The 72,089-nt window shown below is 36.8% G+C and overlaps 1 protein-coding gene across 1 annotated transcript; it reads left to right on the plus strand.

Moving 5' to 3' along the window:
- The first annotated feature begins 5,600 nt into the window (after positions 1-5,600).
- Positions 5,601-44,517, plus strand: TMPRSS11E (transmembrane serine protease 11E). Its single transcript, XM_042936252.1, has 10 exons — positions 5,601-5,664; positions 21,008-21,132; positions 25,404-25,525; positions 27,896-27,963; positions 30,680-30,843; positions 34,493-34,531; positions 36,605-36,782; positions 37,918-38,177; positions 38,767-38,909; positions 44,356-44,517. The coding sequence occupies exons 1-10, from the start codon at positions 5,657-5,659 to the stop codon at positions 44,515-44,517; spliced, it is 1,269 nt and encodes a 422-aa protein (XP_042792186.1). The 5' UTR covers positions 5,601-5,656.
- Positions 44,518-72,089: the final 27,572 nt, after the last annotated feature.

Below are 72,089 nucleotides of genomic sequence, written 5' to 3' on the forward strand. Positions count from 1 at the left end.
AAGAGTTCACTGGAGTAGCTCACACTAACAGGGTAGGAAAGGACTGTGGTCCAGAATTTGTTCCTGACAGGGAATAAATAGCCTCCTCTACCTAAGGCTGTTATTCTGTGGTTTTTGAAGGTTCAAAAGGTGGTTATCAGTGGTTACCATAGCTATATGCAGAGCAGCATGAAGGAAAGGAAAAGGGCAGGATAGCTTCTAAGTGAAGGGAAACTCTAGCTAGAGAAGGAATTAGGGGTAGAACTGGTGTCAGAGCCCAGAATGGACATGACCGATTCTCTCTGAGGGATTCCTCAGTAGCTGAGAGAGCTAGAGAAAAGCTGAAAATCATCCAAATAAAAACAAACACATCACCAGCACAGAGCTCTCAATTGTAGAATCTAATAGCCATAGACAAACTGGACTGAACCAGAGAAAGACCTGGGACACTGTCCCACACCAACAGGCCTGATTATGTAAGATTTCTTACCTCTATCTCCCCCTCTGACCCCAAAACTAGAGAAACTAAGTAGTGAGGAGAGAGGAGCCAGATCTTCCAACTTCTCGACTCCAAGCAGCCAGCGTCACAGTTTAAGCTTATGTTGAGGGGAAAAAGAAGGCAAACTTATTTATATTAGATTCACAGTTGAAATTTTATACTAGACAAAAATTCTAGCAACTGAAATTAGTAGAAAATGATCACATGTGCCAAGATTTTATGAAGAGTTATGAAAAGGAGATTCAATCCATCATGGTTGGAAGCTTTCACTAGAATAAAAATAAAATGATTTAGCGTTTATGCTCCTGTTGAGATGTAACCAAGCAATAAAACATAATAATACAAAGCACGCAGGATCTACTAAGGAGGCGAATGCACTAATCTAAAATCATAATCTTGTGGAATTTTTGAAACATTGAAATGTAAATTTTCATCCAGCTCCTCAGTTTTGATAAAGCATTGATTCTGTCAACTGTCTTTTTGGTTTAACAAAGTAAATGTGAACTTCCCTCAAACAGCGACAGTAATATGGAGCCCTGAGACAGGCTCTGCACTGATAGCTTGGAGCCTGTTTGGGATTCTCCCTCTGCTTCTCTCTTTCCCCCTCCCCTGCTCACGTGCTCTTTCTTTCTCTCAAAGTGAATAAATAAACTAAAAAAAAAAAAAAAATCAAAAGTCTTCCAAGAGAAATTATATTTCAGAAATTCATCTAAGGAACATGGGTACCTCTAATCTAGGGACTTTGAGTTCTACCCTTGGGTCAAGCTAGACCAGTGGAAGTATACCCTCATTTATGAGTATACCCTCATAAATATATTTCCTATACAAATCTGTCACCAACCTTAACTTCAAAGTTATGTTCTCAGTCTTCTTTGAATTTATTATTAAAAACAGCTATAAAAAATTCTCTTCTATTTTTTGGTAAAAATATTGCTGGTATTATTCAATGCATTGCTCAGTATAGCCCCTCTCTGGGAAATGTCTTCATCAACTTAGTGGCAGAAAAAAATCTCTCTGGATGTGCTTTTTTTCTTCCAAAGATGAGAGTTGTAAAACTTTCTAAGTTTCCTTTGTTTTCCCTGTTGCCAGGATGTTCAGAGCTGTTTTCATCTCTATCAGAGCAAGTATGTCAAATGATATATAGAACATACGTGCATTTGTACTTTTTTTCTTGAATTTGATCCCTATTTTATCAATTTATTGTATGTTTGGGGGAATGTCTACTTGTAGAGATTCATATCCCAGAAAGGGTTTGCTTCATATCCCAGAAAGGGTTTGTTTAGAAGACTGAAAGCTGATCTCTTAACATGAACTCAATTAACCTTAAAAATGTTTTTCAAAGACTAATTGCAAAAAATTGTTTTAAAAGAAAATGGGTCCAAAAATCTTCATTCATTCACTAGTGTAACAACACTAACTAATCTGTATTGTATATTCTAACAAATTAAACAATGAGAAGATTGTTTTAGCTTGTTATTGTGTATTAATTATAAAAACTCATGTCTTATTTTTACTATAAGCATCATTAGGTATTGTAAAGCTTAGTAAAACCTCACATCAATACCCAGAAAAATTATTCCTAGCATCATGAAGATAGTTGTACCAGATGCAGAACATCTCATGGTGGAATTAATTTTTTCGTTTTATAATACTTTTTATTTGAAAGAATTTGCCTTCTTTGTGTACACTGAAATGTTATATTCTCTGTGTATTTTACAGGAATAAAAAACATGTCTCATTTTAAATATTATCCCAAAAATAATTTGAGGGAGAAAAAGTTTTTGTGAAACTAAACTTTAAAAAAATCCTCTGGGTAAGCACCTCTCAAACAAAAGACTGATAATAAAATAATCTAGATTAATAAGATTTCTTGCCTACCTAACTACATGACAGGTTTCTTGTCCTTCCCCTTCCTCAAACACCTCAAAAAACATGTAGAAACCAAGCTAGAGATAAGGATTCTTCCCTGATACAGGTAATGCAAAAGGAAGGACCAGAAATTTCTTTGGCAAACGATTCCATCTCTGGCCATTTGTGTGTGGCTGCTTTAATACCAGGAACCCCACGAAGTGCGATACTGGGTTAAAAGTCAACCCTGGGCTAGCTGATGTAGTCTTCTCTGTTGAAAAAAGTAGTGGATGAGATAGGCTGAGAAACAACCATCACATAGTGACACTCGCTAGGAAAGACATAGAGGCAAAAAAGGGTTTCACAGACAGGTACAGATAGGTTAATGAAAAATCACATTTTGGTTAAGAAAATAAGACAGAAAAAAGGAGAGTCGGTGATCCAGCAGCATTTTTACATGATCTCCTTACTGAGATAGAGTCCAAAGGTTAATTATATTGATGTTCTTTGTTTTCTCAGCTTGAACAAATTAAGGTGCATGAGTAGCTTCAAAACAATACATGATAGGAGGAAATGGAAACACAACTGACAATAGCTGTGTGTATTCTGATAACTCGCTCATTCACGGGTTTAACATTAGTCAATCTGTAATGCTAACCCAATAAATTGACCAATAAGAGGATTGCTTTAGCATTACAGAGACATAACCTAGGTATAATTTTGAGGGCTTCCATAAATTAATTATATTATTATGCATAAACATCCATATATTATCAAGCATAAAAGAACTTGACTCAAGCTAGGGGATATTTAAACAGTGATAAAAATCATCCATGACTAGCCATGCTGGCACTATACTTCTTCAGCATACTCATGCTTATGGCTATTAGATGCCTCATTGCTATGACATTGCTAAGTATAGGAAGGACTACGGAAAAGTTTGTTGGCTGGTAAAAATACCTGTGGTTCAAGTTATTATTTTACTAGTTATGCAATGTAACGTATCTATTGTGGGTTTCCAAGAGACTCAAGTGGACAAATATATTTCATCTTGACTCTGCCTCCACCTGGCACAGAAGGACACAGGGAAGACAGACTGCTCTGATCTCAGTCATGAAAAGGAGGGTAACTCATTGAATACATCTTCTTTATGCCACAGTTTAGGGCAAAAGGATCACAAAATAAAATTTATGATTTAAGGAAACAGCAATGGAGAAAATAAATATTTGAATAAAAGACAAACTTTTGCTCTAAAATCCTTTTTCCACCCTCTTAGATATCAATTAACTTAAAAATGATTGACTTTGCTTTTGTACCCTACCTCTAAGAATAACAGTTAAGGAAATGCCTAAATACATGAAAAGCTCTATTTGGTGGATAATTTAGTCTAATGTTTTATTCCTCCCTCTTTCTCTGTCACTCTTCAAATGTCTACTGAAGTATAAGCAGTACCATGAAATTTGATGACACATACAAATGCTCTCTGAGTAGACTGAATGAAGGTCATTAATACAGGAAGGGTATACTTAGAATTATCTTTTGGTTGATAACCACTCATCCTCTATTCACATATCCTTAATCTCTGGTTTTCTATAATTTTAGGATTTATCCATGGGTTTTTAAAAAATCATGAAGCCCTCTTATTTTTTGCATCTACATCTTTAGATGTACATAACCCTAAGTTTACACGACCATCGGACCTTATAAAGAATTTGAGTTGGAATCTGGATTTTAGTAAAGAAAAAAGTCATGAGATTCTGTTAAAATGAGTCTGACCTGGTCTTAGCCCAAAGTTATACTAGAGAGGAAACTTTTTTCTTTTGAAAGCAAGAGTATAGTCAATATTTTCACAAAATATGAAATAAAATAGAATATAGCATTATTAAGCCAGTATTAACGTTTTATTAATGAGGATTTCACTTTTTAAAGGCTGTGTAATAGGACAACTTAATCTCATAACCTGGAAGTTTTTACTTCATTATTTTTGCCTCTTTATTTTTGGCTAAATTGTACTTTCAAGTGAGTAGACAAAAACCTGATACTATAACTTCAAGTAAATATACATGCAATTCTTCAGTGTTAAGTGATCTATTGGGCTGAATAAAAAGGGTAGATATGATGGTCTCTCTAGTCCCTAGAACAGTTTGCCCCAACATAGAGGTTTCTTGGGTTATTGCTAGAGAATGATTCCAGTTCTTGGTAGCCTTACTACGGATCCCAATTTCTGCATCTGTTGAGATAAGCCAGTGGCTAAATGGATGTTTGGTAATATTAAACAGTACCAATCTGCCTTCTGTATGGTGATTTTTAGGACTGGTCACACATACCCTCTTCCTCTTTCCTTTCTGTCCTCTTTCCATGTATATTTTTGAGATCCCATACATGTTAAGAACGGGGTTACTGTCTGTTAAGAATTCAGTCTAGTGGAGTTGAGATACAAGAAAACAAAAAGTTCTAGCTCAATATGGTAAGTGCTATGATACCATGAAAGTACAGATGAGATACACCTAGTGTCATTTATGGGGATTAGGGAAGGCAGTTTAAAGATTATACCTGACACAAATACACAGATATTTGTATATACATGTATGAAAACACATTTTTTAAATACATCACTTCCTTTGCAGAAGTAAGACAGTAATGACTGTGTTGGCTGATATGCCTTTCTCCAGTATAATAAAAGACATATACTATCTCAATTGGGGGTAAATATCTATAAACTACTTGGTTTTTCTAGAAGAATGATGCCACATAATTTTAAGGTATTAATACTTTTTTAATCTCTACTATATTTTCAACAGATGACTTACAGTCAATACCAAAGGAGAATTTTCATTATATGCATGGTAGAGTGGAAAGCATGTTAGATAAATTAAAAAATATAGCTGTTACTCCTGGGTTGGTGGGTCATAAACAATGTGATTTTGACCAAATCATTTAACTTAATTAAATGATTCTTCACTGAAAACATGAGGAGGCTGAGCAATATGATTTAAAATTTCTTCCTAGATTTAAACTTCTGAACTTTACAAAACTCCTGGTGCACGTTAACACTTTTAAGCTATTATGATCTTAAGGCAATAACTTTTAAGTTTCCACTCTTAGAAAGTGCTTATAAATTATTTATGTTCTCATGCTCCCTATAAAATTGACTTAGTCCTGCTCCCCATACAAACAGTCCCCACTACACTTGCCAAGACCCGTCAGACTGGTTCTATTTACATCATTAGTGACTTCTTTCTTCACCTCATGAAATTGCTGATATAGTCTGGATGCACACACTTGATTGCAGACCTCGGTCTCCACAGGGCTCTTCCCTGCTGGTCAGCGATGTATCGGTGAGTTCCTTTTTTCTTTGTCTTAAATTAACTTGTAGTTCAAAATGGCATAAACCACACCACAGAATGTGTAGATCTCTAATTTATTATTTGTTTAAGAAAATATTTTTGATTTTAAAATAAAATTATGTCAAGAAATACATCTCTCTTCTTTCTGCATTAGTGTTCCCTGGGATGTAAGGCTTCATCCCCAAATATTTTTGTATATATTTTCAGATGGGTTCAATAAATGATAAATGTAGATGGGGTTTGACAGCTGTCTTTTAGTTAACTGGTTAGTTAGTTTCAAGAATAGAATGTGTTCTTAGCTTGGGCTTTGTGCTATTGAGAAAATATTCTTATTTTCAAAGGTATACGTGAGAAAAAATAAATCTGAAATCATGCAGTTCAAAATTACATTCATTTCTAGAAGTAAATAATTTAAATTTCAAAATTATAGATGTTTTGAAAGGAAAAAAAATAATTTAAGGAGACAGTCTGATCAAATTATTAGAGTTGGATTTAAAAAATAAATCCAGTGATATACCTGGCCACAATCACTTCTCTAACAGATAAATCATAATTATTTTGAAGTTGTTTTCATTCAAAGTTAGAAACTAAACAGTAACAAAGTTTCTATGTACTAGTTTGGACTCTGAAAAATAATTTTATCTTCAGATTAAGATTTTATTTTCTCTAAGTGATATATTGGCATGTCATTTTTTTTTTTTTTTTTTTTTTTTTTATTCTACTTTGAGAAGGAAACAGTTTGGAAAAACTTCCAGTAGAATCTTAATAGGGGCAAACACTCAGTCTCTGTCATTGATAGAAAGCTCCACATACTTATGAAAAGTTTAATACTCTTCTATACACATTGATGAAGCAACTAAGAGCTACAGACATAAATTTAGTCAGACTTCAAGGCTCCCTACCTTTTGCAAGTACTCCCTATAATCCATGATGATTCTTCTGTCCTATACTTTTTACTACATTATCTTTAAGAATATTACTGTAAAAAAAGAGTGCTTTTATTTAAACATATAATCTCTATCAAACTTAAGGTACTAAATAGATTTCAGACTTTGTCTATGCTAGATATGAGTGAGTCTAGAAATTGTGTAGAGGAGCTATAACATGGGGGTATTGGAATGCATTTTTCTGAGTAGAGTCTCTAATTTGAAGGAAAAGATGTACCTATTTTTTGGTCCTACTTCAGAGCAGAGGGAAGATATCTCTCAGGGAAAAAAAAAATAAACAAACAAAAAACTCCTCCCTGATCTAAAACTGTAAAAAAAGGGGAGCATATCTATGTTTGTCAGCCTAGGAGATGTTAAGAGAATGGGCTAGAGTGGAAAGGGACTAAATTTACTATGCACATTTGCACCAACAGGAACGCTTTGAAGAAAGAGGTGTAATTGAAATACGTTCTTTCTAAGGACATTGGTTCATAGCTGGGCAAACATATAAGAAACACTGGAGGGTTTTATCAAATGTCACATTCCTTCCTCGTTAGCCAAATTTCTGAGAGCCCCCTCACTCACTGCACCTGTTCTAAATGAGAACCACTATTTTAGAATTTAAAGGTAAAAAGAAATTTGGACCAGGTAAATATTATTTTTCATACGCTACCGTTTCCCCCAAATTCTTATTTTATACTATCCTTTGAGCATGAAGAGAATAACCCATGGATTTTATAAACACACACACACACAGAGCAGAAGGTTAAAGAAAAATTTACTAGGAATAAGTTCATAGGGAAGAGATTGGGAAGAGAAGAATATATTTATTAAATATATTTATTTATGATGGGGTGTATGCTAACTGTAGTTATCCGCAACCACTGATAAGAATGAAAGATAAACTGACTGAATTTATAGACAGTATCTACACAAATTTAGATGCACAAAGGCGAAATGAGTAATATTCAAATTAAAAAAATGGACAACTTTAGTTTTTACTCAGTAGGGTGAGAACTACCTCTCAGTTTGTGTGTGGCCCATGGACCCTTTCCATTAGATTCAATGGGGGCTTATTAGAAATAGAAAAGCCCAATTCTCATCCTAGAAATTCTCATCAATCTCTGGTTGAGGCATGGGAATCACATTTTTTAAAAGTTACACCAGGTAACTCTTATTCACTCTAAAGTTTGAGAAGTACTGATTACAGTGTAAAGCTATAAAAAAGAAAGGAACTTGTAAGGTGGAATGGAATTAAAGCACAAATGAAATAGGTCAGCTTTTAAGAGAGCTATAGCCCTTTGTTTTATTTAAATTGGTATAATTATATCATAATGGGAGGTAATCTCTCCCTAGTCACTTTTCCCTCCAAGGGAGAAGAGTACTCATTTATGCAATGTAGTGATGATTAAGGAAGAGAAGATAATTTCAGAAGGTATGGGAAACTAAAGGGTGGATACAGACATGATTTGGGTAGTTTGTGTCCAACAGGGAGGGTCTTAATATGGATCAAAAATATGTTTGTTTAGAGGGAAACCTTAACGTGAAACCAATCAAGCATATCCCCCTCCCCCACCCTCTAACCCAAATCAATTCAGAGACAGTGATACTGAAAGGTCACCAAATTGAGGTTTAGGCCCAGAGTTGCTATGGGATCCTGAAGAAAGAAAACTATCTGTTGAGCACCTATTATGTATTGTACATTTTCTAAAATACTATCTTATTTAATTCTGGAAATACCTTGAGAAACACTTATTGAGTGGCACCTGGGTGGCTCAGTTTGTTGAGCGTCTGACTTTGGCTCAGATCATGATCTCCCAGTTTGTGGATTTGAACCCTGCGTGGGGCTATGTGCTGACAGCTCAGAGCCTGGAGCCTGCTTCGGATTCTGTGTCTCCTTCTCTGTCTCTATCCCTCCCCACTTGCACTCTGTCTCTGTCTGTCTGTCTCTCTCTCGAAAGAAAAACAAACAACAACAAAAAAAAACCACACAACTTCCCCCTCTCCCCAACTTATTGTGATTGCTCCTTTAAGAGTTGAAATAAGTGTGGCTCAGATTGTCCAGGGTTAGTAAATATTGAATCAGATAAGAATCTGATCTTAGCCTTCTTGGCTCTAAAGTCTATGCTGTTACTGCCACAACACATTGTCTATCATATGCGGGGAGCTAAAAGAAGAGTCTTTGGAAAGTTTGCATTCTAATAGAGAAAGGGAAAACACGCACACACACACATATACAGATCTGGAGAAAATGTGCATGTATGTGTAGGCATATATGGCTATACAATGTCCTAGGCAAAGAAACAGATCATATACAGATTGATATGAAATAATGTACACAAATGCTGAAGGAGGAAAGGTGGTGGCATGTATTTTACTTTCATTGGTACATTTTTAGAAACATTTTAAAGAATGCATGGACTGCCCTTATTTAATTTTCTTAAAACTATCTTCGTACTAAAACAAGACGAAAATGTGACCTAACTTTTCCACACTGTTTCAAAGGTGAGCAGTGACTGAGAGTATAATACCTCAATTACATCATCACTGTTTTCTAAAAAGGATTACAACATTTGCTATTGCATGAAAATCAAGTTCGATTCGAGCGGCATATCATGGAAAGAAGTCACCTGTCTGTTGTAACTATAACTGTCTGAAGGGACCTTTGCTATTTTTTTCATTGTTGTCAGCTTTCCTCCAAAAATATGCCATTGTTTCAATACAAAGAGGGAATAAATAGAAACATTCAAGAAAAAAAGCAACAGCATGTGCTTCAGTATCGTCATTGAGCTTTATAAGTATGCCTGATGGCTTTAGTAATCGAGAATGGGGTGAGTTGGGTAGCTGTGGAGCAGGTCTTCTAAGACAGAAGGTGGTGAAATGGGTGCTCTGGCTGCTTTCCATGGCTTTGTCAGCATTAGGATTTAGAGGAACTGCATGAAGAACTTCATAAAGCACACTCCTTTGGACATATTCTCATCAAAGACGGTGGGTGAGAATTAGGAAGAATGCCCTCACAACTGCAAGCATAATTTAATACATTTGAAATGAGTGGATTAGAGAATAGGAAAGTATTAAGAGGTTGAGAAAAAAAAAATGGGTTGCAGAGATATCAAGTTATGCCAGAATCTGCAAGCCCGAACTTCTCCCACTTACTTACATGGCCTGTGTGGTTGGGCAATTTGTGAGACTTTTAGAATAGTAGCTCTGAAATAATAGAACTAAGCTAGGGAAATCAGAAGTACCATACATCATCACTAAATTCTCTCTTGCAATCTTTTGTCTGAAGATGTCAGGTGATGTCTCTTTTTTGCAGCTGCAAAAGGAGATGCAGAAGAATTTAGCACTTTGTTTCAAGTCAACCTGTGAGTCAGTGAAGAACAAAATAATAATTGCCATCATTTGTTTTACATGTCCTATGTGCCAACTACCGTTTTAAAATATCATGAGTATTTAATCTTTATAACAACCTATGATTATATTATTATTCCCATTTTATGGGTGAAGAAATTGAGGCTCAGTTGGTAACATTATTTGCTCAGAGGTAACACATGGCAGAACTGGGAGTTAACCTAGATCTATCTCTCTCTAAACCTATGCTATTAACCACAATGTTGTACCATCCTCCCGTCTCCTGTATCTACCACAATGGTTCTACAGCAAGGATGATTTAACTGTCTCATAGTGTCAAAAGCTATAGAAGCTATAATTATAAGCAACAGTGTTATTATTCAATGGGTAGTCTTCTCAGTTTTCCTCCTGGTAGACAGGCAGCATTGCTATCTGTGTTCTATAAAGTAGGGGATTCAATGTTCAAAGATTAGGTAATTTGCATGTGGTTACAGGAATGGGTGAGTCAGTCAATAGTAGAGAGAGGATCTGTTTTTCCTGTTCACCTGTAAACTGAATCCAATATTGTCAAGTAGAAGAGTTAAATTAACACAGGTGTCTACATTATCTAGGAAATACTACTGTTATTATTATTATTTCCATTTGAATATGTACAGAAATATATGACCTTTTAAAAATTAGTTGTTTACTTTAAAAGCTTGTCAGGTTGCATTTAGCAAAATTCAGAGAGGGTACATATAGCAGGAAAAAATACATATAGATGATTCCACCATATATTTTCTTATTTGGTACTTATCAACTACCCTGTAAGGTAGATAATTTTAATAGTACCATGAATTTACAGGTAGGGAAACCAAAGATTAGGAAGACCGAGACTTCCAAATCTGAGTAAGTGATTGGTAGAGCTGGAGTTTAATTCATCAGTTGAATTTCTTTTTACACATGAGGCCTAAGCAAACTCCTGATACATGGAGCAGAGTTGCTGTGGGTGAAGTGGCACTAAGGCTTGGGAGCCTTACTTGCTTTGTCTTCTTATCCCCTTAGGCATGCATGAGGCAACTTGAGGGATTTTTCAGCCCACTTTTAAAACAAATTAATTTCTCATTATTATGGTGGAAATAATGACAAGAGCCAACAGTTGTTGAACCTTTATTATGTGCCTGGTCTGATGCCAATTGCTCTATAGGTGTTATTTTGTTTAACCCTCAGAAGAACCCTATACTTAGGTCCTATCATTAGCCCCATTTATAGGTGGGGACATGTAGACTTAGAGAGAGTGAGTAATTTCAGAGCCACTTAGCTAGTGAGAGGCAGAGCCAGGACTAAATCCAAACTCATGGATGCCAATGAGTTTGATGCCAAAGCCCAGACACGGAAATGGAAGTCCTTTGTTTAAAGTCATAGAGCATAATCAAGAGTATTTTAAAATCAGCTGCTAGACAATATTAACTAAAAGTATTTTATCATCTTTTCCATATACAGAAACTATAAAAAAGTTAGTAATATATTTCTTGATGTTCTCTTTTCACAAAGATAATTACATAAAAGTGGCAATTTACTTTGATTGCAATTAATCTGTTTTGCATATTTTAATAGCATTGGATTTCTCTATGTAGGAGTGACAAGAAATTTAGGGTAACAGAGGTTTATATAAAAGGGAAATAATATAAACAAGTCTGGAGGCAAACAGGTAAACCTGTCAGGAGATTAACAAAGTAATCAGGAATTTAGGCTCCTGCTGTTGTGCTGTCCCACTAGCAATGAATATACATCCTCTAAATCACGGTCCAATATGATTGCCTGAGCTCCAACTAGCACATATGCATTCTAGCTATGAAATGCACATCAGGATTCCACCCACTGGAATAGAGACTAATTAGTCAGAACTTATTCACACGGTGACTCCTATGGACAAGGGACACTATTCTATTTTCCAGATGGCCACGTGCTTAACCAAATATCAAAAATTCTATTAATAAGAAGAAAATATTTGGGATATACATTTACAAGTATCTACTACAGACATGTTAAGTTTAAACGATGGTAAGTGTATCCTATTGTGATGAACAGCAGGCAGTAGACATATGGGTCTGAAGTTAGCAAAGTGATCTGAGCTGCAGTTATGGATTTGGTAGCCATCAGCATATAGATATGAATTAAAGCTGTGGGTGTTGGTAACTGAAAATATTTTATTCTTTTGGATAAAAAAACACTGCCTTTATAATTTTATGATATTGATTTGCACAGCAAGTTCTACCTTATTCTAACATGAATCTGAGCATATTTCATTATTATCATTAAAATGCCAATATATTAGGGTATTATTAATGTAATTATATAATGATCAATTTTATAAATTCTGTGTTCCATTCAAAAGTTAAGACCCAATACTTTTCTATATTACAGGTCAACAACTGGGGCAGGGGATTCATTAATCAAGAAATCTCACATCTGGAAGAATAATATAAATATTAACAGAATCAGTAATTTTCCAATTGTCCTTCATTGACAAATTAATTCAGATATTATAAACAGGAGTTTCTAGACTACTGAAGGGATTCTTTGATTGTGGCTAACAGTGTTTGCCAGGAAAACAGCAACCTGGAAGACACCACAGAGTCTTAGCATGTGTTTCAATGGATACGTTCCAATTTTAAGGGCCATTACTGTTTTATGTAAAATGAAATGTCATGGGTCTAGGGATTTTTAAACTGGCTTAGGAGGCAAGCAGTAAAGACATTTTATGACTTCCTCTTACAAAACTCGGATCACTTGCAGTCCCTTACTTGTAATCCCTTACTTTGTTCCAGTTATCTGGCATGTGGCAACCAGAGAAAATTATGTTAAAGCTACTTGTTTGATAAATGCTGAATTTTTATTACAAAAATATTAAGCATTTTTAAGTCATGTGAGACATGGAACACTAACTTTGCTGGAAATTAAAGAGCATTTAGATCAGTTAAAGTCCCCATTGTTTTTTTAACAAATGAAAATGAGAGCACGTGCAACGATGGTGCAAGTTGGCGATTAAGGGATGTTGGAATTTGTGTGATGTTGCATATGCTCTCAGGTTTTTCAGCTGAGAAACTTCAGGCTCAGATGAAAGGACTTCATCCTTAAAATTTTTTTAACGTATTTTTTTGAGAGACGGAACACTAGCGGGGGAGGGGCAGAGAGAGCCGGAGACACAGAATCCGAAGCAGGCTCTAGGTTCTGAGTTGTCAGCACAGAGCTCCATATGGGGCTTGAACTCACGAATCACAAGATCACCACCTGAGCTAAAGTCGGGGGCTATCCTGACTGAGCACCCAAGCGCCCCAGAAAGGACTTAATCCTTAAGCAAGAACCCTCAGGACTAAGATGCAGGTCACTGGTTTTATAGTTCAGAGCTATTTCTACTGTATCATGCCAACTCTCATAGGAGGCATCTAAGCAAAGTTATGAGAAAGATTTGGTAGGAAGATATCTAACGTTACAAAAAGTTTCTGAAAGTCTATGTTAGCCTCAGAGCAGCCCCAAACTGAGGTTTCTCAACTATTTTTCTTCTAATAACACCTGCCACCACATACACACTTCCTGTGAATTCCTATTTTCTTTTACACTTTTAAGTGCGTACAATTCCCACGACTAGTTGCAGTGGCATCCCTTGTCGACATTTCTGTGGGAAACTGGCTTTTCAAGTTCCTTACTCAGATCGTGCCAATTTAATATCTTGAAGTGGAAAGAGTTTGAGGAAAAGAAAGCAAATATATCTGCGGAATTAAAGATTAAGATAGCTCAATTTATAAGTCTATAAACCCATACCTAATTTCTTAATAATATCTTTAAGTTCTGTTTCACCACATCTACCTATGATTATATATTTCTAGAGGTCAGGCTAAGTGTCAACCTGAATTTCAGTTTGTGGTTTCCTGTGCTGCACCATATCTGTCTGGGAACTTAATAAATACCTTGATGATCACACAATGGAGATCAGAGACATTCCTTCCTGTTGAGTTGCCACTGATACTCGCCACTAATATAACATGTGTATTTAACAAAGTCTAATGATCACATGTGTGATTTTCACAACTTCCATTTAAATTAGGTGCCAGAAAAGATATTATTACTTGAGTTTATGGTTGGTTAAATATAGGAATGGTTAAGCTATGGGTTTTGGCTAAGTTAACAGTTAATGAGGGGTAGGGTTTTCCGTCAACAATGTTTATTCACAATATCTATTTAAAACTTCCTACTGTACTAAGTACTGTATTTATTGCTGTACTAAGTAATATTATGTTTTTGTGCCTACAATTTCAATAATCTTTAAATATTTTACAATGTGAAATCCCATTATGGAGTCATTTCAGTAATAATCAAGGAAGTGTTGTCAGATATGTTAAAAATTGTTGTAGAGCTTGGTATGAATGATTTTATACTGCTCCCCTCCCTTCCCCATCATATTGCTTTCACTAGGTAGTAATTGGTGTCACCTGCCAATATTGAAGGAAACACTAAGAGTGTTACAAAACTAATTTTTGTTTCAATGCTAGGAATATTGTGGAGAATAGAACTTATTACATTATATACATTGTTTGTTTTTTTTTTTTTTTTTGGTGAGAAAAATGTGGCGTTGCTACTGAATAATTGATCAGTATTTATTTTATGGTTGCCATGAAGAATGTACCTGAACATGGTTGGCTTGTTTGCTCTGTTTGTTTATTTTTGTTTTTGAGTTCGTTGCTGGTAAGCTACAAATTTTGTGGCCGGACTTAAGGAAATGTCTAAATGGGAATTTACATAGTTTTAGTATTACTCCCATTTTATGTTTTCACTCATGTTTTGTTTTCTCCTTGCAGAGAATTTAAATTCTCTCTAAATTTAAAACTTTAAAAAAAATGCTTATATTTGAGAGAGTGGAGGAGAAAGGGCAGAGAGAGAGGGGGACAGAAGATCTAAAGCAGGCTCTACGCTGACATTAGAGAGCCTTATGTGGGGCTCAGCCTCACAAACCGTGAGATCATGACCTGAGCCAAAGTCAGATACTTAACTGATTGAGCCACCCAGGTGCCCTTTGCATCTCTAAATTTAATTTAATACCATATATACTATATTATATCTATATCTATATGTCTATATCTATATCTATACCTAATGTCCTTTTAAGTTACCTTAAGCCAATCTAGAACAAGATGGAATATAAATAAAAACATTTATAATAAAAACAATGAGCTTCTCACCATTTACCTTAGCTGTAAGGAGAAAATGGAAAAGATTTTCTGGTAATTAGACTACCACCTTGTTGTAATTGTAACTTCTCTATGTGAATTTTTCATAGTTATCATTTTTGAGAATGCACACATAATTCAGTCCAAAGGCCTGACTGATGTTATTAGACACTTTATAAATTTGTGTAACAGTTGACAGGACAGAAATATGTTATTTGCAATTTTATAAGAAGTAATTTGTATTTCTTTTAAAAAAAGCAATGAAAATATATGATCCATGCACACATATACAAATGTTAATTCCACCCTGTATATTTTTATAGTCTCATTCTACAAAGTATAAGAAAGATTAAAGATCTCTCCAATGCCTACTGGTATGAGTTTTCCACAGAGGAGAAAGCACCTGAGGTATTTGTGTAGATAGAACAAGCAGGCACAACTCAATAAGCTAAAGAAATAAACAAGTGCCAAAAATGTAATAAAAATTGAATAAATAGTTATTACCTGATATTTGAAATCCTAAGTGCTGACTTAGGGGATTAGCAATGTCATAAGGTACCAGGTTGTTACTTTATTGTGGTATCTTTCTTCATGCTTTTCTTTTGATATTATAATATACAGACCTTTAATAGCCCCAGATAACATGTTTCCTGAAATTAATGTCCCTCATTTGCATTTATCACTTTCTGTACTATGATCACACTTTACAGTGGATAGATCAAATCACAGTTGGAAAATCATATGTTTTCAGGTGAAATAGAAATATTAACCACAAAGCTTGATCATTACATAAAGTGTTTTATGGAAATCAGGTTTTACTTAATAGTAATTATTCTTCACAACTTCTGACCTGTCTTTCCTTGTGTGTAATATGCCAAGTTCTTTTCCAAGGCTAAGGCAGACTAGAAGTGCTTTGAGAGAAACTAAAACCTACACTATGGTGTTGACAAACATTCAGTTTAATTTGGTTTAGTCAATTTTAATTCATTTCCCTCTGTGAACATATCTAAGTCAGAGAATATAGATATAAGTAAGGCTCAGTCCCTATCCTCAAGGAGTTCAGAATACATACTTCAACGTGATGCTCTGATGCTTGGCGGGGAGCGGGGGGGGCAGGGGGATAGACCTAACTAAGGGGACTTTTTGAACTGGCTCTTAAATACACATGAGTTTTTATGATGCAAGCAGAGCTTAAACTCTGTTACTCCACCTAGGAGGCAGCAGAAACAAAGGCGAAGAGCCTGAAAGCTCATGGGGAAAAGGGGGAATGTCAGTTTGGGTTTCTAGTAGTCTCAACTGGCTATATCACTTCTAGAAAGATAGCTTACTGAAATGGAGAGTGATCCAGAGATTGGGAGGACAGAAAAGAAAACTTGTTAAGCTACAGGAAAAATTTTAATGAGAATTCCAGAATAAGGTCAGTGACAATGGGATTACAGACAGACTACATTAAATTTGCCATGCAGATGAGACTGGAAAATTAAAAGATTATTATAGCTTCCCAACACAATTTGCATTGACTTGTAGGTTATTGCTTAAGTCAACCATCAGTAAACTATGGCCCAAGAGCCAAATCTGGCCCACCACCTGTTTTTGTACAGTGCTTGAGCTAAGAATGATTTTTATACTTTCGTGGTTGAAAACAAATCAAAAGCCATGACAAATGAAAATTATATGAAATTCAAATTTCAGTGTACAGAAATAAAGTTTTATCGGAACACAGCCATGCTCATTTGTTCATGTATATTGTCCATGGCTGTTTTGGGCCTACAAGGGCAGAGCTGAGTAGTTGCAACAGAAAATGTGTGGCCCAGGAAGCCTAAAATAGTTTCAACGTTTTTTATTTATTTTGGGGACAGAGAGAGACAGAGCATGAACGGGGGAGGGGCAGAGAGAGAGGGAGACACAGAATCCGAAACAGGCTCCAGGCTCCGAGCCATCAGCCCAGAGCCTGACGCGGGGCTCGAACTCACAGACCGGGAGATCGTGACCTGGCTGAAGTCGGACGCTTAACCGACTGCGCCACCCAGGTGCCCCCAAAATAGTTTCTATCTGAACTTTGACAGAAGAGTTTGCTGACCTGTAGTTGAAGTAGTTGATAATAATGCTTTGGAACCATCAGCTTTACAGATACTGTGCACATGTTCATTCAAAACATCTCAGCTGGACTGGTCTGGTGAAACATGCAGACTAGGAATATCAGTGCTGGTTACTGTTACAGAGAATAAGCAAAGAGTTTGAGATCCACTGTTAATCAGTCTATGATGGTGGTGTGATGTGCGGGCTTGTGCTGATAAACTTTCCTTTGAAGCACTGTGAGCCCTGACTTACTCTCCAGTGCTTGCCATGAGGTTTATTTGCCTTAGTGTCTTTTTTTTTTTTTTTTTTTTTTTTGCCCTTGCCTTTTTGTTGTTATCTCTGCTTTTCTTTTTTAGTACAATTCTAAATTGACGCATTAGGAAGTGATAATGATAATACAACTCTGGACATATTCCTTATCTTTTGGCCATTTTAGGCTTCTAAAAATGTACCCATATTTTATTTGCTGTATTCACTTGCTATATTCATTGTCTAATCACACATGTCCTCAAACCGAAAAGACAAATCACAGAAAAAAGGAAATTTGATGCCACTGAAACTATTAGAATTTATCTAGTCTGTCTGAAGGTGTGATTTTACATGAAAAGGTTCAGAAAAGTTTCAACAGGCCACAATAATCGTTGGACAGGATTTCTGTACAAGAGGGGTTAATTACATTAAGTGTCTATTGATAGGCACTTTATTCCTCCATTTTACCTATTTTTTTTTTTTGAGCATACTTCAACCACATGTAACTAGGAATAATTCAGTATTGAATCTCTTGCTGAGAGAGCAACAAAAAAAGTAATTAAGAAACAGGGTGAATCAGTTTGAAAAACAATGCCATATAGACTGGGAAGAGAAGAGATAATGTTTCAAATGACTAACATCTCAGCAATGTGGTCATTACCATTATTATTAATAATGAAAATAATGATACTAATAATAGTCCTTGCTGACTGTTTTCTACTTGTGAACCCAGAGTAATAAAAAAAAATTATCATTTTAATCTCTGTATAGCTCATCATGTTAGGTGGGGTCTGAAATTATTATCTCTGGTTTTGACCTGTAGAAAATAAGAGCGAGAATAAGAGAATCTATTGGTACAAGATTATACAATAAATAAGTTGGTGGCAGGACTCAGAATCAGACTCTCTTATTGTTTATTCAAAGTGTTTTTGGTAGATTCCCTTTTCTCTTTGTCCCATGCTGTCCCTGTTGTCCCTTCAAATTACCAAAGACAGAGCATCACCAAAATTGTTGTGAATCGTGGGGGTTAGGACAGTATCTTGGGCACAATAGTGATGGGAAATCCATAAAAAGACAGGTATAATCTTTCTTGTTATTTTTTTTTTTTACCTTTTTAAAAATCTCTCTCTCTCTCTTTCGTTTAATTCAAAAGCTATTATGTTTGTGGTTTTAAGAAAATGAATGCATCATAACACAAAAAGTAAATAAAATGAAAGTCTCTCATATTTCTGCTATTCCACTTCTTGCTATTAGTAAATCTGTGTCTCTTTCTCTACATTTTGCTATGCACACACGTAGTTTCATTATTTAAAAACAACTGGAACATAGAATGCATATATTTCTGCAACATTTTTTCATTAAAATATATCATTGACTATTTGAATGTTAATACTTCTAGATTTACCCCATCAATTTAACAGCTGCATTGTTTTACTTTGCTGTCTTAATTAAAAGTTATCATAGAGTAATTAGAATTTCTGCCATATTTCACAACTCTACATAGTGATCATATATTTTTGATAATTACAGCACATTTCCAACAATTACAAATTCATATTCTTCATCTGGCATGTTTTGACATTAGTTGAGAAGCCCTTCCCTCCCCACATTACCCCCAAAGTTTTGCTTACGTCTGCTATATCCATCTCCTTTCTTCTGCAACAGGTGAATAGCAAGCATTCAGAGATGAAGGAGCAGGGATCAGTTTTTAGGTTTCTTAGGCACATTTGCACATAAAAAATAATAACCTCCTCGTAAAGCAGTCTTTTTATATTGCAGTAATTGCCATTCTAGGATCAGGTGTTTGGAATATCACTCAAGGGAGGACTGAAGATTGAAGAGACTGGGGAGAGGAAGATGAAGTTTCCTTGGCTATAATCCCATAGGAAAATCACAGGAACAAGGGAGGAGACCAAACAGAGTCTCTGGAGTCTTTCCCTATATCTCTGTGTTTTCAGGAGGGGCAGAATCATATCTCAATGATGATAGTATTGACTTCTGTGACAGTGTTCCCACAGAATAAAACATCGAGACAGAGCCAGGGTATGATGAGGTATGATAGGGACCAAAATGATATCACTTCCTCGTCCTACATAACTGGAAACAGAGTCCCCTTGATTCCTGTAAGCAAAAATTATTTATTGCAAAATGCTTTCCAGTTTGCAAGAAGTTTTCACATTCCTGACCTCATGCAGGATTCCGCAATCAATCATGTGCTTTAGGCAGAATGGCTATCCTGTCCCTTATCAATGAATGGGCAACTTTCATCGGGCAGAGTTTAAATGATTTTTCCAAGTTTCATAGCTACTAAGGAAAGAGGTGGACTCAGAGTCCTCCTTATTTTGGTTGAACTTCCCGTGTTCCTCCAGGATAGCACCACACTTTCTCACCAGTCCTCATGTACCAGACAGTGCTCTGGAGACAAGCATATGTGCCAATGATTCTACCAGTATCTCAAGACATTTAAAATAACAGCATCCTTATTTAAAATAACAGCAACTCTGACTTATTATTTTATTTTCTCCAACTTTTGAGTTTGCTTAGCAACTATTATAGCACAAGGGAACAGCAACTGTGATAATTAAACAAAAACCTGGTTGACAAACATTTTTCAGTAACATGCTTTTGAAGAAAGAACAAGTGGGAGAGGTGGAGGGAATCTTACACAGAAGGGATTTCCTGCAGTGTTACTGAAATTTGGAGTCAAACAGGTTCTTTGGAAGAGAGTTCTGGGTATCTTTTATGTGTATCCTCAAAGTTTGTTTGGAGACAAATTAGAAAAATGGAAGGAGAATAGAATTAGAAATTCTATCTGGAATAGTATAGATCAAGCTGTAATGCGTTTCATGGACCATTTAAGATTCTAGAGTGGTAGAAATAGGCTTTAAACATTTTTATAACCTCTACAGTGCCTAACTCAGTATTTTGAACCTAGCCAGCTCTGTAAATCATAACTAACACTTACACAGCACTTTCTACATGCCAGGCACTGTGGTAGGCACTTTACATATAGTAATTCATATAATCCTTACAAAAATCCAATGAGGGGCCCCTGAGTGGCTCAGTCGTTAAGCGTCCGACTTCAGCTCAGGTCACAATCTCGCGGCCCGGGAGTTCGAGCCCCGCGTCGGGCTCCGGGCTGATGGCTCAGAGCCTGGAGCCTGCTTCCGATTCTGTGTCTTCCTCTCTCTCTGTCCCTCCCCCATTCATGCTCTGTCTCTCTCTGTCTCAAAAATAAATAAACGTTAAAAAATTTTTTTAAAAATCCAATGAGATATGTACTGTCATTATCATCTTCACGTTATGGATGAGGAAACAGGCACAGAGATGTCAAATTACTTGCCTAAGGTCAGGCAACCAGAAGCCAGGATTGGCTTCAGCAGCCTGGGACCAGGGCATGTTCTAAACCAAAACAGTACTCTACCAACTGAGTGTCCTGAATTCCCCAGAAATGTCTGCTTTAACTAAGGAGTACATGTGGGCATACTGTGACATAACCCATTTATTTGCTTTCTTTCTCAGGCGAGCTGCGGTGAGGGCCAGGAAGAGAACTTGTTTGGAGCCCTGGGCTATTGGCCTTATCACCTTTATATCCCTGATTGTCCTGGCAGTGTGCATTGGACTTACTGTTCATTATGTGAGATACAGTAAGTATGGGCTGCCCTGGCATCATGTGATTTACCCCTAAATATTTCCTCTTGTGCATTCCAGTTTTGATTTGCCTCAGGCCTATTCATTCATGCCCACAACTTATTTGCATAGCTGGTACAAAGAATTCTTTACCTACCTGTCTCTTACTTAATCCTCACAAGCCAAGAAGGATTCTTTCATCTATCTTTGATGTAGCAATGCTTCCTGCTGGGAATAGCATGCTAGTTTTAATATTCGTTAATAAGCAATAATCAAATATTAAATAGGAAGAACATAGGAGAGTTAGAGTCCACTGTGTTGAGTTGTTTGAAGACATAGGACAATCACCTTGATTTAAAATTATTCCAACTTATTGAAATCCTGAGAGCCCAATAAATTAATTACATAATCAAGGATCAGAGAGAAGTAGGCTCTATTCTTTACGAGTAAGATAGAAAAATGCTCATAATGATATATTGTTGAATAAGTGCCCATTTCTGTTATTTTAAATCTAATCTCGGAATATATTACATGTGATTAAAGAGGATAGGATATGCTGAGAAGGTTAATTATAAAGAGGTTCACTCTGGTAGTCAGGTGTCTCACATCTAGATGAACCATGAGTGTGCTATGTTATTAGAAAGGTCCCCAGGGTGCTTTAGGACTATTCTTCTATAACAACCCTTCTGAAGTTTCCCTCTACTTTGCTTGGGGTTGTAATTACTTGACTCCACTATGACCTATTGGCTTAATATCTCCCTTAGTGACTAACTAATTCTTTGATGTCAAGACACTATAACCAAAGAAGCTAATCACTTGATTCAAATTTAATTGCAAATTTGCACAAGTTGCTTTCCTATAAAGAGACAGTATGATCAGTAAATTGGTTATCTACTTCCACTAACAGACATAATCTCAATTCCAATCTCAAATCCAATCTCAATTTCTAAAGCAAGGTGGACCATTTCTGGGTAGTTTAAAGTAAAAATATTTAAAGTAAATACTTGTTTTGGTAGAATTTGCCCACACACAAATCTTTAAATTTGGAGTATCTATATTTTGATGATTTCTCTGGAGCATGTTTTTAATTAAAAAAAAAAAGAATGGCTAAAATAACTTAATTCTATAGTTCTGTTATGAATATATTGAGTCTCATTATATTATAATCATCATTATTTCTCTCTACAGATGCCTAGCACTGTATGATAAAGATTAGTGAGGGGTATCTAGGTGGCTCAGTCTGTCAAGTGTCTGACTCTTGGTTTCAGCTCAGGTCATGATCTTACGGTTTGTGAGTTTGAGTCCCAGGTTGGGCTGTGCTGACAATGCAGAGCCTGCTTGGGATTCTGTCTCTCCCTTTCTCTCTCTGCCCCTCTCCTGCTCATGCTGTCTCTGTCTCTCTCAAAATAAATAAACTTAAAAAAAGATTAGTAAGTCATATGTATGATATCTTCATGGGGGCATACTTTGGTTTGTCTGACTTCACAAGGAATTCCTAGTAATGCTAGAGGTTTCATTACTGAAGTGAGGGAAAATGTTTCTTACTATTTCTCCTTTGCTTTTTCTAAGCCATGCATTATAAGGCTTACAAATCTTACTCACATGCATAAAATGAAAACCTGGCAAGGTTTTTCCAGTAACTTGTTCCTGGATCCTATTGTCTGGATGATCGGTATGGTAATATGGAACACTCAACTTCCACTGCCCACACAGCACATCTGAATAAATAGTGATTGTTGTGATATGTGTTACTGTCTTACATGTATGACCCGCCCTCTGTTTGGAGATATAAACAAAGAACAGAGTGGATATAGCACATGAGCATTGAGGAGTTGGCACACCTAGATAACCAACTAAACCAAATAGTTACGGAAACAGACAGGTTAGGATGGAGGTAATTCACCTTGAAAAAAAACATCATTTTGGCAAAAAGTCCAGGACAGCATAGAATTGTGTGGGCGGCTTCTATCCAGTGGCCTTTAGGTCTGCCTTTTTGCCCTTTTGTAAATTGTCTGACAGGAGGTGACTCTCTTATGAGCAATATCCTTATAGGTTACAGATTCAGGAACTTGTTAGAAAATTATCAGCAAACTAGTGTTCATCCTTATTTTTCTTACTTTTCTGTTAATATTCCTCAATAATATTTCCCAACAGCTACACATGCCATATAATTTTGGCAACTGGGAATATATTTTGACTCTTAGTGACCTATTTGAATCTCTTCAGCAAAGTAAAATATTGACTACAGATAAGTTGTTCATTTGGGTGAAACATATGAAATCGTCATATTTGAGCATATTTGGCTTATACAAATGGCAGTTTCAAAAAGTCAATCTAATAATTTAAAACAGAATAAGAATAATATGTATAAGTCAGTTCTCTCTACTTTTCAGTGAGGGGATAGGTACCCCACCAGTAGTATTACATGGGAGCTTGTTAGAAATGAGGATTATTATGCCCAATTTAGACCCAATGTTCAGTATTTCAGTAAGTTAAAAACCTTCTTTGGGATTATGTGTATTTCCAGGGAACTTCCTGGATTTCAGGTCATTCTGGCCTTTCAGGGCAAGACCGTTCAGTGAAAGGGAGGTAAGGAAAGAGGGAACAAGGCAAAACCTCCCTAGCACCTCACTTTGGTGGCTCATTTCCAGGAGGTCCTAACATTTCAGGCTGCCATCCAACATCTTTTGCATCACTGACCATTCCTTAGCCATTCCCTAGCCTTGCCTACCCAACCAAATCCTCTGGATGGCTCGGATGTTCTTTTGAAATTTACCAGTAGTTTTTTCCCAAAACTCTTACGTATGAGAGACTTCTTATACAGCTTCAGTGAGTGGGTTTGGTTTTTCCCACCCAAAAAGTGGTATGTAAAGAAAGTTTGTGTTATGAGAATTAGAGCTTGACTTGAAATCCAGTTCTGTCTTTTCTGGCTATGTCATGTTAGAGTTGGGCAATTTCCTTACATTTCTGAGACTGTAGTCTTTACCTGTTAAATGTGGACATACTGCCTTCCCATGGAGATTATAGTAAATTAATGTTAGTTTCCCTTTCCTCTGGGGTTCAAGTGAAGAGGGAAAGAATGAGAAGCAAGAGAGAAGAGGAAAGAAATTGAGATTGGGTGAGGCACACTCCATTCTCCTACAATAACCACACACAACTGTCTTGATCACCATTATATTCCTAATACTCAACACAGAGTCTTTCATAGAAGAATTAATATTTGTTGAATGAATGAATCTTCTTAAGGTCCCATGCTTGCTTCAGGTATAGAAGGGTAGATGAATACTGCGTTAATTTTCAGCAGGCCCAAAATGAGGGCTGCTTAAACCGGATGAAGAAAGTGTAGACAATGGCTAAGGAAACAGGACACTCCTTATGGCTGGTGGGAGAAAATAAGTGGAGTGAGAAGGGAGTCAGGTGAAATTAAGTGTCCCTGGAAGGTTATGTCAGATGGCAGCTCTAGCTCTCTACCTGAACTCCAAGCATTTTCATCTCTACTGTTATCTCCTTCTTTAGCCCCAAAACATTTTCTTACACTATGGTCCCTGTGGCCAGAATTGATATGTAGTTTCCTGAATTGGAAGAAATCTACTTCTGGAATATAAAAGTAAGTTTACTCTTTGGAAACTTCTGACTCCATTTTATTTTGACACTTCTTTAAAAAATTTAAATCCAAGTAAGTTAACTTATAGTGTAATGATGGTTTCAGGAGTAGAATTTAGTGATTCATCACTTATATATAACACCCAATTCTCATCCCCACAAGTTCCCTCCTTAATGCCCATCACCCATTTCGCCCATTCCCCCACTCAACACCCCTGTAGCAACCCTCAGTTTGTTCTCTGTATTTAAAAGTCTCAAATGGTTTGCCTCCCTCTCTGTTTTTATCTTATTTTTCCTTCCCTTCCCCTCTGTTTATCTGTTTCGTTTCTTAAATTCCACATATGAGTGAAATCATATGATGTTTATCTTTCTCTGACTGCTGAGTCCATTCTTGTTTGTACGTTCTGATGGTGTAACTTGCTGCCTCTCGTGGCTAATTCAGGAATGGGTAACAAATGACTAATCAGCCCGCAGGATCACCAAGCATTTCTTATGGCTTTTACACTCTAAATCTTATGATGATGAGTGTTGTTTTTTATTCTGAGATAACCAGGAAGCTCAGGGCAAGATAATGGAGATGACGACCTGGGGTAGGACACTCTTTCTGGTCTAAACAGGGAAATAATGATGCTTTACACACATCTAATTAAAAGTATTATGTTTTTTTTCCCCTCTCTCCTCATAGACCAAAGGAAGACCTACAATTACTATAGCACATTGTCATTTACAAGTAACAAACTATATGATGACTTTGGAAAAGAGGCTTCTAAAAATTTCACTGAAATGAGCCAGAAAATTGAATCAATGGTAAGCACTTTTTTCTCCATTTCTAGGCATTTGCAATCACTTTATATCATAAGTTTTGGTACCTAGCTTCCAAAACATCCATTCAACTGATCTTGTGTATCTTTGAAAAATGGGAAGCAGCCCTGCCTGAAAGATATAAAACAAACTGACAGTACATGACTTGGAGAGCACACCTTGCAGGGCTGAGGCAAGTGAACTGTAGACTTTCCTTTATGTCCCTCTTACTTGCTCTTCCATAGCTAATGCTACAATCTTGATGAGTGGAGTCCAGGAATTTTGGGAATGTGAGGGTGACCCAAAATATGACTGTTGTATCCTATAGAAGACACCTTGAGCAAAAGACCATGAGACTGAAACTATTCAGGCACATACTTGAATGGTATTTTGGTATTCAAAAATATCTGACCTTGGGCTGGTTTTTGGTATATGAGTCTATAGGAAATACATGGATACTCATCTCTACCTTTAAGACATCAACATTCATCCTCAGAGATGAATCAAATATTTTAAAAAGTGGAAAAATTATCAGTTTAGGCCAAGAGAGCAACAGTCTGTGTGATGATTCGAATCATTATCAGATTACTTAGAAAATAATTTGGACTTTTCCTGACAGTGTATGAGGTAATTTGTGGCATATGATGTGATGGAAAATACCCTAAACTAGAAGTTGGGACACTTAGTTTTAGAACCACCTGTTACCAATTTTCATTCTGGACAAGTTTTCTTATGTGAAAATTAAGGTATTAGACTAGATAATTTTAAAATTGTCTTCCATATCCAATATCCTGAGTAAGAACATAATGGCAGTTATGTGCATAGAAACTGCCTAATAGACTAGAAGCCTGAGGATTTAAATACATTTGTAAGGAGGGGGTCAAATCCTGGTTGAATTTGTACTTATAAACAACAAATCAGGAAAATATCTGAATATACTCTCTTCTAAAACTGTATTATATATATATATATATATATATATATATACACACATATATAGACTGTATATGAATATACTCTCTTCTAAGACTATATATATATATATATATATATATATATATATATATAAAATAAAGAAAAGAAAATGGAACTAAAAAGGTCAAAAAAGATGCAACTATTTGCCTTGTTTTTTGTGACATTCACTAAAATAAATTTTATAAGATCCAAAATGATTTACGTATGAAGGAATATAGATAGGACTCTTGAACACTCTTAAAATTAATAATAATTTTTAAATTATTTGATTAAATATAAGCCCTTAAATAAAAATATCCAAGTGAATGTTGTCATTAGAGGACTCACTTGTACTATGCTGATCTGTCTTATAATTGAAGTAACTGCTCTTGGGCACAAAGAGGAGTCAGCAAAAGATATGAAAGAATAAAAAGGCTCATTGTTCCTGTCAGTCAATCACTAGCTTGTAGTAACTGTGTTTGGTTAATGTTCACACACTTGAAACCAAGAAATACTTGACATGTTTACCTTGACTTCTAATTTAAAATTTTAATTTGGCTAGAATTCTTTTAAAAAATTTTTTTAAAAATGTTTTTATTTATGTTTGAGACCGAGAGACAGAGACAGAGACAGAGACAGAGCATGAGCTGGAGAGGGGCAGAGAGGGAGAGGGAGACATAGAATTGGAAGCAAGCTCCAGACTCTGAGCAGTCAGCACATAGCCCCACGCGGGGCTCAAACTCACAGACCATGAGATCATGACCTGAGATGAAGTCAGACGCTTAACCGACTGAGCCACCCAGGAGCTCCAAGTTGGATAGAATTCTTAATTATAGTAGTAAGAAATATCTCCACAAGATACATTCTGGTATCTTATTAAAGTAAACCTTACAGAACATATTAGGCTAAGTATCCTAGTTCACATGGGCCTTTCTAAGAGCATTTTGAGTACTGAAGTGGGTGCAGATAATGCCAGGATATTTGGTAACTTCTTCACAAGGTTTAAGAACCACATGACACTGTCATACACCCACATCTATGATCCAACCATCAGTTGGCGGAACTATTCAATTTCCTTTGTTTACCTACAGTAGAAGTCTGTATCTCAGGGTATGAATATTTACTCTTTCTTTTCATAAAACTGTGTTTATTCCTTTTTAGTCTCTTTCTGAGTGTACACAGCAGATGTCATTCTTGGCCAACTACTGTGGTTCCCAGATAACTCCTAAGGCAGAGTTCAGTTGGAATCACTGAGTAGCATACCAGAAAAGATTCTTTGAGATTCTTCAAGTTGAGTGAATTGTGAAATGTTGATTAATGTTTCTTGTTTTGCTTTGTTTTGTTTTTAAATTTTCCATAGAGCTTTAAATTGACTTGTAGAAAATTATTCTTGCTGATGTATGTTGAATATTTTTGGAACAGGTAAAAAATGCATTTCATAAATCTCCATTGAGGGGAGAGTTTGTCAAGCCTCACATTATCAGGTTCAGGTATGTAAATCTAAAATGCTGACTTCTGAATATAATTTAAAACTAAAGCTGTTAACTTGGCTAGTAATAAATACTATTGGAAATATTAATGATATGATATAACTCAATTAAACCAATATTCATTTGACAACTGTTCTAAGGCATGGATTATAATTTGCTTTACTCATTCTCTAAATCCATAAGAAAGCATTTGCAAGGTGAGGTAAGGGACGAGTATTATTGGTGGCTATATTATTGAATTGTTCTTTGGGAATCTAATTACAAAAATAGGTACCTAAGCCATATTCCTTAGTTTAATAACCAATTGTTCCCTCTATAAAATAGCATAGTAGATGAGGTTTGTCTTACCCTCTTCATTCTCCTCTTTATGAATTTTGTTTACTTTTTTCATCTCTGTCTCTTTCTGCTCCAAATATTTATTTAAGAAAATTCCAGATCTGATCATCTACCATCAATAAATAGAAGTTCATAGCACAACATTTTAAGCAAAATACTATATAAGTATCTTAAATAATATATTGTCTTAATAAAAATTATTTGTATTTTTAAAAAATAGAATGAGAGCTGTTTCCAGTATCATTTCAATGACAAAAACTGCAAGTTACCTCTCAGTCTATCATTTAGCTGACATCTCTAAATGTCTAAACATCTCTAAATGAGGTGTTACTTTGACCACTTTCTTCTGAGAAGTCTGTATTCCCTGGGATTTGAAATACTATTCTTCCTTGATCTGTATCTACTTCTCCAATCCTTAAATTTTCACTCTCTCAAGGGGACTTCATGCACCCACATGACTTCATACTATCGAAATTCAAATTTCTATTTCCAATCTAAACTGTTTTTCTGATTTCTAGAGCTATCTGCCTGCCCATGCACATCTCCACATATAGGTTCCACAGAAAATTCTCTAACTCAGGTGAAACCCACTGACACTAATGGGAAACCTGGACATCATCCTACTCTCCTCCATTTCCTGGGCCCCTCACATTTTATGAATAACCATGTTCTTCCAGTTCTACCTTCCAAATCACTTTCCAATTTGTTTACCTCTTCATCTTAGTAACCTTCTTACTCATTAGTATTTTTTCTACTATCAGTGGGAAGAAATGCAAGTTTGTACAAAAGATGAAGTTAGTCTTACAGATTTTAAGCTGAGATACTAGGGGACATGAGCCTGAAATACGAGTCTCACTCGGGGGAGGAAAAGGGAGCTGAGTTGAAGATATGCCTTTGCTCATTCTCAAAGTACTAGAGAGTGTGGATGTAAACAGAATTTTTCAGAAAAAGGGTAATGCAAGGAAAAAAATGATGATGAAGAAAGCCTGAAGAAAATAATACGTAAGGAGATGGGGAAAAAATAGGAGCCAAGGAAATAGGGAAGGAGAAAGAAAAAAGAGATATCATGAGAAAGGCACCACTGATACAAAAGACAAAAAGTTTCAAGCATGGAATGGTCAGCATTGACAAATACTCCTGAGAGACCAAGTAATATGACCAGAAAGAATTAACTGGATATGCCAATGAAGAAGAGAGATAGTTTTGTTTGTTTTTGTTTCTATTAGTCAACCAGTATAGGAATAGTTTAAGAGAAGGAATAAAGAATAATTGTTGTACGGTGTTGCTGAGTCAGTGAAAGGGGTGAGATACATAACAGTATTCTCATTACAGTCCTATTTGTTTTTTCAGATTACAAAAACAATATAAAATATATAAAATTCAAATAACACAATATCACATAAAATAGAAGGCAAAAACTCCCTCTCTAATAGTTCCATTTGCAGAAGTAACATAGCTTCTTAACAATTGGTTGTGTGGTATTTCACTACAAGTATGTGTCAGGGTTGATTTAGCCAATGCCCTTGTGATGGACACTTGGGTTGTTACATATTTTTTTCTGATTTAAAAACAAGGTTATGATAAACATTTGTATAAATCTCTTTGCACACACAAAAGTTTATTTGAAGGGAGTGCTGTATCAGAGAAATGGATCATCAAATGTATAATTGATAAACAAAACTGACCTCTAAAAATAAGGTTCTAATTTACATTCCCATTTACAGTTTATATGAGAAGTCAATACACTGTATAGTGGGGAGTAAAATTCTTTGAGAACTGATTATATATGAAAAAAAAGGAGGTAGAGTAGCTGACAGAAAATGAGAAAGAGAAGTCAAGGATGATTCCAAGAAGTAATTCATCCAAACAACACTAAGGCTAATTAATGCTTTATCTTGAAAATATAATCACATGAAGTAACAACAATTTGGTCAAGCTTTCTAATATCCCTAGGATTAGAAGTTGTTTAGGAAAGCATGATGTTGCTTAGGAGATTTCACTGGATTTAAGCCACTGGGAATTAAACCTGGAGGCCAAACCCAGAGTTGATTTCACATTGATCATATGGTATATTTAATAGTATTAAATGGTTGACAAGAGGGTATCTTTTTATATTAATAACTAGATATTTTGGTGTTAAGGGACACCATGAGCATACTATCTTACTATCAGGGAGGCTAAGTTGGAAGTTTTATATGTGGAAAACAATAGGAATATAGAATGAAACAAATTGGATCTTTTAAATTACATTATGGATTTGTTTTGTGTGTGTGTTTCAAATGGATGATAAAGAAAAAAATAGATTGTGATATTACCACAAATCTAATTTTGAACTTTATCTTTAAAACCATTTTTTTCTGTTTTTCTTTTTGATCCACAGTCCAGAGGAACATGGAGTGTTGGCTCATATGCTGCTGATTTTTAGATTTCGCTCTACTGAGGATCCTGAAGCCATCAATAAAATTATTCAACGTGTTCTAACTGAAAAGCTGCATGATGCTGTAGGACCCCCTAAATTAGATCCTGAATCAGTTGAAATTAAAAGTAAGTTTCTTTCTGTTATTTAGTTTAATTTTCTTACATAGAACAGCTCCATGTTAGTTTTGGTCTTAGGCACTGATTTTATTTATTTATTTATTTATTTATTTATGTATTTATTTATTTAAAATCCAAGTTAGGTAACATATGATTTCAGGAATAGAATTTAGTGATTAATCACTTAAATATAATACCCAGTGCTCATCCCAACAAGTGCCCTCTTAGGCACTGACTTTTAAAAATTGTTTTGGATATCCTTTAATTATGGAGTCTTGCCATCAATAGAACATTTATTTGGGACTAAATTGGTCCTAATAAAGTATTTTAATTTTAATACTACCCTAAACTTATGTCTCCTATGCACATCTCTCATTAACCCCAGGTCTGTGTTCTTTCTCTGTATTGGGACTTACACCTCAGCTCTAGCATCCAATTATACATGGAGAAAGTGGTTTTGTACATTCTTCTTCTTGTTGCTTCCACTTTATGTTCTGAGTGTATGATGTATGGAAAGGTTCATGCCATTCACACATTTGCCTTCAAGTTGCATTGATATACCTTGTTATAGCTTCTTTCCTTAGACCATTTACCAATGAAAAATTTATAATTTATTTATACTTATTTTTATATATTTTACAACTAATTTAAAAAGTCTGAGCTTTTTGTGTGGAGGATAGGGGAACGAAATAAGCAGGAGTATGTCCTCATTACCAGAAAGGAAGAAATATAGGAGATCCTCAGTGGAAATAAATGTTTGGTTAAGAGTTGTGTGCTATAGAACAATGCTAGTCATAGAAATACCATGTGGGCCAACCCTATGATCTTAAATTTTCTAGTATCCACATTAAAAAAGCAATAGTAAACATGTGAGCTTCATTTAAATAGTTTGATATTTAACCCACTATATCAAAGTATTATTATTTCAACAAGTAGTCAATAGAAAATTATTCATGAGATATTTTATATTCTTTTTTTTTGTACTAAGGCTTTGAAATCTAGTGTATATTTTGTTATTTATAGCACATTTCGGTTTAGACTAGCCACATTTCAAGAGCTACTAGGCACATGTGGCTAGTGGACACAGTATTGAACAGCACTAGAAAATAGAGAAGAGGGAACAAGTAGAAAGTATGAACATAATGTGCTAACATAAAAGCTGATAGACCTAACTAGCAGCATGACCTAATGGTCACCTACCCTGTTTGCTTAGGAAGAAAGACTTGGGTAGTTAGGACCAGCTACATAATTTATGAGGCCTAGTGCAAAATGCTGGACTCTTTTCAAAAAGCAACAAAAACTTACCACTAAGAGTATTAATATATAAGATTTCTTTCTTCTACAGTCTCTCTTGACTCGTCATGGTATTTTTATTTGCTAATTAATGGCATTCTATGTGAAAAAATTAAAATTTTAAATTACTAGCATGAGATGTATTGTTCCTCTTCATGTTGTAAAATATCAATTTCAAATGCAAATGTAAAAGCATTTAAGTATGTGGAACTATGAAAATTATACAACAGTATTTCACACATGCATGAATTTGGCTCTAATCAGATCGATAGAAAAACTATACAAGACTAGCTTCACAGTTTTTTTTTTCCCCTTGTTGATATGTGCACATTTTACCAATGTTCTCTACCTTCGGCTTAAGTAAGAAAGACCTGAAAAGTCCTTGTATGTCATTATTTTCAGCAGAAGCTGTTGGCTAATATAAAAAAGTAATGGGAGCAAGAAAGGATATAATAGGGCCCTTGGGTGGTTTGTGTCTAGTAGAATGCTATTGCTTTCTTTCTGTGTTCTGAGCAAGTCCTGCTTCAAACAGAAAACATGGTCTCCTGGACTGTCACTGCGTCCTGGTTCCTTAATGGTAAGCATCACACACTTATTTTGTACTCACTTTGAGTGTGCTGAACGTTGTGGATCCACTGGAATTCTGAGTTCATTGGGTATCACAAATGATATATGCAAATGGGCGCCAGGAGCCCATGGACACATATATTGTGTGTTATCTCCTCTGTGCATGTCATACCCCATTGCTCTTCAGACTTCACTTTTATTTATTTTTATTTTTAAGTTTATTCATTTATTTTGAGAGATGAGGGAGGGGCAGAGAGAGGGAGAGAGAGAGAATCCCAAGCAGGCTGTGTGCTGTCAGTGCAGAGCCCAGTGCGGGGCTGTATCTCACAAAGGGTGACTTCATAACCTGGGCCAAAACCAAGAGTTGGAGACTTAACTGCCTAAGCCACCCAGGCTCCCCCAGACTTCACTTTTAAAGCACAAATTATAAAATATAAAATATTAAGAATTTCAAGACAGTGAGCATTAAACCAAATGCACAGTCATGCTGAGTGCATAGCCCAATGTAGATACACATCCATTAAGATGGCCCTTTAAGTAGTATCAAGAGCAAAGCCAGAACTTTCTCTAGGAAAAGTGTGAGCTAGAGAAGAACAGGTTATTTGAAACAAGGAGATAAGAGGTGATGATATTTAATATCTACAGAGAATAAATAGTCACTTCTTTATTTGAGCCATTTCCCCCCAAAATAGCCAGAATGGAGAAAGTCAGAAAGAAGCTTTCTAGAACATAGGTTCCTGGCATATAAATACTATTAAAGACTAAAAGAAAAATTAACATTAACATTTTTGTATTTAGAACACTGATTCTGCCATGTTCAAAGAGAATAGTTTTGGTCATTGGAAATCTACTGAATCAGGACATTTAACTGTGTGGAGTTTTATGTATCTGTTGGTTGGCTTAATGCTTGCATAGGGTTAGAGCCTGATTGTTGAGAAATAAATAAGCTAAGGAGCCATGCGCTAAAGTTGAAAAGAGGGCAAATTGTCTTTGCAAATTTCAGCAGAAAGAAAAATTAGAGAGATAACATTCTTTTTAAGTGAGAGTGAGGATGGATTTATGGACCTGCCATTCAAAAATGTTATACAGGGGCGCCTGGGTGGCTTGGTCGGTTAAGCGTCCGACTTCGGCTCAGGTCATGATCTCATGGTCCCTGAGTTCGAGCCCCGCGTCCGGCTCTGTGCTGACAGCTCAGAGCCTGGAGCCTGTTCCAGATTCTGTGTCTCCCTCTCTCTCTGTTCCTCCCCTGTTCATGCTCTGTTTCTCTCTGTCTCAAAAATGAATAAACGTTAAAAAAATTTTTTTTTAAAATGTTATACAAATGGGACTATGCCTGTGAGTTTAGTGGGGAAAAAATCTGAAATAATGGTCAGTAAAAATATCATTGCATTTAGGGAATCAATACCATGGTTTAGAAAAGTATTTCCACAAAAGGGGGAAATACTGCATCTTATTTGTGGTATGAAACTCAGATTCCTGGGTTTCATCATAAAACTACTGAATCAGAATTACTGGGAAGAGGAACAGGAACTGACAGTATAAAGATGCTCTCTCTGTGACTGTTATTCAGACTAAAGTTTAAAAACGCTGTTCAGATCTCCCTTTTCTCCAAGGTAATGAACATGCTCTACATATGATAAAATAACTGTGTTGCTTTTTTTTTTTTTTTTTTTTTTTACAATCTAGAGGTTCTGTCTTATAACAGAATTAACCAGCCTTTCCTATTTAAAGTACTCAGAGGCATTATGAAATCCTGATGTGCTGGCCCTGTTCTATTCACCATTTCTGTGTATTTCAGAAATCAACAAGACAGAAACAGACAACTTTCTGAACAGTTGTAAGTGTAACATATTTATTAAAATTGCATTACTTGAATGTTAACACTGGATCATTTAGGCTTACTTTGTGTGATATTATAGGGTCAGAATAAAGTCTGATTGATCTGTGCACAGCTCATGGTGCTTTATCTTATTGTTTGAAGCACATTTGATTACTAAATAATGAAAAAAATTGGGAGAACTTTGGAGTGGATATATGGGTTTCTGTGGCACAGGTATAGTGGAAATGAGTTGTACACTTGTTAAAGAAGGGAAAAAAGACTCAGTGTTCTGGCTGCAGATATCTATAATACTCTTACAAACATTTTCTAAAGATTATATAAAAGTAAACGGCATGTTGGCATTTTTCAGCTATAGGCAGAAGCTCATTGTTACTCTAAACAAAATCTTAATGATGATTTTTAAAAAAATTTTTAACGTTTATTTATTATTGAGAGACAGAGAGAGACAGAGCATGAGCATGGGAGGGGCAGAGAGAGGGGGAGACAGAATCTGAAGCAGGCTCCAGGATCTGAGCTGTCAGCACAGAGCCCAATGTGGGGCTCGAACCCATGGACTTTGAGATCATGACCTGAGCCGAAATCGGATGCCCAACTGACTGAGCCACCCAGGTGCCCCTTCATGATGATTGTTAATCCCATACTATGGAAATATCAGGCAACTATGGGGTTGGGTATATATTGATAAAATTATTGAAGGCTCAGATAGTATCTTTACCCATATTTTATTTATTATTTTTTTAACTTTATTTATTTTGAGGGAGAGAGAGAGCATGAGCAGAGGAGGGGCAAAGAGGGAGGGAGGGAGGGAGGGAGAGAGAGAGAGAGAGAGAGAGAGAGAGAGAATCCCAAGCAGGCTCCATGCTGTCAGCGCAGAGCCAGACGTGGGGTTGAACTCTCAAATTGTGAGATTGTGACCTGAGCTGAAATCCAGAGTTGGACGCTTAACTGACTGAGCCACCCAGGCACTCCTACCTATATTTTAAAAGTACTGACTCTAGGCCTAGTATTTCCCTTCACCTACAGCAGATTACTCCACCATGATTTAGAGGATACATTTGATAATTATGGAGTTAGTACATAATATATTTTTCTTAAATGATGGAAGGAAATGTGCTACTCACCAGCTTAGAATATCAGTTAATTCATGAGCTTGATTAAACATGAGACCAAAGAATAATCCTGTTACGTAAATGGCATGTATTCTTGCCACTGATATTTATTGTGCTAGTGATGTATTAAGCAATAGAAATATAAAATGGATGAGATATAATACCTGTGTAAAGCAGCTTTTACTCTAGTGAGACTAGATGTATGAGATTAATGTATGAACACATACTTCTGAAGCAATGGGTCTCAAGCAAGAGAAATTTTGACCCCCATGGGATCATGACCCACTGTGACTTTGGTTATCATGGTTGTGGGGGGGATGCTACTGGCATCTAATATGTATAGGCCAAGGATTCTTCTGAACATTCGATCATATACAGGATCATATACAGGATACAGTGAAGAATTATGCATCTCAAAAATGTCAATAGAGCCAAGGCTGAGAAACCCTGTTACAAACAATATATATACACATATATAATATTATATATGTATATGTATAATTAGCACATATAATAAACCCTGTTATAAACAATGCTTATATGTAAATAATATATATAATTAGTGTATATATGATATATAATTATATATAATTAGTACTGGTAACTCTACTAGCATATATACATGTATATATAAACAGACATATATACATATATATGTATATACACAGAGAGAGAGGGAGAAATGATGATGATGATGATAGAAGTATGAAAAAAGCCATAACTAATCCAGTTTGGGGGCAGAGGAATTGTTAGAGAAGGCATCTTAGAGGAGGTAATGAATGACTTAATCCTACAAGATGAAAAGATGTTAAATTAATGAACCACTATAGTTTAAGGAAAAGTAAGGACAAGAGAAAATGTTTGGTACTATTGGAGCACAAAGTATGAAAAACATTGAGATAGTAACGCAATTTGATACTTAGAAGCAACTGCTAAGTAAGGCATTGTCTCTCTTTGGCAGGCTGTGGGACACGAAGGAATAAAACTGCAAGACAGAGTCTCAGGATCGTTGGTGGGACACCTGTAGAGGAGGGAGAATGGCCTTGGCAAGCTAGCCTGCAGTGGGATGGGATGCATCGCTGTGGAGCAACTTTAATTAATAGCACGTGGCTTGTGAGTGCCGCTCACTGCTTTAGAACGTAAGTCTTGAAACTTGTGAATGACTGGGGTAAGCAAAGTGCACTCGTGCACTCGGGCTTGGCAGGAAGGAAATACCTTGCGAAGTTTGAAAGAGATGAGTTTTTTTTTTTTTTTTTTCTGTAATGTTTATTTATTTTTGAGAGAGATAGAGACCGAGTGCGAGCGAGGGAGGGGGAGGGAGAGAGGGAGACACAGAATCTGAAACAGGCTCCAGGCTTCCAGCCGCCAGCACAGAGCCTGATTGAGCCTGATGTCAAAGAGCCTTATCTCTCTGCTGTGTATCTATCAGGAATGGGGGCTGGGTGGATTGCAGATTTGACCTCAAAGGAGAAATTCTACATGGCAAGAAATAATTAAATATGAAGACATTTGGTAGTAACAAATTATACAACTGAAGTATTCCAAGGAATGAAGACCTTTCAACCTAATGCAAAATGCCTATGTATATAGGACAGTAATGTTTTGTTAAATTTATGTGTAGCCTTTTCAGTTTTCAGATAAATGTGTATGTTTGTGAGTAGGGAGCATGGTACATAGAATACATTTGTTCCTGCATCTGTACAAAATATGCTTTCTGTATGTCTCCTGGAGTCACTGATTCCTAGAAATGTCAAAAGGCTCTAGGATCTGGAGTAAGCGATTCAGTGCAGAGTGGCATGTATTTCCTAAAAACCACACCACTGTGGCATTTCCACCTCACCTTACTCCTGAGCCAGATTCTCAGATTGGAAAGAGTTTATTTTTATACATAGAAAGTGTAATTTTATTTTTATTTTTTTTAAAGGTTTTTACTTAATTTTGAGAGAGAGAGAGAGAGAGAGAGAGAGAGAGAGAGAGAGAGAGCAAACAGGGGAATGGCAGAGAGAGAGAGAGAGGGAGACACAGAATCCAAAGCAGGCTCCAGGCTCTGAACTGTCAGCACAGAGCCTGACGTGGGACGTGAACCCATGAGCCACGAGATCATGACCTGAGCCGAAGTCAGACGCTTAACCGACTGAGCCACCCAGGAGCCCCAGAAACTGTAATTTTAAAAAGAAAACGTATGTTGACACCAGCAGCCTAAAATGTGTAATATAAGTCCTTACATTGGTAGCATAATAAAGTGGAATTTGCTGTTCATATTTTTTTCCTCAGGTATAAGGACCCAACCAGATGGACTGCTTCCTTTGGAGTAACAATAAAGACTCCAAAGATGAAGCAAGGCCTTCGAAGGATATTTGTCCATGAAAAATACAAGTATCCATCACATGACTATGATATTTCAGTTGCAGAGCTTTCTAGCCCGGTCCACTACACAAATGCAGTACATAGGATTTGTCTTCCTGATGCATCTCATGAGTTCCTACCAGGGGATGAGATGTTTGTGACAGGATTTGGAGCACTAGAAAATGATGGTGAGCATCTGAAGAGAAATCAAACCATAGTAGCCCAGTTTGGTATTCTAAGCCTTTTAAAGAATGGAATGTCATGATGCCAAAATATGCTGGTGCATTGGTCCTGTGGACCTGGGTAAGTCAGGCCCTGTTTGTAAATTAGGTCTTTTATAAGACACAAAGATTCCTTCATTGCTTTAGGTTACTATCAAGTGCCTCACTACTACTGTAGTCATGGTGCTTGGTAAGGTGTCTGAAATAGTGAATATGTCTGAAGTTTTTACTAGGGATTTAACTGCATAGGAGATTAGGAATCACTAATATACTCAATTGTGAAGATGAGAGAATCGTATAGCCACCATTCTCCCTACTGAAATTACATTCTAAGTTTCACAATGGAACAGAAGTCACTTAAACAACATGATGCTCTCTCATAAGTATCTAACTTTTCATTTAAAGTAGTAAGGAAATCATTCTTTTCCCAAATATTACTGTACCTGAAAAAATACATATCCTAAATTGCCATCTTATCCAACAATTATGAAAGATTTTCTCAAGGTTTATAGAATATATGTATATCTACACATATAAAGAATTTTTTTGTCTTTAGGTAGTGGTCAAAATCATCTTCGGCAAGTACAGGTGGATCTCATAGACACTAAAACCTGTAACGAACCCCAATCTTACAATGGTGCCATAACTCCTAGAATGTTATGTGCTGGCTCCTTGAAAGGAAAAAGAGATGCATGCCAGGTACGTGGTTTGACCAGAAGTATGCTGTGTAATTTTTTGTTCATCTTTTATTTTGAAATCATTATAATTTGCAGAAGGTTTACAGAGGGGTCTCATGTATTCTTCACCTCGTTTTCCCCAAACATTGCATCTCACATCCTATAATACAATATAGAATCTAGGAAATTGACATTGGTGCAATGTGTGCTTCTAGTTCTATGACATATTTTTTTACCTGTGTTGTATGTTTGTGTAACCATCACTCCAGCTGAGAGATATTCCATCACCACAAAGATCTCCTTTATAGTAACACTTACTTCTCTATCACTTTCTTTTTTTTATCTTTTTTCATTTAAATTCCAGTTGGTTAGCATACAGTGCAATTTTAGTTTCCAGTGTAGAATATAGTGATTCAACAGTTCCATATCATGCCTGGTGCTCATCACTACAAGTGAACTCCTTAGTCCCCATCACCTATTTAACCAACCCCCCCACCTCCCTTCTGGTAACCATCAGTTTGTTCTCTACAGTTAAGAGTCTGCTTCTTGGTTTGCTTCCCTGTCTCTTTTTTTCCCTCTGCTCATTTGTTTTGTTTTGTTTTAAATTTTTTAATGTTTATTTTTGAGAGAGGGAGACAGACAGAGTGTGAGTGTTTTGTTTTGTTTGCTTTGTTTCTTAAACTCCACATCTGAGTGAAATCATATGGTATTTATCTTTCTCCAATTTATTTTACTTAGCATAATACTCTCTAGCTCCATCCAAGTCATTATAAACGGCAAGATTTCATTCTTTTTATGACCGAGTAATATTCCATTATATATACATTATATATATAACCTATGTATATTATATGTATATAATATGTATATATGTATGTGTATATATATATACACACACACACTATGTGTATATATGTGTGTATATATATATATATATGTATATATATATACACTACATCTTCTTTATCCATTCATCAGTCAAAGGACATTTGGGTTGTTCCATAACTTGGCTGTTATAGATAATGCTGCTATTAGGGGAACATGTATCCCTTTGATATTTGTTTATTTATTTATTTATTTATTTATTTATTTATTTATGTATTTATAAATTTACATCCAAGTTAGTTAGCATATAGTGCAACAATGATTTCAGGAGTAGATTCCTTAATGCCCCTTACCCATTTAGCACCCCCCTCCCAATCCCTCCAGCAACCCTCTGTTTGTTCTTTATATTTAAGAATCTCTTATGTTTTGTCCTCCTCCCTGTTTTTATATTAGTTTTGCTTTCCTTACTCTATGTTCATCTGTTTTGTATCTTAAATTCCTCGTATGACTGAAGTCATATATTTGTCTTTGACTGACTAATTTCGCTTAGCATAATACCCTCTAGTTCCATCCAAATAGTTGCAAATGGCAAGATTTCATTTTTTTTATTGCTGAGTAATACTCCACTGTGTATGTATATATATATATATATATATATATATATATATATATATATATACCATATCTTCTTTATCCATTCATCCATTCATGGATATTTGGGCTCTTTCTATACTTTGGCTATTGTTGATAGTGCTGCTATAAACATTGGTGTGCATGGGCCCCTTCAAACAGCATTCCTGTATCCCTTGGATAAATACCTAGTAGTGCAATTGCTGGGTCATAGAGTAGTTCTATTTTTAGTTTTTATTTTATTTTATTTATTTTATTTTTAGTTTTTTAAGGAAACTCCATACTGTTTACCAGAGTGGCTGCACCAGTTTGCATTCCCACCAGCAGTGCCAAAGAGATCCTCTTTCTCTGTATCCCCACCATCTGTTGTTGCCTGAGTTGTTGATGTTAGCCATTCTGACAGTTGTAAGGTGGTATATCTCCATGTGGTTTTGATTTGTATTTCCCTGATGATGAGTGATGTGGAGCATTTTTTCATGTGTCGGTTGGCCATCTGGATGTCTTCTTTGGAGAAGTGTCTATTCATGTCTTTTGCCCATTTCTTCACTGGGTTATTTATTTTTTGGGTGTTGAGTTTGAGAAGTTCTTTATAGATTTGGATCTATGCCTTTATCTGATATGTCTACATATCTTTATCTGATATGTCTTTTGCAAATATCATCTCCCATTCTGTCAGTTACCTTTTAGTTTTGTTGATTGTTTCCTTCGCTGTGCAGAAGGTTTTTATTTTGATGAGGTCCCAGTAGTTCATTTTTGCTTTTGTTTCCCTTGCCTCCGGAGACATGTTGAGGAAGAAGTTGCTGCGGGCCAAGGTCAAAGAGGTTTTTGCCTGCTTTCTCCTCGAGGATTTTGATGGCTTCCTGTCTTACATTGAGGTCTTTCATCCATTTTGAGTTTATTTTTGTGTATGGTGTAAGAAAGTGGCCCAGGTTCATTTTTCTGCATGTCACTGTCCAGTTTCCCCAGCACCACTTGCTGAAGAGACTGTCTTTATTCCACTGGATATTCTTTCCTTCTTTGTCAAATATTAGTTGGCCATACGTTTGTGGTTCCATTTCTGGGTTCTCTATTCTGTTCCATTGATCTGAGTGTCTGTTTTTGTGCCAGTACCATACTCTCTTGATGATTACAGCTTTGTAATACAGCTTGAAGTCTGGGATTGTGATGCCTCCTGCTTTGGTTTTCTTTTTCAAGATTGCTTTGGCTATTCAGGGTCTTTTCTAGTTCCATACAAATTTTAGGATTGTTTGTTCTAGCTCTGAATGCTTGAGTTATTTTGATAAGTATTGCATTGAATATGTAGATTGCTTTGGGTTGTATCAACATTTAAATAGTATTTGTTCTCCTACGCAGGAGCATGGAATATTTTTCCATTTTTTTATGTCTTCTTCAATTTCTTTCATCAGCTTTCTATAAATTTCAGTGTATAGATTTTTCACCTCTTTGGTTAGATTTAATCCTAGGTATTTTACAGTTTTTGGTGCAATTGTAAATGGGACCGATCCTTGATTTCTCTTTCTGTTGCTTCATTGTTGGTATATAGGAAAACAATGGATTTCTGTGCATTGATTTTATATCCTGTGATTTTGCTGAATTCATTGATTGGTTCCAGCAGTTTTTTTGGTGGAATTTTTTGGGTTTTCCATATAGAGTATCATGTCATCTGCAAAGAGTGAAAGGTTGACCTCCTCCTGGCCGATTTGGATGCCTTTTATTTCTTTGTGTTGTCTTATTGCTGAGTCTAAGACTTCCAGTAGTATCTTGAATAACAGTGGTGAGAGTGGACATCCCTGTCTTGTTTCTGACCTTAGGGGGAAAGCTCTCAGTTTTTCCCCATTGATAACGATATTAGCGTTGGGTCTTTCATATATGGCTTTTATGATTTCGAGGTATGATCCTTCTATCCCTACTTTCTTGAGGTTTCTATCAAGAAAGGATGCTGTATTTTGTTCAATGCTTTCTCTGGATCTATTGAGAGCATCATGTGGTTCTTGTCCTTTCTTTTATTGATGTGATGAATCACATTGATTGTTTTGCAGGTATTGAACTGGCCCTGCATCCCAGGTATAAATCCCACTTGGTCGTGGTGAATAATTTTTTAAATGTATTGTTGGATCTGGTTGGCTAATATCTTTTTGAGGATTTTTGCATCCATGTTCATCAGAATAATTGGTCTATGGTTCTCCTTTTTAGTAGGGCCTTTGTCTGGTTTTAGAATCAAGGTAATGCTGGCTTCATAGAAAGAGTTTGGAAGTTTTCCTTCCATTTCTATTTTTTGGAACAGCTTCAAGAGAATAGGTGTTAACTCTTCTTTAAATATTTGGTAGAATTCCCTTGGAAAGCCATCTGGCCCTGGACTCTTATTTTTTCGCAGATTTTTGATTACTAATTCAATTTCCTTACTGGTTATGGGTCTGCTCAAATTTTCTATTTCTTCCTGTTTCAGTTTTGGTAGTTTATATGTTTCTAGGAATTTGTCCATCGCTTCCGGATAGGGCACAGACACCTTTAAAATATTTTTTAAAAATAGAGCCCCAAAGACTTCTACCTGTGCAACAGCTCAGTTGAGAGCTTTTTTTCTCTTTTTCTGAATGGCATAATTTTACTACCATTGTTCTGGCATTCATGCCTAAGACAAAACACATATAAACCATCACAACTTCCATCTTATAATGACATAATTCCCTGATAATGTGTGAACTAATTAGTTTCAGTAGGACAGACTATCTTTCCGTTTTTGATAATTGCTGGTGGACATCACCTGATGCATCTTGTAATCTGTTAGCTATTCTGATTTTTCCATTAATTACTTTATTCTCAGACTCATTTTTTCCTGTCTCTTAAGCAGATTTAAATTTTGTTGTCTCTGTAATGTCTATTTCTGCATCCTAATCTGCTCTGCCTTCATATAGGCTTGGGTTTTAATTATCAAAATGATTTATTTGGATGCTACCTGTACTTACACTCTTTTTGTATCTCCTACCACCTACGAGGCTATACATCAACACTTATTGGTGAATTGATTTAAAAATTACAAACACGTTATTCCAAATTCAGTTACTATTAGCATTAGTTAACATGTTTACATGAACAAAAGAAAATGCACAAAGAAGTTAGTATAATGCAGAGGGGAAAAGCCAAATGTCTGAGTTAGAGCACTCTGGATTCAAATTCAATTCTGCTACTGAATACATGTGCCATCAGGCAAATTACTTAATTTCTCCAAGTTTTGATTTCCTCATTGTTAATATGGAGAAAATGAAATCTTGCTCCATGTTTTGTTGCCAGAATTAACATGAGTGAATTAGATAATATGTTAATTCAGAGCTCCATAGAGTGCTGAACACCTAATGGGTGGTCAGTACTAAAGACCCCATGATTCTGAGGCAAGATCAGCCTGTACCTTGTTTTTCTGAGCTATATAAAGAAACAGCCCTCGGGAGTTCACAAGGCATAAACAATCGGAATTTGTGGTTTTAAATATGTATTTACTAAGTTCTATTTTATGCCAGGCTCTATGCTAAGCACTTTATATTTACTGTTTTATCTAATCTTCAAAATTATCATCAGAGGTAAGTATTATTAGGAGCATTACAAATATATAAATTAAAGGTCTTAGCCGGCTGGAAGAGCCAGACTTGAGATTTAAACCCAGGTGTCTGACTCTAGTGTCTGTCCTTTTTATCAGTAATAGACTCTCCACCCTTCTTTTGGGAGCTATGTTACACTGATAAAGAATATGAGGAATTATAGTCTCAGATGTACCAGATAAGAGTACTCTTCTCCAAAGAGATGGCTCCTTTAATCTCAGTGTACCCACCTCTGAATCTAAGCTAATGCTTCAAGTAGTGGATCTCCTCCCTTATGTGAATTACTGACACAGGGTATCACTTCTGCATCTGAGCACACTGATTTTTGAAAACTTCCCTTTCATTAAATTCAAATTAGAAAAATAACAAAAACTTCCATAATGAACTGAATTATTAGTTACCAACCTCTCTCTTCTCCTGTAGGGTGACTCTGGAGGACCACTGGTTAGTCCAGATGCTAGAGATATCTGGTATCTTGCTGGAATAGTGAGCTGGGGAGATGAATGTGGACAACCTAACAAGCCTGGTGTTTATACTAGAGTGACTGCTTTCCGAGACTGGATCCATTCCAAAACTGGTATCTAAGAGAGAAAAATCTAGTAGAATGGAACACATTTTTGTGTATAGGCCATTCTCAAAGATACAGAATTGCAGAAGTCTTGCAGGTCACTTGGATATGACCCATCTAACTAACCTGTTTGCTTGATGCACATATTTCCCTCCTACCTCTGCTCCACACTGAGCGTCCTGCTTCTGTCAGATAGATTCTGTCCCAATTTGCGTTCATTTGTTTTCTAGAAGCTTTTTCATCAAAATTTTGGCTTGTTGACGTAAATTTCTTATGCTTATTATGCATATATATATATATATATATATATATATATATATATATTCCTTCTTTCATTTTTCCAACTTCTCTTATCTCAGATCTCTGCTTTCAAGGTGCAGAACAAAGGGTCAAAGGAAATGTAAAAAGGAAAGAACTATATTTTTATGTACAAAAAAGTATTAGGAATTTCTTTTTCCTTAAAGGAATGAGGAAAATGATAATATTCATTATGACAGGTCAAGCAAACAGAAAGCAGAATACAAAACACTTAATGATGGAGAAAGAATGGGAATTAAGGAAGTACAGAGAAACCAAGATATAGTTTTATTTTCATTTCTAGCTAACATCTACAGTGATAAGTGTGGGGACAATTCTGTTTTCCTGTGACCTACAATAATTATACAGATTCTATATAATGTACTTGTTCTAAGTTAAAGCAAATAATATTTATTTAGTCTTGCATTACTGAAAGTATCAATATATTATAATGAAAACATCATCCATTTACTTGATATTATGATAGCCCATGAAGAAGGGGAAGATGGGAAAATATCACTACTCAATGTATTGCAAATGCTTTAAAAATCTGAGGTTATGAAAATTCATTTAAGAACAACCAGTATACCTTACGTATTAAGATTTTTTTTGTGGTTGACTAGACGAGAATGAAGAGAGAATTAGTATTTAATGAAAAGGAACTATCACCAAGGGCTTGTGTGCTTGTGATTAAAGCTTTTCCAGCTACAAAGCCTGGAAAGGAATAAGGTCCAGGTGTTAATGTATAGTTGTAGTCATGCAAATGGAAGTGAGACCTCCATTGGAGATGAGTACACATCTTTGCCTGCTACCTGCTTTTCCAGCCCATGGCCTGAGCACTTCCCTGGGCTTGGATCAGAAGATATCCTCCCTGCTGTGTCTAGTATGGCACAGAATTGCTAACTGCTTACATACAAAACTGAAGACGGAAAGCCAAATATCAGCCATTTTCATAATTTTATTTTTGGTAATTTACTAAGCTGTGAGAGACATAACACGCAAGTGATCTAGGCCATCATGAAGTTAGAACTCATGCCATGTTAATGGTGAGATTTCACTAAAGTTTTCATTACCCTTACCTGCTCATATATAGCTATTCACCAAATTCTGTATTGGGCCATAACCACTTTGAAAACCACAATCAGTAGGAAAAATTTGACTTTTATTGACCTGAATAATATTGGCATATGAACTGGTAAAATTTAGGCACTTGGCTAAAATAAGATGAAAACTGACATGAATGGACGTGTTTGATATTTTGCACAAATTATTTTTGTTTCATTTAATATTCTGAAAAAAATAAAATTGAGGCAAGTGATGAATTTTAAACAAAGATTTAAGTACATTTCAAACTAAATTACTCTCAGTGTTCTATTCAAAATTGACCCCCTGTTTCAATATCTTCTGTAGTTGGGCCTCTAGATGGCACCTGTAAGCTGTGGGAAGATAGAAAAAGATGTCTGGATCTTCAAGTGCTAAAAACCGTAGTAGAAATTCTGTGTTAGGGATTTTTTTATAAAAGCAAAAGAATACAATTCCTCTCTTTGAAGGCATTTAAAAATAAGTACACATAAATTGACATCATGGTCAATATTTTCCAGATTTCTGGAGGCGAGTTTCCAAACTAAAAATTTATAACATGTGATGTGAGGAATTTCTTCTGCAAGCCAACTTGAAGAGATTTAAATTAAGGAGAAATTTTAGGAGTTTAATTTCACAATGGCATCATAGTCCTCAGAGAAATACTTTTGATACTATCTTTTACAAAAGATTTGAGAAACAGAGGTTGGGTCACAGTGAAAATATGAGCAGTAGTTCAAACTTTATGTGCACAGAGAAATAGATAATACGATAGGTCATATTTTTAAAATAACTTCTTTTGAAAAAAGATAACATGTGGAGGGTTTCAGCATTTTTGAACATGTCTATTTTAACTATGTCATTGGAGAAAGTTAAGTCATGACTGAAATAACATTTATTAATTGTATAAGCGGTATGCAGTTCCTTTTATATCTTTTATCTCTCTTCCCACAGTACCTAGTAAAGTGCTTTGTATGTCATAGTCTTTCAATGTGTTGCTTTATTTTTATATTATGCAGAAAACATAGCTTTATTATTGTTTACACATTGACTTTAAGAAGTAATCCAGATTTTACATTAACTGTGATTTAAGCCAGGTGATTAAACACTCTAAACCTCAATATACTCCCTTATAAGACAGGGATAATAATATTACCTCAAATGATCGATTGTAGAAACTACAATGAGATAACATTTGAAAGTGCTTAGCAGAGTTCTTGGCACATAGTGGGTGCTCAAGAAATGGTAGCTATTATAATTATTACTTTAATTAAACGGCAATCTTGTTTTAAACAATTGGTACTTGATCATTAGATAATTAGATAATTAGAATAATAGAATAGGCCAATTTCTTGTTTAGTTAGGACTCCTCCTGGAAGTCTTTCTTGACTCCCTCAAGTGAATATAACATCCTCTTTTCTGAAATTCCTTACCATCTAAAAAAAAAACACTTTAAGATTTTCCCAGATAATCATAGATTCACATATAGTTGTAAAATATAAAACAGAGAGATCATGTGTATCATTTACCTAGTTTCCCACAATGGTAAACATCTTGCTTAGCTATAATATAATATCGCAGCCAAGAAGTCAACATTGAGACAATCCATCAATCCATCAACCTTATTCAGATTTCACCAGCTTTAAAAGCATGCAGTTATGTGGGTATGTATGTGTTTAATTCTGTAATTTTATCATGTGTAGATTTATGTAATCCCCACCACAGATGAGGTACAGCATAGTTTGATCTCAAGGATCCCTCAAACTACCCATAGCCACCTGGCTCCTTCCCTATCCCTGTCCTCAGTCTTTAACTCCTGGTAACCATTAATCTCTTCTATATGTTTATGATTTTGTCAATTCAAGAATGGTAATGGAATCATACTCTATGAAACCTTTAGAGGTTAGCTTTTTCACTCAGCATACTTCCATTGGCATCAATCCAAGTTATGTGTGTCAATAGTTCATTCTTTTATTACTGAGTAGCATTCTATGGTATGGATGTACCACAATTTGTTTAACCATTCACTCACTGAAGGGCATTTGAAGTGTGTACAATTTTTGACTATCATGAATAAAGCAACTATAACATTTGTGTGTCGGTGTGTAGGTTTTGTGTGAACATTCATTCCTATGGGACTAATACCCTAGAGGGCATTAATGGTCATATGGTAAGCACATGCTTAGTTTTCAAAGAAACTGTTATATTCTTTTCATCTGGTTTCTTACCATTTTTTTAAACCTCTCTGTACCTACACTCTCTCCCCATGTTTTCTAAAACTGTTTTTAAAGTTTATTTATTTTCAGAGAGAGAGAATAAGCAGGGGAGGGGTAGAGAGAGAGAGAGAGAGAGAGAGAGAGAGAGAGAGAGAGAATCCCAAGCAGGCTCTGTGCTGGCATCACAGAGCCTGACACAGGGCTTGATCCCATGACCCTGAGATTATGACCTGAGCTGAAATCAAGAGTTGGATGCTCAAATGACTGAGCCATCCAGGCACCCCTCCCCATGTTTTTTTAGAGATGTGTGAATAGATCTGATACAACAACTAGACCATAAGCCCTCTCAGGTGGGGACCATGGCCGTTTTATTTTTATAACCTTTATAGTTCATAGGAAAGTATAATATTTATGGCACATACTCAATAAAGATTTATGAAATAAAGATTGAAGACAGTAATAAAAGAAAGCAAATAGGAATACATGAGAAATTTTAAAAAAGGAATTACTTTGGGGAGAAAAAAATTAACAGTGTTGCCTTCATGAATTCATTATGCCATAATTTTTATAATTCTGGACTTTACCACAGTACCGCCAAGTACCTCATATTGCTTGATATATAATCTTGCTCTCTGTACTCTCCCACATGGTATACAATCAAATACAGACTAAAAGACATGGATTATGTGATAATCTTATCCTTGTGCCTGTTTATTTCCTGATACATAATGTCTTTGATGGTTTTCTGATGAATCTGTATCAATTTCTACACTGTATTTGTGGAGTGGATTCAAGTACAAGGATATATCTTATATCTGTGTTGGTATTAATTTTTATAACCCTGACTCTATGAGTTTTTTGTTCTAGTAATGTTTTTATTGTACAACTCTCAAGGTGGGGTGGAAGACAGAGAGGCCTGTGACATGTAATTAGATGTGCCTTAGTCGACACTGATCCATTAATCAATACTTCTTTGGCACAGCTGTAGCCAGTTTAAATAAATAACAGTGTCAATCACTATAATCACTGCCCTGCACATACCTTTGACTCCTGCTTTTCATTCTTGCTTCACCACCCTATGACATTTGCTTTTTACCACAACCCTGATAAAATCCAGATCTCCACCTACTCTTTTCCTATAGTGTGCCATTGAACATGTTTGGAGAAAAACACAAAACCACTCTGACAGATCTGACTTCAAATGCATGATCACAAATCTCCAGTGCACTCTCAGGGCTTCCCCAACATCATATGATACTTCACTGTTCACCTTCCCATTCTCCCAGATTTCTGTTTCACATCTCTTCCTCTCCTCAACTCCCCTATCACCTTCTTCTGCATCCCATTCTCCACTGATGATCTTGCTTCTCACCTCCTTCACTGGAAATCGAAGCATTCTGAAGAAACCCTCCACCACCTCTATTCGCGTGTCAGCGGCTACTTCTGCACACTTGGCCTTCCTGCCTGTTGCCCCAGGTGCTCTGATTGAAAGCCAATTTCCCCACCTATACACTAGATCCCATATTCTCTCACCTACATAGGCAATTCACTCCAGCAACTCCTCCCTCCCTCTCCTACATCAAATTTTCTTTTTGTTATTTTCTCAACCTTAAAACAGACACACACACACACACACACACACACACCAAAATGATCTCCACTCAACTTTTTCTACCCGTTGCAGCTCCAAGACTTTGCAGGAAAGCTTTTTGAAAAAATCACTCTATATTTACTACCTGTTTACTACCTCCTATAACCTCTGCTTCTGTTATTCCTTAAGCACATTTCAATCAAATTTTGGCTTCGTAATTTCTCTAAAACTTCTCTTCACAAGGACACTAATAGTCTCCATGTTGCTAAATCTAATGGTGAGTTCTCATCTTACATGTCTCATCAATCGCATTTGGCACAGTTAATCCCTGCCTCCTCCTTGTTAGATCCTCTTCTTTTTCTTTCAGGTCACTACATATTCCTGATTTCCTGCTACTCTCAGACTTTGTACTCACAGGTAGTCTCATTTTCTGGTTGCCACCCTTGTCCTTGCGCTCCTAATGTTAGCTTACACCAGGGCTAAGACCTTATTATTCTTCCTTGGTGATCTCATTCAGTCTCATGGTTTTAAATACCATCTATATGATGACATTTCCAGATTTTTATCTCTGGCTCAGACCTCTCTTCTCAAGTCCAAACTCCTATGTCCAATGGTCTATTGGTATCTCCATTACTGGTATCTCCATTAAGATGTATAGTAACCATTTCTTTAAAAAAATTCTTTTTATTGTTTATTTATTTTTGAGAGACAGAGAGAGAGACAGAGCATGAGTAGGGGAGGGGCAGAGAGAGAGGAGACACAGACTCTGAAGCAGACTCCAGCTCCAAGCTGTCAGCACAGATCCTGATGTGGGGCTCAAACTCACGAGCTGTGAGATCATGATCTGAGCTGAAGTTGGGTGCCTAACTGACTGAGTCACCCATGTGTCCCTCTAATAATCGTTTCAAACACAATGTGTCTTGTCTCCAAACATGTTGTACCCACTGTCTTCCCCACCTCAGTCAATGCCAGTCTTCCAGTTGCTCAGGCCCTAAAACTCTTGACTTCTCTCTTTCTTTCATATCCCAGATCTAGAATTTTCTAGTATAATATTCTCTAGAATTTTGCCTAAACTCAAGCTCACTTATCAATTATTTGTAAATTTATCTTCTGTTCCCCTTTGAAAAGAATATCATTTGCTACTTTTTCCATTCTCTGAATCTCCAAAATTCCAAGGCCTGTGTCTCCCTCTCTCTTTGACTCTCCCCCACTGTGCACACTCTCTCAAGCATTTCATGAATTCTTCTGCCTCCACACTTTCATTTTTGCTGCTTTTCTACCTGGGAAGCTATTTCCCTAAACAGTCATGTGATTTTCCCGGTTCTCTTTTCATTCAAGTCTCTGCTCAGATGTTGATCCTCAGAGAAGCCTACTTTGACCATTGTATCTTGTATAGTCGCTTCTGTCTTTCATTTTCCTTTTTACCATACTTTACATATCTTTATAGCAATCATTTCTACCTGACACTACACACACACACACACACACACACACACACACACACACATACACAAATGCACACGCATGCACACACACACACTGAGTATAATCCAGTATAATCTCATTTTAATTACATCTGCAAAGATTATTCTTCCAAATAAGGTCACATTCTGAAGTTCCAGTTGGGGGACAATACTCAACACAGTACAGTGCCCAAGACAGAAGCTACAGTCTTTTTGTATCCTTGGAAGTGACCTAATCTAATCTTGGAAGCAACATCCTGCTGCATTTAATTTGGTAGAAGTGAGTCAGTAAGTCCAGTCCATCCTCAGGGGAGGAGATTGAACAAGGGTGGTTGTGACCCTTGTGTGTCATACAAGGGTGATTCCAGGAGGTTGACACTCTGGAGGGCCATTTTAGAGGCTTCCTACCATGAGCATGGACTTGGAAGGGGTCTTTTGAAGTTAAGGCTCCAACCTGTTGCTGTGATTGACTCTATGATCTTAGCTTTAGTTCTCCTGAAAGCAGAAGCTGAAACAATGGCTTCCATGCAGATAGGCTCCTGGAAGTGATCCTACGAACGGCGGGGTGGAGGTGTTGGGAGGAAATAGCAAGGGGAAAACCAAGACTTGGCTATGTGATTGAGTTGGAACCTCTGGGGGAATGGTTCTCCATCCCACAGGGATTTCTGAAGGGCTGTATGGAATGCTTCTCAGAATTATCCATCTGAGAAAATAAAGAAGGAACATTTCCCTCACTGATTGAGAGCTGCCCCATGGTGAATTACCTGTTTGCGCTTCCAGGTTGTGCAAATATCAGGGTTGATCTGACTCCCATTGCTCCCATGCTGAAGTTTCTAAAGAAGTTTCTAAAGAAGTCTTACAATGCTTGAGGTGAAGTGATGTCTGAAGTCTATGCGGAACTATTTGCCATATTTGCATTTGGAATTGAGGTGAGACCAAGAAGAAATAAAGAGTGCCCAAGAGATTTATGGTAAAAGGGAGAGGTTAGGAGAAATTGGAAATTCAATGACAAAAGAATTTGCCTTTTCTAAGTCAGAAATAGTTCACCTACATAACTGTCATATGCCTTCCCTCCCATTTTAGTTCTCAAGACTAAAAACTATGGCTGTCCTCCTGTGTAAGGCCTAACTATTCTGTGCCCTAAAGTTACTGTTGATCAGATTAACCATTGACTTGCTGCTCTCACTGCTCCCATGTATTTATGTATGTAAATATTCACATACATAAATATAATAGTTTTGTTATAAAGGCATTGGTCTTAAGGTCTGGGCTATTAATTTATATCATAGTCGTGGATCTAAAAAGATAAAAATCAAATAAGCCAAAAATAAGCCAAAATAATAAAAGTGATTGTCATCTCTAGATCAGTGCTTTCTAACAGAAATATAATGTAAGCTACACATGTATTTTAATTTTCTAGTGGACACACTTAAAAAAGTAAAAAGAAACATGTGGCAGGTGGCCACAAGATGGGCCACATTGTCATGATGATTATTTTGAATTAAAAAAGCAGTTAAAACCCATTAGATTCAGGAAGAGCTCTTTACTTCCCCCCTCAACTGCCTAAAAATTTAGAAGGAGGACTTGCTCTAGGAAGAGAACTATTACCATAGTTAATTACACACTGAACTAGATATGGTAGAACCTAGCAAAGCCTTCCGCTTTTTCTCTTTAGACTTGCCCAATGTGTACCATAGTTTGCTTGTCCACAAATGCAGTTCCTCTACTATTTCCTAATGAACTCATTTTGCTGGTAAAATAACCAGCCATTTTATTTTTAAGGTTGACAATACAGCCATAGTAGTTCAAAATACTGGGCTTATTTTATTATTTCTGCAGTGACATTTATTAAGGATTATTCAAAAGATTTAGTGGCTTAAAAAACCATTTTATTTCAAATTAATTTTTGACTTCTAGAAAGTTGCAAAAATCGTAAACAATGTTCCCTTATATTACTCGCCCCACCATGTCTCATGCAAACATTAACATAGTACAATTATCAAGAACAGTAAATTAACATTACTACAGTATTATTAGTTAACCTAAGGTCTTATTTGAGTTATTAAAAAAAACTGGCAGTTGGGTGCTGGAGGGTATATTAATAATTTCTTTTAATACTTTTAGTACATGCCTAAAACTACTGGTCTCATCCTTTCAGGATTAAAACTCGTTAAAATTTTAAAGGAAATACAGTAACTTCTTTAGCTCCTAGGGTTTCTTTTTGTTATAACTCATATGAATATTCTTAGAGCAATGTTTTTCAGACTTTGGTGTCTATAAACTTACCAGGGATATTTGTCAACAATTTATCTTGGGTTCCATCACTACATGCATATACAGTTGGGTTGGGAGAGCCTAGAATGTGTATTTTAAACAAACATTTGCTAATGTATCACTCTTTGATGAACATAGGATTAAAAGCAGATTTGGCAGAAATCAATGTGGTATACTGAAGAGGTTTTGAAAAATCTTTCCTCAATTGTCTTTCAAACTGATTTTTTTTTTTAAAGAATGACTCACTAATATCAGTTCTTATATTTTACTATTAAAACATGCATGCATTACCTGGAGGAACACATAGGTTACCTGTCTTTTTTTTTTTTTTCTTGATATAAATTGTCATCCTATCTGGTAGCTACATCATGCAAGAGAGAATGGGAACAAGATACAGGGTAGAACCCCAATAGCCACAAACGTTGTAAAAGGTCTTCAAGGCAGTAAAATCAGTCCTGCAGCAACCCAGCCTCTAGAGGTGGGGAAGCAAATAGATCACACACAAAAAACTGTATTGACTCCAGTTAGCACAGCACCAAAATGTTTGTACCTTCCCATTTTTTTTCCCAATCTTACATAATCTACTATGCAAACATACATCTAACCTCCTTTGGTGCACAAATTCTACATTTACCACCGCCTCTGCTGCATTGTCCTCCTGTGTACCTACCGGCCACTTAGAAACTTTGCAGGGCCAGTCATATATTCTAATACAATAAGGCACTTTATTAATAATAGAACTATTATTGTAATTAATAGCTTTTTATGTAAGCATATAGACTTTAATAATTACATTTTGTGACATTCAAGAAATTCACACAACATCTTCAAAGAAACAACTTGTAGCAGAAAGCTAGCACGGCAATGATGCCTTTATCAGCACTAGAATATATTATTTTTCTGATATAATTTCTATTTCTTTAGGTTTCTAAACCATACTAAACATGGGAATAATGTACCCAAAACTTCCAGAATTTAAATAGGAAATATATTATTTGCTGAGATGTGGTGTTTCCAGCAGCATCTATCTATAAATATGAATTGTGAAACTCATATCTGAAGAGAGTATGGAGGAGGGTAAAACTGCTGCCTAAAAATTGGGCAGAGAAGACAGCATTGGTAGAAAATGGAGAGAAGGATACTAGGGCTTGACAATAAGAAGCAGATTCTAGAATTCAGTTTGTCAAACATGGTTCATCCTAACTTTACCTTGTAATTGGGGTGACCATCTGTGTTGGCTAATTGGCTTTATCTGGAGAAAAATGAAACTTTGCATATCATTGTGACAGGAGCTTGTTTTACAAATAGGAGCAAGATGGAAGTTAGGCTCCTACCTTCCCAGAGAAACTGGCAGATGGGGGTGTCATCTCTTAGGGTATTTACATCTCAAAGATAAGCTTCTCAGGTCTTTGAGAAAGACATTCCTGGATCATAAAGCTGGCAAAAGGCTTACTAGTTTTCTTATGTAACTTAGGTTAAGAAATAGACTAGTAATTGCTATAATTAAAAAAAAATAAAATAATTGGCACAGTGTCTTTTAGGCCTTTGTTGTTATCATCTTTCCTGAATGAAGGGATGGTTTTTCTTGAGTAGATAAAAATTGTGTGGCAGTTTTTTATTTTTATTTATTTTTATTATTTTAAGTTTATTTATTTATTTTGAGAAAGAGAAAGCACAAGTGGGAGAGGGGCAAAGAGAGAGGGAGAGAGAGAGAATCCCAAGCAGGCTCCACACTCTGAGCTCAGAGCCAGGTGCAGGGCTCCAGTTCATGAACTGCGAGATCATGACCTGAGCTGAAGTCGAATGCTTAACCAACGGAGCCACCCAGGTGCCCCATGTGTCTAGTTTTTTAAAGATTTAATGCAGAAGATTGGCTTACAATAGGTACAACGGATCTTCAGTGAGGATCAATGGGTTATCTGTGTGATGTTTGCTTTGTAATGGCCAAGAGATGGTGGTAAGAATTAAAATAACTCTTAAAAATAATGTTTCATTATGTATTTTCTTGACAATTGCTTTATCTCTTTTTCATTCTTATTAAAAACGGCACTTTAAAAATAATTTGTTAATCAATGATCAATAAGGTTAGATATCCAACATGAAAATTTCAGTTTTCAGCAATTTCATTCTTTTATCTGCTGAAACATTAGTTTAGATTAACTATAATTTATTTAACCACTTCTATATTGATGGACACTTTAGCTCTTTCTCGTTTCCTCTAATTAAGACAACACTGCAGGGAACATACTTGTATTTGTCAGGTAACACAAAACTGTTATAACATGCAGAGCAAAAATGCATAATAGCTCAAGCATAATAGAATTTTATTTCTTGCTCACATGATTATCCAAGGCAGGTGGTCCAGATAATCTACTGGTCTTCTCCAGTGTTTCAGGGACCTAGGATGCTTCCACCATGGAGCTCTACCATCCATTAGGGACACTTCATTCTTTGTATTTAGTCTGCAGAGCAAGAAAGTGATCATGGAGGAGGCACACTTGCTTTTCCTAAAAGCCCTACACAAGTGGAGTACACAACAGTTCCACTCCCATACCACTGGAGAGTGGATCGGTCACACATTCATACCTAAGTACAACAGTGGCTGGAAAGCACGCAGCTAGAAAAACAAAACCAATTTCCTGGGTAGCTATTAGTCTCTGCCACGATACTTGTAATACATTTTTTATGGCTATTTGAACATATTTATGTAGGATTGATACCTAGAAATGTTACTGCTGGGTTTTGATATATACTGTAAAATAATCTTGTAGATAGATTTTAACAACCTAAAAATGCATGATAATACTACTTTCCTTGCATCCTCTTCAACCTGACATTTTCAATACCCCATCTGATAAATAAAAATAATCTCCTAATTGTTCTAATTTGCACTTCATTAACTATTAAGCTTTTTCAACTCAATTAAGGCAAAATAATTCTCCAAAGATTTACTGTTCAATGTGCTTCTGTGAATTGTCTGTTTATAGTGCTTACTGTTTGTTTTTGTTTTTTTCTACTGGGTTATTTGCCTGCTTCATATTGATGTTCTAGGTCTCTTTATATATTATAGAAGTAATCCTTTTTCTTTTACATATGGAGTAAGTCTTTTTTTCCCAGTCTGTCACTTCTTTTAACTTTTTAAATTTACCATATTGCATTTTTTAGGTTGTCAAACTCAGTTTGACACTTTTTTTTAAAATGTTTATTTATTTATTTTGAGAGAGAGAGAGAGAGAGTGAGAGACAGCATGAGTGAGTGGGGGGAGGGGGCAGAGAGAGAGAGGAGAGAGAGAATTCCAAGCAGGTTCTACACTGACAACGTGGGTCTTGATCTCACAAACTTGGGGCTCTATCTTATGAACCATGAGATGATGACCTCAGCCAAAATCAAGAGTTAGATGCTTAACCAATGAAGCCACCCAGGCACCCCTTCCTTTATCATTTTTAGGCTTTGTGTTTTGCTTAGCAAGTCTTTTACATTGAAGAATGTATAAAGTTTTCTACATTCTTTTTTTATTATTTTTATCATTTTATTTTTATTTACATTTACCTTGTAAAATTTACCTTGGTGTGAGTAGAGCTCAAAATTTGGCATTCAAGTGGTAAAAAAAATAATAGATTTTTGTTGTTTTTAATGAACACTACAAAAACTACTTTGGATCAAGAAAGAGAGATTATTAAAAGGTACCAGGAAGACTTGGTTAACTTGCAATAATTTTCTTGTATAACATGCAAACAAAAAACAATTCTGAAATTAAAATCTCATATTATTTTAGTTGACAAAGGTTGCCAAAATTCTTCCCTGATAGATACTACTCAGTCTAGAGAATGATAGAAAAATATGTTTAAATTTTTGCTAGAAACCTAGAAGGCTATCATTTTATAAATTGAAATAAGATGTAATTGAAAAAAATTTTAATGTTTATTTATTTTTAAGAGAGAGAGAGAGACAGAGAGAGTGAGCATGAGTGGGGGAGGAGCAGAGAGAGGAAGACACAGAATCCGAAGCAGACTCCAAGCTCTGAGCTGTCAGCACAGAACTCGACGAGAGGCTTAAACTCACGAATGGTGAGATCATAACCTGAAGTCAGATGCTTAACGAACTAAGCCACTCAGGTGCCCTGAAATAAGGTGTAATTTCTAAACTACCTAAGAAATGATAAAAGATAAATATGCTCAATCCATTATAAAGCATAAATAATTAAAGCAAATTAAGCATAGCAAAACCATAAAATTGGCAGAAACAACCTTAAACACATAATTATAAAAAATATAAATAAGTTAAATTCTTTTAAAAGCTAGAGATTCTGTCTCATAAGTTCCCAGAAAACAGACTCTCTGACAGAGATTTATGTATATGTGTTTATTGGACACTGCTCACTGAAATAGTGTCTCTAAGACAGTGAGATATAGTACTGGGAAGAGGGAAAAGTTGCAACAAGGTTTCAATCAATGCCACACAGAGTTCTGAAGCTGACATATCCATTTAGACATGTCCTGGCTTCTCTGACATGTCCTAGATTGAAGCAAAGATACTAGGGCTTTTAAAACAACTTCCTCCTCACTCATTGGCCAATTGTTGCAGACCCTTTGGGCTGCTATACCAAAATATCATAGACTGGATAGTCTGTAACAATAGATATTTATTTCTCACAGCTCTGGGGGCTAGGGAGCCCAAGATCAAGGTGCCAGCAGATTTGGTACCTGGTGGGAACTTACTTGCTGGTTCAATGACTGCCATCTTCTCATTATGTCATCACATGGTAGAAGGGACAAGGGAGGTCTTCAGTGTCTTTTTTATAAAAAGGCATTAATACCATTCATGAGGGCTGTGCCCTCATGACCAAGTGACCAACCTGGACTTCTATAAATACTTTGTAACACAGTTCTCTACATCCTCTCTTACTGGCTTCCACACAACAGCCCTTCTCTAGGCAAGGTGATCTCTCTAAAACACAAAATTGATTGGATCATTCCCCACTTGAAAATAGCCAATAACAGTACCTTGGTTTCAGAATGAACAAATCCTTAACATGGCCTATCAAGCCTAACAGGATCTGGCCCCTGACTATATCTCAGTTTTATTTCAGGCCTTTGTCCCTCACTCTTAATGCTAAAAGCCACAGTAGCCTTCCTTCAGAGGCTCTAGGGCAGAATCCACTCCCTTTTTTTTCTAGTTTCTTGTGGCTACCACACACCTTGGTTTGTGGTCACATCTCTGTCTCCATCTTCACATGCCTTTCTCCTCTTCTGTGTGTCCAATTTCCTTCTGCCTCTCTCTTATAAGAACACTTGCAGTTAGATTCACAGTCCCCTTAACTTATCAAGGATGATCTCCCCATGTCAGGGTCCTTAACTTACATCTACAAATACACTTTTTCTTGATAAGGTAACATTTCTAGGTTCCATGGATTAGGACCTGATGTCTATTGGTGGCCACTATTCAGCCTACCATACCTTCCATAGGAATCCAAAATATATCCCATGCAAATTGTAGCATACAATTTGATTTTGGGGAGCAGGGAGGGATACTGTTTGGAATTGGCAATGAGGAGCAAGGAAATATCCTTTCTACCTATATGGACAATGGTAAAAGGGGTAGGAGAGAAAGAATAGCCACCACCTGAAATGGTGGCAAAGAAACCTTTATGCTGGAGTTGTCAGGTTCCAGTTAGAACATGAAGATGATGTTTGGAGAAGAATTAAAAATTAAGAAAGATTTTATATAATAAAATAGAATAAAATGAAATAAAGAAATAAAGAAAATGAAATAGAATAAAAAATTAAGAAATTAAAAAGTGAAAAAATTTTTAAATTTTAAAATTAAAAATTAAAAAAAAGAAAAGAAAAATAAAATTTTCTCTTTCTGTATCCAAGAAAAAAAAAGGAAAAAAAAAGAAAAGAAACCAATTTTAACAAAAATGGAAGCCCCCCAAAAAAAAAAAAACTAGAAATGAACCAGAAAACAGAATGAAACCCAAATGAAGTTACATCCAGTTTCCCCTAGAACTAAAACTATGAAGCACTCTATAGTCTGTCCGTACACTAAGCAGGTGGAGGGACTTGTGCTGTTCTTTTAAGGGATGTGCTTGGAGGGCACAGTTGGGTGGGGCTTGGTGTAATGGCTCTGTTCTACATTAGTTGGCCCTGCTTAGCTTACTGGGGTGGATAGGTGTGGTGAGCATGCGCTTGTGCATGCATGTGGGTGCGCAGGAGAGGTGGGGTTGGTTTCACCCGGCTCTCCAATCTCTGGTATGGGAACTTTGTGCTCTCACGACCCCCAATCACTCCCCCACTACTCCTCCCCTCCTTTGTCTCACGCCTCCATCCACTCCCTGCCTATACCCTGTGTGTCCAAGCCGTGAGCCTGGCAGGTGGCACCTCCCTCCAGAGTTCTATCTATGATGGGGTTGTGTTTCAAAACCCCATACTTCAGAGACTCCTGAAGGGAGGGGAGGGTCTTGCTGAGCAAAGGCAGGGTGCTAGCTTGCCCCAGAAAACGTTGGTGAAGTTGTATAGTGGCAGAGGTTCAGAGATTATGGCAAATCACAATACACAGCTGGTGCCAGATTTCACCACACTCCGATGTTTCTGTCCCAATATCAGCAAACATGGCTGTTCTCTGGGGTCCACTGGGACCTTTACCTGTGGGGAGGCCATATGGCTTCTACCAAATGAACTCCAAGCAGGGGAACCACTTCTCCCCATGTGGCAAGCGGACCACTCAGACCCTGTTGCCTGCTCCCGGGGATTCACCCTACTGTCTCATCAGAGCACTGCCAGGCACTGGGCTCTGGAACTTCAGACTCTGTGCTCCACTGTTTATAGAATCCTGGTGGTATTGAAACCCTCTCCTTTCTTCCCATCAGTGATTTGGGGGAACAGATTTCTTGTTCGGTCCCCTGCAAGTGCTTTCACTCTTTCTCTCCAGATACTTTCAGGCGAGTGTTTTTCCTGCACTCTCCCCCTCTGTCCTTTCTCTGCAGAAACATTCCTTATCCTCCATGGCTTTCCTCTCCACCTGTTCACTTCTCTGCACCATGTATCTTCTGAGTTCTGTGGCTCAAGTTATGCAGATTGTTGTGTTAATCCTCGGATCAATTTCCAAGGTATGCAAAATGGTTTCCAAGGTATGCAAAATGGTGCTCATCTAGCTGCGTTTCAGGCACAAGGCAAGCTGAGGGTTTCCATGCTACTCGTCCATCTTGATCACCACACTGCCCTAATCTTCTAATCTAAAGGGGATATAAAGTGAATCTGACAACACACAGGCTTCAAGTAACAATTGTTTCCAATTTTTAGATTTGCCCAAGCCATACTTTTAATAATTTATTCTGGATTTTTTTGACCTAAAATTGGTGTCACACTCATGATTTTAAATATCAACTTTACTCATGTAAAAAATAAATTGTATTATCTCTGTTCTTGTATTTCTCTCATTTTATGATATATCAAAATTCCACAGACACTAGTTATAACACTGCCACAGTTTCTCTTGTAAGTACTATTAGTAATTCATCTTACAAGAAGACTGAAACTCATTGAACAGCAATTTGGTCTCATAATCTTTTTATTAATGTTGGGCTTCACTTCATGCTGGCAAGGCATGTCAATCCCCCTTTAATTTTCCTCTGGAGGAACAGATTATATAATCAAGTTGTAATTTTAGCAATTAGAATTACCAATGCTCAGGAAATTACGTTTAACTCTAGAGGACTTACAGGAAGTAGGCAGTCAAGCATCAGAATATTTGGTTTTCATGCATATACATTGCTTATTAACTAACAGGCCTATTGGCTAGGTTGTACAGTTTCCTTGAGAATATGAAGCTAATTTCCTAGTTATGGATTTTATACACAGGGGATAGGGTAGCTCCCATTCTAAGTTAACTAAATGACATCTTGGTCAGATAAATATGTCTTATGAGTTTGATAAATATAAACAATTTCCTACAGCTGGGTCATAGGGGCTTTACTGAGCTTCAATTTAGCTGTAATTAAAAAAGTCTCTGTTAGTTCGCTAAGCTAACCCAAAATATTACTGCAAATACAGAAGAAAATAGTAGTAAGAAGAACCAAATACTATGTAGGAATAAACAACCAATAGAAAGAAAAGAGAAGAGGTGCTTGCTTCCTGTTCCACGTTGTAAGAATTAGACAACTCATAAGTGTTTATTAAGAATCTGGAATGTATAGAAAATTAGTATAAGTCATAAACCCTATACTTCAGGATTTTGTCATCTACTTGGGGAAATAAACATGGAACAAATAGAATAGTAAGTAATAATTAGTTGCTATGAAGTACATGAAATTTTATCAGAAAAAATGAAATTAATGTGGGCCAGAGTTTTTCTGGAAGGTTTTGTAATAAGTTTTAAGATAGTTTTGAAGGATTTTGAAAATAAATGGATATAGATGCAAATACCAGGATAAAACTTTGGGGGAAAATATAAACCCAGGAAGAGAAAGTGCTGTCATGGGGTGGATAATTCCAGTGGCTGCAAAGCATTTGAATAATTCTTATCCAAGTTGACATTGAGACTTCATGGCTGCATTGAAGCTAGAACATGATGTCTGTGGGAGTGTCCTTGGAACAAAGGTACATTCTGTAAATCACTCATTTAAAAAAATTTTTTTTAACGTTTATTTATTTTTGAGACAGAGAGAGACAGAGCATGAACAGGGGAGGGTCAGAGAGAGGGAGACACAGAATCTGAAACAGGCTCCAGGCTCTGAGCTGTCAGCACAGAGCCCGACGCGGGGCTCGAACTCACGGACCACGAGATCATGACCTGAGCCTAAGTCGGCCACTTAACCGACTGAGCCACCCAGGCGCCTCTGTAAATCATCCATTTAAAGAATGATGATTCAATAAGACCATAACTATAACGTATGTACTTTTTCTTTATAACTGACAGGACTTCTGTGATTATGGGGCTAAGAGGAGAAAAATGGCATGAGTACTGAAAGTTTAGGCTTTGTTCAAAATGGAAGAAAGATTTGTCTTGTTTCAGCAGCAACACTGTCCAGTGGTGGAGAACCACAGTTTCTATTTCTAATACTAGAAGCAAATCAAAAGCAAGAAGAGATGCATATGGGAAGAGTTATATCTAATATAAATACTTTCAAATGTTTAAGTTTTGTTTTAAAAATATAAATTGACAGTAAATATTATACAGCATTTATATTTGTTATAGATGATATTTCTATTAGCTGTTTCAAGAGATAAATTACTGAATCTCAGTGAGTTGGTAAAACGGAAAGTGTATTTCAAGATTATGCAAAGTCCAAAATGTGATATACTTCAAAGGGCAGGTAACAATTCTTATAGTGGTGATTATGTCAGTTTTGGCACCCTTAAGTTTCTTTTGTAGGAATTTGTTAACTTCATATAAATTTTTAAATTTATTTGCAATAAAATAGATATTTCCCAACTTGTTTTATAAGGCCAACATAACTTTGATTACAAACTTAACAATGACATTAAAAGATAGGAAAACTGTGCCATTCTTTCTCAGAAGCATGAATGCAAAAATCCTGAACAAAATAGTGTATGAAACCCAGTGATACCTAAAATGTATAATAAATTGCAATCAAGTTGAAGTTATTCCAGAAATACGAAGTCGGTTTAACATGTAAATATCAGTCAATGTGACTTACAACATTGATCAAACACAGGTAGAAAAGAAGTATCATTATTTCAATTATGCAAAAAAACACATTTGATCAAATTTGAAATTCATTTAATATAAAACATCTCAAACTAAAAACAGAAGATAACTTCCTTAATCTGATATAGTGAGAGCAAACATCCTACTGAATGGTGAAACATGTTGGAAGCCGAGCTATCCCAGCCTGAGTGGCAGGGCCCGGGCTGTGGACAGACTGGTGACTGCAAGGCGGCCCACAGACAGTGAAGCTTCTTGTACTCCCGCTTTTAGTAATTTGGCCTTAAAACTACCTGGGGTATTGTCTGTCGGGGAATGGCCCTCGGCAGACCCCCTGGGAAAAGAAGCATTAGGAAAGAAAATAAGGTTCTGCAAGAAATTGTGTAGCCTTACGTTTAGCCCTTGCCATCCCCTATGGAGACTCCTCTACTTACAGGAAGGATAGCCTCATGTATTTGCCAGCAAAGAGGGCCTGTAAAGAAGAGACATAAGGATTTGAAAGCCTCACTTTGGCAACTAAGGAGTGTATCTCTGGGCACAGGTGACTTCAACCCATAGCCCCACCTGGCCCCCCGGAGGCATTCCAGATGATGACTGAACCTAGTCGGTTAAGGTACAGAATGGTTCATTGGTTCCTAGGTGCATTGTCTCTCTGAGAATGTAGGAGGCATGGGTTTCTAGGGCTTTTTCAGCCCCTTTCTGGCACCTCAGACCGAGGCAAACACATTGTTCTTCTGGCTTCAAGTGGTTAGGAGGTCATGTCCCTGTAACTGTTCCACTTGAGGTGTTTCATGCGAACAGCAAAGCAAATGCTTCATAGACTATAGATAATTATAGATAAACGCAGATGCATAATGGAATAATGTAAGAAATTAATCAATAATCAAAGGGTGTGTGGGAACATTACGGGAAAATCGCCATGTTATTTCTTAAAGGTTGATTACATATAGGAACATTTTTAAAATTAGGTAATGTTAGAAAAACGTAGATGACGTATGCTACAAGGAAATCACTAGCAAATATAATGCCACATTTGCTACAATAAATCAGCCAGTTCAACACACTGCTGTTGTCTGTGTCCATTTTTATTTTAGTTTTAGGTTTTTATTTTAGTTTTTTATTTTTAGTTTTTTTAATTTTAGTTTTGTTTTATTTTCACCGACGCTGTTCTTGCTTCGGGAACCCCTGGTTGCTGGAGCTCATCTCCAGCAAGTGGCCCCCAAACAGGACCCAAAGGTAATCAGATAGGAGCATTCGGGAGGGCTAGGACTCCACCTGGGGTGCTGCAGACCCCTGCAGACGTAGACAGGTAAGTGAAGGGTGGATAGTCAGAACAAAAATTTGAGAAGTTATGGGCCATATTAAGTCTAAAGAAAGAAGACTATTGAAGTATTACTGCATATGCTTGGAAAAAGAAAAATTAAAGTTACTAATAGCCAGTTGGCTAAATTTTTACATTTTATTCAGGAATGCTGTCCATGGTTTCCTGAAGAAGATACAGTAAACTTACAGACATGGAATAGAGTAGGAGATCAGCTTAGGGAGTATTATACTCTCCATGGACCAGAAAAGGTAACTGTAGATGCCTTTGCTCTTTGGAATTTAATTAAAGATGTTTAGAACCTCAGCAAAGGTTGAAAAACTCCCCCAATGGGAGAATTTTTCTTTAGGGGAAGGTACTCCTTTGCTTTCTCCTGCTAAGTCTCAGGCAATGCTGGCTTCGGCCCTGCCTGATGACGATAAGCTTACACCTGAGGAGGAACAAGATTTGCAGGATGCTGCAGCCAAATATCATGATGAGGGAAGCCCTATAGGGGTTTGTGCAGCTCCACTAAATAATAAAGAGCCTCCTACACATTTTCGGGCTCCCCTTAGTCCTTTACATTGTGATAAATTGTTTAGACGTTTGCCACCTCGTCCCCCTCTTCCAATGACCTTGGCACAACAGAAGGTCCATAGAACTTCAGGCTTTTTGGCTGCACTAAGACAGGCAGAACAGGCAGGGGATATTGAATTTGCTCAATGTTTTCCTGTCATGTATGGAGGCGAATTTGATGAGGAGATCTCTTGGGAACCTCTGCCATATAAAATACTCAAGGAATTAAAGGCTGCATGTCAGGACTATGGTCCTCTTGCTCCTTATACATTAACTCTTTTGGATACACTGTCTAACCGATGGATGGCACCTTATGATTGGGTGCAAGTGGCCAAGGCCTGTTTGTCTGGAGGTAATTACTTGTTACGGAGGGCAGAATATGAGGAATTGGCTAAGAGGCAGGTTTCTATGAAAAGGAAGTCCAAGGAGGCCCCTATGACTTTAGACATGTTGCTAGGAAGAGGAGAGTATAATACTGCCTGGTGTCAGATGTATTTAGACAAGGATATTCTTGCATAAGTAAATTCCTGTGCAGTCAATGCTTGGAAGGCCTTGCCAGTCACCACTGAAAAAGCAACAGCATTAGGGAATGTTAAACAAAGGGCAGAGGAGCCTTCTGAGGATTTTGTCTCTCACCTAATGGTGGCAGTAAAAAGAGTTATAACAGATGAGGAAGCAGCCAACATTTTGGTAAAGCAGCTTGCATTTGAAAATTCCAATACTACTTGTCAGTCTTTGCTGGGGTCTATACGAAAAACTGGCTCTTTAACCAATTATGTCAAACAATGTGCAGATGTCAGTCCTGCTTTTATACAGGGAGTAGCTATTGCTTCAGCCCTGAAAGGAGAAACTTATTCTCAATTCATGCAAGGATTGTCTAATAAAAATGGTAAACAACCTTTAAAGGGTCTTAATGTAAATTGCTTTACATGTAAGCAACCAGGGCATTTTAGTCGGCAATGTCCCCAGAATAGATTTGTTTCTCAAGTGTCCGGACAAAATGTAAATACTCGCCTTCCTCAGGCACTTTGCCTTTGCTGCCAGAAGGGATTTCACTGGGCCAAATATTGTAGGTCCATGTTTCATAAGGATGGCACTCCTCTGAACCCTAACAAGAGTTAGATTTTAATCAAGGGAATTCTGGAAACGGGCAGAGGGGCCTGTCCCAGGCCCAGACAATAAGTGGGGCATTTTCCCTGAACCCGTTCATTCCTTTTGTCCCGTCTTAGAACTCTTCAAAGTCACTCCAGGGAGCACAGGATTGGACCTACGTTCCTCCACCTCAACAATATTAACACCAGATGTGGCTGTTACCCCTATACTCACTGGGGTAAAAGGACCTTTGCCCAAAGGCATAGTGGGAATCATTTTGGGTCAAAGCTCTATGGCCTTACAGGGCTGTCAATTATTCCAGGAGTGATTGATTCAGATTACACTGGAGAACTCCAGGTACTCGTTTCTCCTCCAACAAGAACAGTTCAAATAGAGAAAGGACAAAGAATAGCACAATTATTATTATTGCCTTACCATGAGACAGGAAAAGTAGCCTCTCAACAAGATAGAGGTCCAAAGTGATTTGGGTCTAGTGATTTGGTTTTTTGGATCCAAGAGGTCACAGCTTGGCGACCTCTTAAGGAATTATTAATTCAAGGGGAAAAAATTACAGGTTTGCTCGATACAGGCACAGATGTGTCTTGTATTGCAGGAAAGGATTGGCCTTCTGAGTGGCCCACTAAAGCTGCTCCTATAGGACTTATAGGTATAGGAAGAGCTCCTTCTATTGCTAAAAGCACACAAATTTTGCCATGGGCTAACGAGGAGGGTCAATCTGGAGTTTTTTGTCCTTGTGGAATTCCCACTATCCCTATAACGCTATGGGGACGGGACATATTATCCCACATGGGGATGCTGCTATATAGTCCAGATGACAAGGTGCCTGCACAGATGCTACAGATGCATTTTGATCCAGATAAAGGACTGGGAAAACACAATCAGGACATTAAAGAACCTATACAGACAATATCTAATGTTAAAAGACAGGGACTTGGATATCAAAATTTTTAATGGAGGCCATTGCTGAAAGAGCTGCTGATCCCATTAATTGGATAAATGACAATCCAGTTTGGGTGGAACAATGGTCTCTACCCTTAGAAAAGTTACAGGCAGCAAAAGAGTTAATACAGCAACAGTTAGAAGCAGGGCATATAGAACCCTCCAATAGTCCATGGAACACACCTATTTTTGTCATTAAAAAAAAAATCAGGAAAATGGAGATTATTACAAGACTTAAGGGCAGTAAATGCTACTATGGAGGATATGGGTTCTCTTCAACCAGGCAACCCTTCTCCTGTGGCAGTACCCTCCACTCATAACATAATTGTTATTGATCTGCAGGATTGTTTTCTTCACCATTCCTTTAAGTCCTTAAGTCCTTTAAGTCCACCATTCCTTTAAGAAGGCACTTTGCTTTCAGTCTGCCATCAGATAATCTTAAGCAGCCTTATCAAAGATATCAATGGAGGGTGTTGCCACAGGGTATGAAAACAGTCCTACCTATGTCAAAAATATGTTGATCAAGCTTTAACAGAAATAAGAGGCCTTTATCCTGACCTTTATTTGGTCCTTTATATGGATGACATATTAATCTCTCATCTGGACCGGACACTTTTACAAGAAGTGTTAATCAAAACCACCTCCACCCTGTCGTCTCATGGGTTAAAGGTGGCACCAGAAAAAATCCATACATACTTGGGACGGATATTAAACACACATACAGTTTCACCTCAATCTTTGCAACTTAGAAAGGACAATTTACAAACTTTAAATGATTTCCAAAAACAATTAGGAGATATTAATTGGATTAGGCCATTTTTTAAGATTCCCACTGCCGATTTAAAACCATTATTTGATTTATTACAGGGAGACTCTAATCCTTTATCTAAAAGAACTTTAACTCCTGAGGCCTCCGAAGCCTTGAATATGGTAGAATAAGCCATTAATAAGTAGATTTTAAGGTGAATCAACTATAATTTACCTTGGTCTCTAATAATTCTGGCCACAATATATACTCCAACAGGCTGCCTATGGCAGGAGGGGTCACTTGAATGGTTACATATGCCAGCTACTGGAAAGAAAATATTAACAGCATACATTGATTTGACTGCCAGCTTAATAACTAAGGACAGAAGAAGAAGCATGGAGATCCAAAAACCAATTACAAGATTTAATAGAATCCAGTGAAAATTGGCAAATAGCTCTGAGTGATTTTAGAGGCGAAATACTGTTTCATTTGCCAAAAAATCCTATATTACAATTCCTTCGTGAACATCCTGTTATATTTCCAGAGAAATGTAAATCATCTCCTATTCCTAATGCATCTCTGGTATTTACTGATGGTTCATCCAATGGAAAAGCTGTGGCTATTATTGACTATCACCCGCATATACAAGAGACTCAGGAAACTTCAGCTCAAAAGGCAGAAATAATGGCAATCCTGTTTGTTTTTTCCACACTAACTGAACAAAGTTTTAATCTTTACACAGATTCTCAATATGTGGTTAAGCTCTTTCCCCATATAGAAACTGCTACAATAGCTATTAATAAAACTACTATTCCTAGATACTTATTGGAATTACAAAATTTTATTCATGAAAGAAGAGATCCTTTTTACATAGGTCACATCAGGGCTCACAGTAATTTGACAGGGCCCTTACATGAGGGAAATGCATTGGCTGATAAATACGTGAAGTTTGTTCTGGGAACAGCAATAGAGGATGCTCAGAGAGCTCATAAAATTCATCATCAAAATGCTGCTGCCTTATGATATCAATTTCAGATTACCAGAGAAGCTGCTAGTCAGATAGTAAGAGATTGTCCTACTTGTCCTATGCATGTCAGTGCACAATCTATGGGAGTTAATCCCTGAGGCCTACGAACTAATGATTCATGGCAGATGGATGTAACTCACATTTCCAGCTTTGGGAAACTTTCCTATGTACATGTTACTACAGATACTTATTCCCATGTAACTCTAGCCTCAGCCAGAATTGGAGAAGCCCACAAAGATGTCATTCAGCACCTGTTCTATTGTTTTTCTTATTTAGGTATGCCACTTCATTTAAAAACTGATAATGCACCTACCTATACTTCAAAAGCTTTTAAGCAATTCTCCAACACCTTCAGCATTAAACATACTACAGGAATTCCTTATAATCCTCAGGGACAAGCTATTGTAGAAAGAGCCCATCAGACTTTAAAACATCAAACTACCAAACTGCAAGAAGGAGAGCTTAAGTATAGCTCCCCTCATCATATTTTGAGCCATGCCATGTTTGTTATTAATAATTTTAATGTGGATACTGCAGGCATTTCTGCCACGCAGCGTCACTGGAACCCTGATCTTGATGCTCCTAAACCATTGGTAAAATGGAAGGATCTTCTTACAGGAACATGGAAAGGGCCTGATGTTTTACTAACTTGTGGGAGAGGATATGCTTGTGTTTTCCCACAGGATTCAGATTCTCCTTTGTGGATTCCGGACAGACTCATTAGACATGTTCAACCCGCCACCACCTCCTCCATCTTTCCACACATCGACTCAACACAAGAGAGGTCTATCGGAGGAGAGCCGAGGAGGACCACTGACATATCGCATGAGAGAACTTCACCTTCAAGATGACTGGCAACCGCTGAGACCAACCCCGATGCCACGGCACAGACTGACCCAAGCGACTCAAGACAGTAGTCCACCAGCATGGGGCCAAATAAAGAAACTGACGAATGAAGCTGAGAGACTGGTTCTCAACCAAGGACTTCAACCTTCTCCTTTTACTCTTTTTGTTGCTATACTTGCCATTTTAGCTTGTCAGGCAAAATGTGACAAACCGGGTACTTCTTATTGGGCTTATTTACCTAACCCTCCTTCCTTTCAACGGGTAACTTGGGAGAATGAGGTTATTCCACTTTATACTAACATTCCTTCTTTGATGGGAGGAGCTCAGTCTCCTATTCAATTGGGACAGGCTGTTAATACTAAAAACTTCTCCTTTTATGGAGTTTCAAGTTCTGTTCCTATCTGCTTTGTTATCCCCAATACTATAAAGGATGAGTCTCCCTCCATTAATGGCTGTGCTCCAACATCTTATAAGGGGGTGTTGACAGATTCTCATAATTATGCAGTTGCAGACAAAAGACTCCTATGGTCTCTAATTTTGCTTTTACCTGGAGACTCTTCTCCTAAAATGTTTACTCCTAAAGATTATCTGAAAGCCCTCCCTGTTTGTGCAGCATCTCCTCCAGAGAAGGATGACACTAATGAGGAATGGGCCTTTGTTAACCCTAAAATAGGCTTCCCAAAATGGAGATATTGTGCTTATAAAAAAGAGATTCATATTGTTATTCCTGGAACATATTTAACTGTAATTGATAGAAGTTGTGCAGATTCTTCTGTAGACTATAGGCTTTTCTTGGAATCAACTAATGTTAGATACTCTTGGAAAAATGAATATATCCCTTGCTGCATGCCAATTAATAGATGGCATATTAATGGATGGGTACCAAGCATCTTGACTATTTCTACAAAAAAAGGCAGGATATTTTCAATCTGAAATATGGCGTGTGATTGCTGCCACAAAACTGGTTAACACTGCGCAGGCCGGAAAATCAGAGCAGATATCAGGTACAGGCTTGCTTACAGTCTCCATATGCATTTTTAATTTCCGGAGATTATAATTCCTTAAATATCTCTGAGTATGCTGACAAATATCATGTATCTTGTATCTGCTGTAATCTTACAAATTGTGTTTCCCCTTTAACAAATGTAAAAACACTGATGATTGTTCAGCGACCCCCATATTTAATGGTTCCTGTCACTCTAAATACTACATGGTTTGATAGTTATGGTTTGCAAGCTTTGCAGGATGTAAATGCACTTCTTGTTCGTGGTCGTCGCTTTATAGCTCCTCTTATTCTTGGAATTACAGCATTTATAGCTTTAGCAACTTCCCTTTCGCTTTCTGCTATAGCCTTATCTCAAGAAATTCACACAGCAACTTCTACTGATCAATTATCAAAAAATGTACCCATGGCTTTACCTACACAAGAAATTATAGATAGTAAACTAGACTCTAAGGTTAATGCTTTAGAAGAAGCTGTTCCCATGATTGGTCAGGAACAGACCTCTTTTAAGGTTCGCCTTGCCTTGAGATGTCATATTGATTTTCATTGGATTTGTGTAAAGCCCCTAAAAGTTAACGAATCTCTGTATTCTTGGGAGAGAGTTAAAAATCATATCCTAGATATCTGGAATCACTCAGATTTAAATTTTGATTTAAATTCTTTACATAAAGATATTCGTGATATTAGTCAAGCTGAGGCTGAGTTTTCTGCCTCACAAATATCAAACACATTTTTTCAAAATTTATCCTTTTATGTCTCTCATAAAAGCTTTTTTTACCACTATCATTAAAGTGGCTTTGATTGGAGGATTGATAATTCTTCTTCTTCTGCTTCCAGTCATCGTCAGACTGTTGAGGGGTAGTATCCAGGGGCTGGCAATGGAACTTCATGCCATTAAATTAAAAAATAAAAAGGGGGAGATGCTGGAAGTTGAGCTATCCCAGCCTGAGTGGCAAAGCCCGGGCTGTGGACGGATTGGTGACTGCAAGGCGGCCCACCAACACTGAAGCTTCTTGCACTCCCGCTTTTAGGTATTCGGCCTTAAAACAACCTGGGGTATTGTCTGTTGGGGAATTGCCCTTGACAGGCCCCCTGGGAAAAGAACCATTAGGAAAGAAAATAAGGTTCCGCAAGAAATTGTGTAGCCTTATGTTTAGCCCTTGCCATCCCCTATGGAGACTCCTCTACTTACAGGAAGGATAGCCTCATGCATTTGCTAGCAAAGAGGGCCTGTAAAGGAGAGACATAAGGATTTGAAAGCCTCACTCTGGCAACTAAGGAGTGTATCTCTGGGCACAGGTGATTTCAACCCATAGCCCCACCTGGCCCCCCGGAGGCATTCCAGATGATGACTGAACCTAGTCGGTTAAGGTACAGAATGGTTCATTGGTTCCTAGGTGCATTGTCTCTCTGAGAATGTAGGAGGCATGGGTTTCTAAGGCCTTTTCAG

The sequence above is a fragment of the Panthera leo genome, chromosome B1 (genome assembly GCF_018350215.1).
Source record: "Panthera leo isolate Ple1 chromosome B1, P.leo_Ple1_pat1.1, whole genome shotgun sequence".
NCBI lineage: Eukaryota > Metazoa > Chordata > Mammalia > Carnivora > Felidae > Panthera > Panthera leo.

Coding starts and splice junctions, on each gene's coding strand:
- TMPRSS11E (XM_042936252.1), top strand. Junction 34,532..36,604: donor AGACAACTTTCTGAACAGTT/GTAAGTGTAACA, acceptor TCTCTTTGGCAG/GCTGTGGGACACGAAGGAAT. Junction 38,910..44,355: donor GAAAAAGAGATGCATGCCAG/GTACGTGGTTTG, acceptor CTTCTCCTGTAG/GGTGACTCTGGAGGACCACT.